The sequence below is a fragment of the Dendropsophus ebraccatus genome, chromosome 2 (genome assembly GCF_027789765.1).
Source record: "Dendropsophus ebraccatus isolate aDenEbr1 chromosome 2, aDenEbr1.pat, whole genome shotgun sequence".
NCBI classification, from domain to species: domain Eukaryota; kingdom Metazoa; phylum Chordata; class Amphibia; order Anura; family Hylidae; genus Dendropsophus; species Dendropsophus ebraccatus.
The window spans coordinates 26,922,453-26,994,541 of NC_091455.1; the positions used below are offsets into that span (position 1 = coordinate 26,922,453).

General features: G+C 43.6%; 2 protein-coding genes across 2 annotated transcripts in view; both read left to right on the top strand.

Moving 5' to 3' along the window:
- Positions 1-15,998: 15,998 nt before the first annotated feature.
- KCNV1 (potassium voltage-gated channel modifier subfamily V member 1) lies at positions 15,999-49,211 on the top strand. The gene is made up of 2 exons (XM_069959853.1): positions 15,999-17,010; positions 48,703-49,211. The coding sequence occupies exons 1-2, from the start codon at positions 15,999-16,001 to the stop codon at positions 49,209-49,211; spliced, it is 1,521 nt and encodes a 506-aa protein (XP_069815954.1).
- A 13,710-nt stretch (positions 49,212-62,921) lies between these two features.
- The window catches only part of SYBU (syntabulin), a 121,232-nt gene continuing 112,064 nt past the window's right edge, over positions 62,922-72,089 (top strand). Inside the window, exon 1 of the mRNA XM_069957180.1 lies at positions 62,922-63,009. The gene's annotated coding sequence lies outside the window, so the exon portion shown is untranslated. The remainder of the gene's footprint in view (positions 63,010-72,089) is intronic.

Consider the following 72,089-nt stretch of genomic DNA (forward strand, 5'->3'; position numbering starts at 1 on the left):
TTCAGACTATGTTATTTAATTCACTTTCCAGACTGATGATCTGACAGTTCCTGACATGGACAGAAGTGGCAGCAGAGAGCACTGTGTCAGACTTGAAAGAATACACCACTTCCTGCAGGACATACAGCAGCTGATACATACTGGAAGATTAGAGGTTTTATATAGAAGTAATTTACAATTTTGTATAACTTTCTGACACCAGTTGATTTGAAGACATTTTTTTAAAATCCCTTTAACCTCTTAAGCAACGGGCCAATGTCCATTTTTTATCGTTTTTTCCGACCTTGTGCTTAAAAGGCCATAGCACTTGCATTTTTTCACCTAGAGACCCACATGAACCCTTATTTTTTTCGCCACTAACTGTACTTTGCAATTACAGGCTTAATTTTTGCACAAAGTATCCTGTGAAACCAGAAAAAAAATTAAATGTTTAGTGAAATTGAAAAAAAAAAATTTTTATTTGGGAAGGTTTCGTGTTTATGTCGTCCGTCCCAGGGTAAAACTGACTTGTTATACATGTTCTTTAAGTCAGTATGATTAATCTTTAAGTCAGTATGATTAAAACGATATGTAACTTGTGTAACTTTTATTTTATTTGATGGCTTTTAAAAAGTTAAAACCTTTTTTAAAAAATAAATGTTCCTTAAAATCTCTCCATATACCAACAGTTTTATTTTTTGGTCTATGGGGCTGTGTGAGTTGTCATTTTTTGTGCCATGATCTGTACTTTCTATCAGTACCTTGTTTGCGTATATGCGACTTTTTGATCACTTTCATTACAATTTTTCTGAATTTGATGCAACAAAAAATGTGCAATTTTGCATTTTGGAATTTTTTTGCGGTTACGCCGTTTACCGTGCGAAATTAGGAATTAAATAAACGAATAGTTCGGGTGATTACGCAGGCGGCTATACCAAATATATTTATTTATTTATAAAATGGGGAAAGGGGGGTGATTCAGACTGGGGGACTTCTAGTACCATTATTCTCATCTCTTATTGAGATCTACGCAGTATAGATATACTGCATAGATCAATGAGATCAGTGTTCTATTGCCATTATGGCACAGCCCCCCGGCCAAGGCAGATGTGGGAATCGCTCCTCTGCGACCACGTCGCGGGGGCCGAAAGATCCCCCCCACTAGACCACCATAAATGCAGCTGTCAACTTAAGCGGGCACAATCTCCGTGCCCGCTAATTCCCGCGGTGCCGGGCTGCAGATAGTAGTCAGGATCTGGGTTTATAAGAGCGGGGTCGTCACGCGGCCCCCCTCTGAACGCACTTATTGACGCCAGGGTATACATTTACACCCTTAGTTTTTAAGGGGTTAAAGAGGAAACTTTTCATATGTCACTGCCCATGGTGTGACTAAGAATTCCTTCCCTACTTGTTATTATCTATTCTGTCTCCTTCCCCCAGTTCTCAGCTGCTGCTTTCTGTTGAAAACATAAAATCTGTGTGTGAGCTTTTCTCTCTGTCTCCCTCTCCTCCCCCCTCCCTTCTGAGACGGCTGATGTAAACAAGCCCCTGGCGGGCTTATTCTGCAACATTGTAGCTTCTTTGTAATGCTGGGAGGTCAAGTTGCTGAGGAACTTGCTGTGATTATCCCTCCAAGCTTTACAAAGAATCTACAAAGTTGTACATACAGCCTGCCAGGGACTTGTTTACACCATCCGTCTCACAAAGGAGGGGGGAGGAGGGGGAGACAGAGAGACAGTCTCACACACAGATTTTTGTGTCTTCAACAGAAAGCAACAGCTCACACCTTAGGGAGGGAGACTGAATAGATAATAACAAGTATGGAATGAATTGTTAGTCTCACCATGGGCAGTAAAATTGGGTTATAAAATTTCGGGTTTTTTTAGTAATTTTCCCCAACAAAACCTATTGCTCTACAAAGTTTACAAAAATAATCATTTTACTTGCTTGCTTGTAAGTAGTTATTGGGGCACAATGTTCAGATTAGAATTCCCAAACTCCCCTGGAGTCTAATCATTATTTTCTTAATTTTTATCCTTTTTCCTTAGAAAAATGGAAAAACAAATTGAAAAGAACGCTAAATGTCAAAATGAATGTTACAAGGTAATACAAGTAAACAGAAGGTGTGCTCCGGCTCTGAGCTAGGGTACATTTCCACTACAAGCTCCTGCTAGCCGGCAGAAATTGTAGTAAATATGGTGGGAGGGGATGACCCTGCCCCCTTGAATTTGAAGCCACTACCCTCTAAGTGAAGCCCCACCCAATTTGCAAGCGCAACTTTTTGCTTTTTAAAAATTCCCACCTATCATCTTCTGGGCTTCAAAGGACACTGGCCTTACAACTGACATCATACAACCTAAGGTAATCTTGTAAATACACCCCTACCATTTACTTTTGGGAAATGTCCCTTAGAGGGGTAGTTTGGCTATTATTTATAATAGCTCTCAAAGGATATATTTCATTCCTTAGAAAATTTCTGATGGGTGACTACCATGTTTCCCTGAAAATAAGACAGTGTCTTATATAAGCCCCTTCAGGACCAGACTTTTTTTTGTTTTTTTTTTAGCTTTTGTTTTTTCCTCCTCGTGTTTAAAAGGCCATAGCGCTTACATTTTTACACCTACAAACCCACATACTGTATGCCCTTATTTTTTGAGCCACTACTTTGTACTTTGCAATGGTAGGCTTAATTTTTGCATAAAGTTTGTTGCAAAACCAGAAAAAAAATATAAGTGTGTGATTGAAAAATGTAAAAAACACATTTTTTAAATTTGGGGAGTATTTGTATTTACGCCATTTGCCCGAGGGTAAAACTGACTTGTTATACATGTTTCTCAAGTTGTTATGATTACAACAATATGTAACTTGCATAACTTTTATTTTATTTGATGGCTTTTAAAAATTAAAACAGTTTTTTAAAAATTAATGTTCCTTTAAAATTACTCTATTACCATGCTTATAGCGCTGTTATCCTTTGGTCTATGGGGCTGTGTAAGGTGTAATTTTTTGCGCCATGATGTTTTCTTTATATCTGTACCTTGATTGCGCATATACGACTTTTTGATCGGTTTTTATATTACAATTTTTCTGGTTTTGATGCGACCAAAAAATGCGCAATTTTGCACTTTGGAATTTTTTTATGCTTATGCCATTTTGGGAATGTGATAATTTAATAGTTCAGGTGATTATGCATGCGGCGATACTAAATATGTTTGTTTATTTTATTTTATTATTTTTATTTATAAAATAGGGGGTATAGCCACACTGATCTCTTAAAGAGATCTATGCAGTATAGATATACTGCATAGATCCATGAGATAGGCACTCTATTGCTTTGGGCTTCTGCATTTAAAAGGCTAATTAGCGCGCCAATTGCCGCGGTCCCGGGCTGCAGATAGCACCCGGGATCGCAGCGGTTCAGAGCAGGTTGAACTCCCCCACCCGCATGAAGATGTACAGTTACCCCCTCATGCGGGAAGGGGTTAATTTTTGCTCCCAAAGATGCACTAGATCTTATTTTCAAGGGATGTCTTATTTTTTCATGAAGAAGAATTCACGTCACATGTCACAACAGGGACAGAGCGTACGGCATTGTGGCTTCCTGCCACCAGGGGGAGCTCACCACAGCACACTCATACAGCCCAGCAGGGACAGCGTACGGTATGGCAGCTTCCGGCCACCAGGGGGAGCTCACCACAACACACTCGTACAGCACAGCAGGGACAGCATATGGTATGGTGGCAGGTGACAGGCTAGCGGCAGACTGTGCAGCTCTACATCTGGCGGGAGGGGACAACGGGGATGCCGGCAGGCCCCGGACCTCTTGATGCTTTGCCCGTTGACCCGGTAGGAAACATAAGGGCTGACGGCAGGTGACGGTCTTCATGTCCTGCATGCATCTGCTGTGCAACAGACGATGAAGGTAGGAGACAACAGCGGCGGGCTGACACCTTTGTCCATGTCAGAAACTGTCCAGATCAGTAGCAAATCTGCATAGAAAACATCTCCTTCTCTAAACAGTTCCTGACATGAACAAAGGTGGTAGCAGAAAGCACTGTGTAAGACTGAATAGAATATACCACTTCCTGCAGGACATACAGCAGCTGAGAAGTACTGGAAGACTGGTGATTTTCTAATAGAAGTAAATTACTAATCTCTGGCACCTTCTGACACCAGCTGATTTAAAAGAAAGACATTTTCGCTGGAGTACCCCTTTATTGGCAAGTTTATAATTTATGTGGCTTTTTCCCTCCGCCTTATCATTGATTGTTCAATTTTCCTTTCCTCTTTCCTTATTCCTTTCCATGGAGCTGAGGCTTCTAATAACATGATGATGTCTCCTCAGTCTGGTCATTGCTTTCGGTAGAAGGGGAGAAATAACCCAGTAAATTGTAATTTTACCAATTTTAGAGGCATTACATGAGTAAGTATTGAAAATTAGTTTAGTTGCTTAAAATGGTTTAAAAAATTACTCCTGTAATGTACTTGGCAGAGTGACTGCTCCATGCGTATGGTGTAAGAGAAACAGATCGCTGATCTCCGGGAGACCAGCCAAAGATAACACTGTCGGCTGCTGGTTAAAGCGCTCAATGCAGTGAAATCCTAGGTGCATTGGTCCCTGGGAAACATGAATAACCTGCATTAATTGCTTTAACCAGCAGCCGGTGTTTTTGTTTGGCTGGTCACCCTGAGATCTGTGATCTGTTTCTCTTATGGCTCTACTAGGCATTGCTCCCACCTAGCCAGAATCCTGCTCCACACTGATGAGGGGCAACACCCCAAAAGACCTGTTTGTGGATGGTTACCTGGCCTTGGTTTTTCCCTTGTCATTACATTGACTTATAGGGCCACTTAATATGGTGGTTTTGGTCGTTTCCCTACAGGAGCCACCCGTTGGCTGGGTCCTTCCTGGAGGGATATCTGGCTAGTCATGTGTTCTGAGACTCTTAAATAAGGCTCCACAAGCTCTATTCTATTGCATATTCATGTTTCCCAGGAACCAATGCACCAAGCATTTCACTGCATCGAGCGCTTTGTCTGGCGTATGGAAGTGTTATCGTTAGGCTGGTCTACCTAAGATCAGCGATCTGTTTCTCTTATGGCTTTACTAGGCATTGCTTCCACCTGGCCGGGGTCCTGCTTTACACTGATGAGGGGCAACACCCCGAAACAGCTGTCTGTGGACGGATACCTGGCCTTTTCTTTTTCCCTTGTCATTACATAGGGCCACTTAATATGGTGGTTTTGGTGGTTTCCCTACAGGATCCACCCCTTGGCCGGGTCCTTCCTAAAGGGATATCTGGCTAGTCCTGTGTTTAGAGACTCTTAAATGAGGCTCCACGGGCTCTTCTTCTTTTGCATATCCATGTGTATGGTGACAGTATTATGTACTCACTGCACATGATGGAAGCAATGAGCACATTAACATGCCCCTTGGTGGCAGAGCATTATTTATGAGCCATTACTTATATATACGCAGCCTCTGCTTATAAATCTGTCAATGCTTCTAGGCCACGAAGCAGAATAAATAACCAAAAAAATCCCATTTATAATGCAATAACAGCTAGGACAGTAATATCATATAGTAGATGACTACATTCTCCCACTATGAACTGATATAATTTATTCTGCACTTACAGTGTCGGACTGGCTCACCAGAGGACCGTGAATCCTCCGGTGGGCCCCCAGCTTTAGACATGTGCTTTAGGATTTTTCTTTATTGTATCTGATATATAAACAAGCTCTAGGGAATTAGACTCCACCCCTGAAAAAAGTACCAGGACGGAAACGTAACGTGCAGGGTGCTCAGCTCGCCACACTCCATTTGGTGATACTCAGCCACTATTCTGATATTGCACTAGTCCCTATATACAATTCAGTTTTTCTGTTCTGAGATTTTGGTCACAGCTTTGACTGTTGTTTTTTCCCTTGTGTAGCTGTTTATCTCTCACATTCTTTTTATAGGGTATGTTTACATGGTATGAGGTACCCTTTTGTTATACACTTTATACTGTTTATGGAGATTTATGGCTATTTACCTACAGTATATGCTGAGTGTTGGTTGTAGGGACCTCATTTATTGCATTGGTCCCTCCCTGATGCATTGTTTTAGTGTTTTTGGGATAGGGCTTTTTGTTGTTGTCTTTATATTTGCCTAATAAAGTATTTATATGAACTTCTTTACTTTGACTAGTGTGCCTAGTGTTATGTGACATACACTTTTTTCTTCTTGCTTATATGTATTGTTTTTTTGGTATATCATGCTATGAGCACCTATCCAACAATCCCTTTTTTAGTTCTGTAACATTGACTGACATGTCATTTCTCACTGGTTCTTCATTCGGTGGCCCTCAGGATCATTTACTCTGGTGGGCCTCAAATACCCCAGTCCGACACTGTGCACTGTTATTTAAAGGGGTGCTCTAGCTGGGGGAAAAAAATATTTGAAAATTAACTGGTGTCAGAAAGTGCCATAGATTTTAATTTACTTCTATTAAAAAAAAATCGCCAGTATTCCAGTACTTATCAGCTGCTGTATATCCTGCAGGAAGTGGTGTATTTTCTCCAGTCTGATACAGTGCTCTATGCTGCCACCTCTGTCCATGTCAGGAACTGTCCAGAGCAGTAGAAAATCTCCATAGAAAACCTCTACTGCTCTCCAGACTGTAAAGAATAGCACTTTCTGCAGGGCATACAACAGCTGATAAGTTCTGATTTTTTTAATAAAAATAAATTACAAGTCTCTGGTACCAGCTGATTTAAAAGTTGTTGTTTTTTTTTTTTTGCTGGAGTACCCCTTTAATGTTCTACAGAAAGTAACGTATTCTTCCCAGTATGAGCGTATATGCACATGGAGTAATTCTAGTGAAAAAACTCCTTGTGGAATCCACCGCTCATTACCGCTTCCCTCTTTGCCGGCTTCAAGGGGGAGTGCGGGCGAGCGAACAGTGGATTCCACACAGAGTTTTACGCTAGAATTATTCTGTGTGCATATACCCTTACAGTGCTCTCTGCTGCCACCCCTGTCCTTGTCAGGAACTGTCCAGAGCAGGAAAGGTTTTCTATGGGGATTTGTTCCTGCTCTGGACAGTTCCTGACAGCAGCTGAGGTGTGTAATATGATATTCTTCAGTAGCTGTGGTGTGTAATATGATGTTCTGCAGCAGCTGTGGTGTGTAATATGATGTTCTGCAGCCGCTGTGGTGTGTAATATCATATTCTTCAGCAGCTGTGGTGTGTAATATGATGTTCTGCAGCAGCTGTGGTGTGTAATATAATGTTCTGCAGCAGCTGTGGTGTGTATTATGATGTTCTGCAGAAGCTGAGGTGTGTATTATGATTGTCAGGATGGGGCAGGTAGGGACAAGACATGACAGTGAACCCTTAAACTGAAACCACCTACTGTCCCTACCTACTTGCCTCACATGGCCCTAGGCAGGCGCGGATAACCATGATGACTTTCCCTACACTGGGTACGTACACACAGAACAAGACAAACAAACACAATATCTGTAAACTAGCAAAGGTCAGAACCAAACGGGCAGCGCAGTACAAAAACAAGTATCAGTCAGATAGTCTGAAGTCAAAGACAGAGGTCAGGTAACAGTCAAACAAACCAAGGGAGTTAGGACGGGAAAGACAGGAAAAGACACAGGGGAGCTGGGACCAAGGTATTAACCTTATAGCCAGCTCTGAGATACTGCCTCAGCTTAGTTATATGCTGACCAAAAGCCCAGTCTGGATCCTCATTGGACCGGCGCTCTGATCTCCCAGGCTCCAGACAGGCAGAGCAGCAAGTCAGTCAAAAAGGTCCGCTCAGCTGCACTAATCAGGTCCTTGCAGAGTTCTGATTAACTCCTGCATTGCCGGATGCTGGGAAGCAATTGGGTGTGTCATATAAAAGCAAAAACCAGGCCCAGTTCACACCAGGCTATTGCACATTCCTGGCAATGATTTTCTGCATCAGCTGATGTGTGTAATATGATATTCTGCAGCAGCTATGGTGTGTATTACAATGTTCTGCAGCAGCTGAGGTGTGTTACGTGATAATCTGCAGCAGCTGTGGTGTCTAATATGATATTCTGCAGCAGCTCAGGTATGTATTATGATGTTCTGCAGCAGTTCAGGTGTGTATTATGATAATCTGCAACAGCTGAGGTGTGTAATATGATAATCTGCAGCAGCTCGGGTATGTATTATGATGTTCTGCAGCAGCTCAGGTGTGTATTATGATGTTCTACAACAGCTGAGGTGTGTATTATGATGTTCTGCAGCAGCTAAAGTGTGTAATATAATCTGCAACAGCTGAGGTATGTCATAGGATATTCTGCAGCACCTGAGGTGTATTATGATGTTCTGCAGCAGCTGAGGTGAGTAATATGATAATCTGCAGCAGCTGAGGTGTGTATTATGAGGTTCTGCAGAAGCTGAGGTGTGTATTATGATGTTCAGCAGCAGCTGAGGTGTGTGGTATAATGTTCTGCAGCAGCTGAGGTGTGTATTGTGATGTTTGCAGCAGCTAAGGTGTATTATGAGGTTCTGCAGAAGCTGAGGTGTGTGTTATGATGTTCTGCAGCAGCTGAGGTGTATTATGATGTTCTGCAGCAGCTGAGGTGTATTATGAGGTTCTGCAGCAGCTGATGTGTGTTTTATGATGTTCTGCAGCAGCTGAGGTGTGTATTGTGATGGTTTTCAGCAGCTAAGGTATATTATGAGGTTCTGCAGCAGCTGAGGTGTGTAATATGATGTTTTCCACCATCTGTGTTATGTTTTAGGGCATTCTGCAGAAGATGGGTTGTATATTATGATGTCTTGCAGCAGCTGGGACTTAGAACGGTAAAATACACTCTGCAGCTGCTAAAGAACCTCTTCTTAAAGAGAAGGAACACTCAATCAATCAGTCAATCAATGATCACACAGGAAAGGACCTAGTGCAGAAGTAAGGTATGACAAATTGCTTCTATAGAAACAGACAAGCAGCGCCTATGCAGCCCGGCTCATCTCTGTATCATCATCAGGTTCTGACGCCAGAAAGTGACGCTTATAAAAATATTTATAGAATAACTGAATAATTTACAGACACCAGAGCGACCCCCCCTGTATAATAATCAGAGGCGATATACATCACCTACATTATAATGACATCCTATATGTATATACAGGTAACATCCATCCCTCGATCCCATACCTGGGCTATGGCGGCACCCCGATCCCATCCGCTCTATTGTATAAATGAAGCTAATTTCAATAAGCAGATTAGTAAACAAATCATTCTATTTTCCAGACAGGAGGCCGCACCTGCAGTGAGAGCCCACACCTTCTCTCCGGATATTGAATTTCATTAGTGATTCTCCGGCTTGCCATGGAGATTTCTTGATGAATAGATCTGAATGATAATCTCGGTTACATAAGAATAACTGCAGTTTACCAATTATATCCGACCCCCCAGTGTTCAGCAGATTGAATTGATTCCAATGCATTGAAATGAGAAACGGATATTATGTCACGGCATCTGGCGAACCTTTCCAACAATAAACCCGCCATACAGCTGCGGAGCCTAAGAGAGGTGGCGCGGGACGGGTGGTGACAGGCACGGCACAGAATGGGAATGAGAGCGTTAGGAGCTCATAGTATTATAGATGGAACAGAACTACTTGGTTAGTTAAAGCATTGTAAATTTCAGTTTTTATTACTTTTTCATGATTCCCATTCAATCCATTACTTGGCTTTAATAGGCTACAGTACACATTGCAACCACTAGGTGGCTGCAAATAAACATATATAGCACAGACAACTCCTAACAGAGTATGCCAAAATCATGGTATTTATTATTATTATTATTATTATTATTATTATTATTATTTTATTTTTATTTTTTTTTACTTTGTCATCTCAAGTCACTTATTTCAGGATATATCAAGAACCCCAGTGCACCGAAATGCCTTATTAGCATATGACATAAACTGTTAATATCCTGGAAATGGTGCTGAGAATGAAGCTAAGAAACGTCCCTTCATCCTCAGCTTATATATCAGCAGGTTAGATTCTTCCAACCTGCTGATAGTTTCCCTTTAAAGAAGGATCCTCTGTCTGGCAGACCTGGATGTGTGACACAATGAGCCGTTCATATAAATGGCTGGCTGGTAAATCACATTATCAGGCCAAAACCAGCATCTACCAGTAACAGCCATATCCACACATCAAATATTTTACAGACAGAGAACATAATAATAACTATATACTGTTACTATTTTGTTTTTTTTGCATACGGTTAGCTCTACGGCGCCCCCCAGTGGGACTTTTAGCTCTTTGTATTTAAAGCAACAATTTAATGTTAGATTAAAGAGGTTGGCCATTTAAAATAGTTCAGTATACAGTATTAGTAACTGTACTCACTGCACTTACTGACAGAAGCTCCCTGTGTACCTCATAAAGCAAAAATCAGATTCCCCTCCACCAGGCTGTGCTGTCCTGCCCTGTGGTGATTCTGTCCATAAGATGGCCAACATGGAGGAGCATGTGACCATGCCCCCACCAGTGTCCACCACTGAGCCTGTATATTCCTATGGAGGACACAGGGGGCGGGGCATGGTCCTTGTCAAACATCTTATGGACAGACTCACAATAGTGTAGGACAGTCTGAAGGAGGGGAGTCTGATTTTAGCTCTGAGGTACACAGAGAGCTGCTGTCAGTATATACATTGAGTACACTTATTAATACTGTATACTGAACTATTTTACTATGAAGTGGCCAACCCCTTTAAATTTAGATTAATTTGTGCAGAACTCTCATCTCCAAGTTTTTGCTTTTTTTTTCTTTCTTTTTTTTAATTCCTTGCTTTGTATTTCTATGCTGCAAAATTTTTACTCGCAGGTGTTTGTTAAATATTTTTCTTCATTTTATTTCCCTAGTCCCTACAATTTGGTGTGTCAGAGCTGCATTCTCTCTATATTTGTACAAAATTCATGTGATTCTTTCCTGCAGACTACCTTGCCCCTGATCTCCCCCAACTTATCAGCTGCTGTATGTCCTGCAGGAAGTGGTGGATTCTTTCCAGTCTGACACAGTGCTTTCTGCTGCCACCTCTGTCCATGCCAGGAACTGTCCAGAATAGGAGAGGTTTTCTATACGGATTTGCTCCTGCACTGGACAGTTCCTAACACGGACAGAGGTGGCAGCAAAGAGCACAGTGTTAGACTGGAGAGAAAACACCACTTCCTGCAGGACATACAGCAGCTGGTAAGTACGGAAAGTACCTCTATGACACTTTTCTTAAGGAGAAGTATTTTCCCTTAGGTCCGGTGAGTATACATAGCATTCAGGCTTGGGAACACAGTGAACTATTTTATTTAGGTGGAAATATCCTCCTGATTGAACTTTCCAAAGTTACATAAGAGAATCATGTAAGAGCAATTTTTAAATCCTTATAAATCAAAAGTCAGGAGGTCTTGTAATCTCTTCTTTATGTAATCTCCGGCTCATGTTTGGATATTTCCATGCAGGTTTATTTGTTTATGTGAAGACGGCTGCCTTGTTAACGTCCAAACATTGTGTGAAAAAGTATTGAGTCGAGTTTGACATTCAACTCATTGCCTTGTTATTTCACCAGGTGTTGTGTCTTCCAGTACTTACCAGCTGCTGTATGTCCTTCAGGAAATGGTGTATTCTGACATTCTGACACAGTGCTCACTGCTGCCACCTCTTTCCATGTCAGGAACTGTCCAGAGCAGAAGAGGTTTTCTATGGGGATTTGCTGTTGATCTGGACAGTTCCCGACAGGGACAGAGGTGGCAGCAGAGAGCACTGTGTCAGACCGGAAAGAATCCGCCACTTCATGCAGGACATACAGCAGCTGATAAGTACTAGAAGACTTGAGATTTTTTAATAGAAGAAAATAACAAATCTGTATAACTTTCAGACACCAGTTGATTTCCCTCCCTACTATACAGGGCACTGAGTGCAGCGGTTAAGCTGAAATATGTTGGCAGCATTTACAATGTATCCGGTTTTATTTACAGTATTATAAATTAAAATATTCTTCAAAGTCACGCTCCGTCTCTGAAATTCATGTATTTACGACACAATGAAAAACCGCCATCTATTAAGAAATTTTATACTGTCTGTAAACTGCATTACAGTAATAAAATGGGGACAAGGCGCATAAAACACAAGGAGTCAGTTTCCTTTAATCATTCCAACCAGAAGCAAACATATTTCATGCCGTGTTTGGGTAGGTTCACACTGCATTTTAGATTTGCATATATATATATATATATATATATATATATATATGGCTTTGTAGGGGGGCACATGGTGTGTTGTATAGGGGGGAACATGGCTGTCTGTGTAGGGGGGCTCATGGCTGACTGCATACTGAGGCACATGGTTGGTTGTGTAGGGGGGCTTATGACTGGCTGCAGAGAGGCCATATGACTGGCTGTGTAGGGGGGCACATGGCTGGATGCGTAAGGGGGCTCATAGTTGGTTACATGGGGGGCACATGGCTGGCTGCTTAGGGGGGTTCATGGATGGCTACATGGAGGGGCACATGGTTGGATGCTTAGGGGGCACATGGCTGCTGTGTAGAGGGGCACAGGGCAGGCTGAGTAGAGGGGCACAGGGCAGGCTGCTTAGGGGGGCACAAGGCTGGCTGCTTAGGGGTTAAGTACTGAAAACTGGAGAATTTTTAAATCTGTGTAACTTTCTAAAACCACTTTATTCGAAAGCTCCCTCCCTTCCCCCCCCCCCCCCCCCCCGCCCGCTGGAGTACCCCTTTAAGAAGCAGCAAACACGGTTTACCTTAAGCACAGGATGCAAAAAAAAAGTTGGAATAGACTCTTAAGCACATGATGCTATATTCTCAAATCTATCTCCTGTCTATCTATCTATCCATCTATCTTTTTCCTATCTATCTCCTATCTATCTATCTATCTATCTCCTATCTATCTATCTCCTATCTATCTATCTATCTATCTATCTCCTATCTATCTATCTATCTATCTATCTATCTCCTATCTATCTATCTATCTATCTATCTATCTATCTCCTATCTATCTATCTATCTATCTATCTATCTATCTCCTATCTATCTATCTATCTATCTATCTCCTATCTATCTATCTATCTATCTATCTATCTATCTATCTATCTCCTATCTATCTATCTATCTATCTATCTCCTATCTATCTCCTATCTATCTATCTATCTCCTATCTATCTATCTATCTATCTCCTATCTATCTATCTATCTATCTATCTATCTATCTATCTATCTATCTATCTATCTATCTCCTATCTATCTATCTCCTATCTATCTATCTATCTATCTATCTATCTATCTCCTATCTATCTATCTATCTCCTATCTATCTATCTATCTATCTATCTATCTATCTCCTATCTATCTATCTATGTATCCATCTATCTATCTCCTATCTATCTATCTATCTATCTATCTATCTATCTATCTCCTATCTATATATCTCTTATCTATCTATATATCTCCTATCTATCCTTCTATCTATCTATCTATCTATCTCCTATCTATCTATCTATCTCCTATCTATCTATCTATCTATCTATCTATCTCCTATCTATATATCTCCTATCTATCTATCTATCTATCTATCTATCTATCTCCTATCTATCTATCTATCTATCTATCTATCTATCTCCTATCTATCTATCTCCTATCTATCTATCTATCTATCTATCTCCTATCTATCTATCTATCTATCTATCTATCTATCTATCTATCTCCTATCTATCTATCTATCTATCTATCTCCTATCTATCTATCTATCTATGTATCCATCTATCTATCTCCTATCTATCTATCTATCTATCTATCTCCTATCTATCTATCTATCTATCTATCTATCTATCTATGTATCCATCTATCTATCTCCTATCTATCTATCTATCTATCTATCTCCTATCTATATATCTCTTATCTATCTATATATCTCCTATCTATCCTTCTATCTATCCTCTAGCTATGTAATGTCTAGTTAGTTCCCCCTTTGCATTATTGTTATATCTGTTAGAAAAAGTCCGATCTGTCATCTACCCATAAAACACAGAGATACGTTTTTTGCCTCCTGTAAGCCATAATCAGTAATCCTTGCTGCAGGCAGGTGTGTACAGGAGGCAATGCTGGGTATAATAATGATTGCTGCAGGCAGGTGTGTACAGGAGGCAATGCTGGGTATAATAATGATTGCTGCAGGCAGGTGTGTACAGGAGGCAATGCTGGGTATAATAATGATTGCTGCAGGCAGGTGTGTACAGGAGGCAATGCTGGGTATAATGATTGCTGCGCCAGGTGTGTACAGGAGGCAATGCCGGCATGCGTTATACAGAGACTGACAGCCGTGTAAGGTGCTTCTCATTGGTCCGAGCATCCACCCCCTGAGCCGCACGAGGACAGACTCCCCCCAGTCCTGTGCACACTGTGCTGTCAGCTGTGGAGGTGCCGGCAGCAGAGAGAGCTGTCCAGGCTGATGGTGCTGAAGGAGCCGAGGCTGCCACTACCATCCGGCGCTGTCCACTACCAGGGTGCTGAGGAGCTGCGGGCACACAGACTACTTCAGTACCGGCAATGGAAGCAGAGACCTCGTCCACTCCGAGGGTGCTGGAAATCCATCCCAGCTGCTGGTGCTGAATGTCAGGATACTTTCCCTGGAAATGGAAAAACCTCATCAACACCGGGTCAGCAATGAAGGAAGAAGCACCTTCTCCAGTGTGAGGGTGAAGAGAATGCAGCAACCTTGTGCACTCTGAGGGTGCTGAACACACAAGACTCTCTCCTCTGATCCAGCTGAAAAGGAGTCTCTGCTAATGGTGCTAAAAGTACTTTGCATGGAAATGGTTCTAATACATTGTCTTCTCTGAGGGTGCTGAAAGAGAAGGAACCTGGTTTATTCTAAGGGTGAATGGAGCAGAGACACTGTGTCCACTTTGAAGGTGCATAAAGTGCTAAAACTCTGAGGATGGGAGTACTGAAGAGGAATCCCTGACTGCACAAGAGAATAGAGCTTTTTCCATAGACAGAAGGCTGGAAATACAGAGACCCTGTATAAACTCAGAATACAGTGGTGTCCATTCTGAGAGTACCGAGTGCAGGTCTTGCTCAAAGTTTTTGCTCCACTTGGTTCTAGAGAACTTTCAATAGCAATGGGAGGGAGCGGTCCGGAAAACAATAGAGACGATTATCAGGGATGAGCGGCAGGCGGGCGGCAGGCACTCTGCACAGATAGTGGCAGCAGGCAGAGCACGGGGATCGTCTACTATAGGGGGCAGGCACCCTGCACAGGTAGTCGGGGAGGCAGCAGTAAGGCAGAGCACGGGGATCGTCTATTATAGGGGGCAGGCACCCTGCACAGGTAGTCGGGGAGGCAGCAGTAAGGCAGAGCACGGGGATCGTCTACTATAGGGGGCAGGCACCCTGCACAGGTAGTCGGGGAGGCAGCAGACAGGGAGAGCCCGGGAATCCTCGGCTATAGGCGCCAGACACTTGCACAGGTAGTTGGAGAGTGGCAGCAGTGGAGGCAGCAAGCAGGCAGAGCACGGGGAACGTCTACTATAGGGGACAGGCACCCTGCACAGGTAGTCGGGGAGGCAGCAGGCAGAGCATAGCATTTTATGCTATAGGGGGCAGGCGCTGGCGCAGGTAGTCGGAGAGGCAGCAGGCAGAGCACAGCTTTGTCTGCTATAGGGGGCAGGTACTGACACAGGTAATCGGGGAAGAAGCATCAGGCAGGCAGAGAACGGGGAACGTCTGCTATAGGGGACGGCACTCTGCACAGGTAGTCGGGGAGGCAGCAGGCCGAGCACAGCATCGTCTGCTATAGGGGGCAGGCACTGGCACAGGTAGTCGGGGAGGCAGCAGGTAGAGTACAGCATCGTCTGCTATAGGGGACAGGCACTGGCACTGGTAGTCGGGAAGGCAGCAGCAGTGGCAGCAGGCAGGCAGAGCCCGGCCATCCTCTGCTATAGGCGGCAGGCGCAGTGACCAGGACCGATGCTCCCCCACTTATTCTGCTCCGATGTCCCCTCTGACGATGAGGGGGGTCTCCGGATCCCCCCACAGTCCAGCAGCAGTAACTTAAAGCAGCAGATGTCCTTCCCTGCCGGCGGAGACTCGGATTCCGCTCTCTCCTTGGACTCCAGCGTCTTTTGCAGTGAGTATTCCGCAGCCCCCCGAGATCATGTCACCATCAATGTGGGGGGCAGCAGATTCATCCTGTCCCTGCAAACCCTCTCCAGCCACCCCCAGACCCGCCTGGGCAAGCTGGCCACCTCGGGAGGGGAGGAGGTCTATGACCTGTGTGATGATGCCAACCTGATGGACAATGAGTTCTTCTTTGATCGCAGCTCCCAGATGTTTGAGTACATCATGAATTACTATAAGACTGGGCGTCTGCACGTCATGGACCAGCTGTGTGCTGTCTCCTTCCTCCAGGAGATCGAGTACTGGGGGATAGATGAGCTGAGCATTGACCATTGCTGCAGGGACAGGTACTTCAGGAAGAAGCTGAAGACAGAGTCCCTGGACATCAAGAAGGATGAGGAGGAGATTGAGACTGTAGAAGATGACTTCTCAGGGGTGGCCTGTGAACAGGTCAGGCAGAGGCTCTGGGATGTGCTGGAGAAGCCTGGCTCTTCACTAGCAGCTAAGACTTTTGGCACAGTCTCTATGACTTTTGTGGTGGTCTCCATAGCTAACATGGTCCTCATCTCCTCTGAGGTCAACACTATAGAGCAGCCCCTGCTGAATGTGCTGGAGTACATCTGCGTCTCCTGGTTCACAGTGGAGCTAGTGCTCAGGTTTCTATGTGTAAGAGACAAATGTCGCTTCATGAGGAGTGTGGTGAACATCATTGACCTCATTGCCATCCTGCCCTTTTACATTACTTTGGTGGTGGAGACCTGGTTTGGAGAGAGTACAGACCTGGAGAACGTGGGGAGGATCGTGCAGATCCTGAGGCTGATGAGATCGCTGAGGATGCTGAAGCTGGGGCGACATTCTACAGGTGAGAGGAGGGGAGGAGTCAGGGCTGTGAATTATAGATGCGACTTTTCCAGGGCAGGTGCAATTACACACCTGGAAACTTGTGAGTGCACAATAGCACCAACATTACTGAAAGAACCAGGAGGGGAGAGCTGGGAGTGTGACACATGGGAGGGTCAGGGGATCTATAGGGGAAGGAGGACTGCTTACTACATGTATAAGATAGATAGATAGATAGATAGATAGATAGATAGATAGATAGATAGATAGATAGGAGATAGATAAATAGATAGATAGATAGATAGATAGATAGATAGATAGGAGATAGATAGATAGATAGATAGATAGATAGATAGATAGATAGGAGATAGATAGGAAGATAGATAGATAGATAGGAAGATAGATAGATAGATAGATAGATAGATAGATAGATAGATAGATAGGAAGATAGATAGATAGATAGATAGATAGATAGATAGATAGATAGATAGATAGGAAGATAGAAAAGATATAGATAGATGGATGGATGGATGGATGGATGGATGGATTGATATATGAGTAGATAGATAGATAGATAGATAGAAGATAGAAAATATATAGATAGATGGATGGATGGATAGATGGATTGATATATGTGTAGATAGATAGATAGATAGATAGATAGATAGATAGATAGCAAATAGATAATCCACGGCACTCACGGGGTTAAACGGTGAAAAAAGTAAGTGATTTACTGCAGCATTCCAAAACAAGACACAGATAGATAGTTAGATAGGAGATAGATAGATAGATAGATAGATAGATAGATAGATAGATAGATAGGATATAGATAGATAGATAGATAGGATATAGATAGATAGATAGATAGATAGATAGGATATAGATAGATAGATAGATAGGATATAGATAGATAGATAGATAGGATATAGATAGATAGATAGATAGGATATAGATAGATAGATAGATAGATAGATAGATAGATAGGAGATAGATAGATAGGAGATAGATAAGAGATAGATAGATAGATAGATAGATAGATAGATAGATAGATAGATAGATAGGAGATAGATAGATAGATAGATAGGATATAGATAGATAGATAGATAGATAGATAGATAGATAGATAGATAGGAGATAGATAGATAGGAGATAGATAAGAGATAGATAGATAGATAGATAGATAGATAGATAGATAGATAGATAGATAGATAGGAGATAGATAGATAGGAGATGACTTGCCTACCCCCCTGGATGCTGTGCTATTGACAGTGGCATGTAAGGAGTTAAACAGCTAGTATCAGAGTTATCCCTGATCCCAGCTGCTGGTGACAGGTGACAGCTGGAGGTAACAGGCAGTAGCTGCAGTACAGGCGTTGTGCCCGCTCCGCTCTCCCCCACTTCTTCATGTACATGGGCTTCAGATGTTACAGAGGGGGTTAAAGGCTTTGTCTGTTTTTAAATGATTCACTTTATTGTCGATTGCCCCATAATATAAGACGATGGTGAGGTGTCCGGCTGTAACCTGCCAATATGTAATTCTCCTCTGGTGTCACTACAGGAAACCTGAAGCATTTAGGTAATAGTATAGTAGTATAGATAGGTGAGTTCTCTGGAGGGAGAGATCATGGTCTGTAAGTCTGGCTTTCCTCTGTTAGGTTATATTCACACCAACCATAAGGGCCCTATTCCATCAGACGATTATCGTTCGCATAATCATTAACGATTAACAATCTCAAATGACCGCTATTGCGAAAGACCAGAAAACGTTCACTCATTTCCATGGAACGATAATTGTTACTTATGATCGTATTTGCAATTGTTTTTTCTTCGCTATTTCTTCGCTATTGCGTTCGTATCTACTGCGAACAACCGAACGACGTCTTATTCAATGCGAACGATTTGCGAACGAGCAATGATAAAAATAGGTCCAGGTCTTATAAAGCGATCAACGATTTCTAATTTGGTCGTTAATCGGTAACTGCATTTCAACCGAACGATTATAGTTTAGATTCAAACGATTTAACGATAATCTGAACGATAATCGTCCAGTGGAATAGGACCCTAAGACAGCTGACCCCACGCTGCGAGTTTTGCAGCAGAATCCGCTATGATACCCAGTACTGCTATGTCCTATAGCTCTGCATTCTGGCATTCCGCTGTGAGCTGCCGAGCCTTAAAGGGGTTGTTCAGCAAAAATCTTTTTCTTTCAAATCAACTGGTATCAGAAAGTTTTATAGATTTGTAATTTACTTCTATTTAAAGTGAATGTACCATCAGTTCATTTGCTTCAAGTTTTGCACATAAATAGAACGGCACCGGTGGGGGGGAGATTGATTCCTCCCACTGGGGGGTGGGCCAGCCTGGACTGGTGCGCAGTAATAGACCGGCACCATGTGCGAGAACCGAGCGGCGGTTAAAAAAAAAAAAGACTTTCACTGGCGCTGTTTTATTCATGTACTGATGGTACATTTGCTTTAAAAATCTCAAGTCTTCCCATACTTATCAGCTGCTGTATGTCCTGCAAGAAATGTTGTTATCTTTTCAGTCTGACACAGCGCTCTCTGCTGCCACCTCTATCCCATACAGGAACTGTCCAGAGCAGGAGAAGTTTTCTATGGGGATTTGCTACTGATCTGGACAGTTCCTGACATAGACAGAGGTGGCAGCAGAGAGTACTTTGCATGCGACTCTACCCTTAAAGGGGTTGTCCGTGATTAGAAAAATAATAATTTTTCATCTTCTCCCCCCCCCCTCCCCCCCCCCAAAAAAAAAAAAAAAAAAAAAACACCACCTCCCTTGTATATGTGCTGGTTCTAAAGTGTCCTCATTTTTCTGAATGCCAGGCGCGACAAATGGACACCAGTGCTGATGTTTCTAGAAAGTCCCTGTAAGTCAGAATTCCCTAAATCCACTTTACAGGATAACAGGGTAAATCGATCCAACCATTGACTGTTCTAAACTGGTAAATCTACTTATCTGTTATTCCTGGCTATTTATCGCTGCATTGAGTGGGGGGTCTGTACAAATGCAGCAGAGCCCAGTTTGTCATTTTACACAATACACAGAACTTTGGTAACTTTGGGGAAGATTTATTAAACATGGTGTAAAGTGAAACTGGCTCAGTTGCCCCTAGCAACCAATCAGATTCCACCTTTCATTCCTCACAGGCTCTTTGGAAAATAAAAGGTGGAATCTGATTGGTTGCTAGGGGCAACTGAGCCAGTTTCACTTTACACCATGTTTAATAAATCTCCCCCATTATATACAGGGATTCGCTGAATATAGAATACTGTCTGGAGCTGCTTTATATGCAGATTGCAGCAAGTGTGAACTGTGGAACATAAGACTGTACGAGGAAACTTCTATTTTCTACCTCAGCAATTTATAGTGTTAAACTTATTTATTGTAAATGTAAAATTGAAATAAAGTGCAGTGAAGCGTCAGGTCCGGCGCAGACAGTCAATGAAAGTGTAATGTTATTTTTATTTTTTGCAGAAATCAATAGTACAGGTGATTTTAGGAAACTTAATAAACAGGACAACAAAGAGTTAATTTACAGCTACATCACCGGGCTATCTCCTCTGAAGTCAGCACTGACCTCTATGACCTCTGAATACCGGCTTTCACACAGGTCTTGCTGTGTAATCCTTTTTTCTCTGCTCTCTGCTGGTGACTAATCTTCTTCCTCCCCCCCTCCCCTCTCCATAGAACAGATAGGGCCCGACAGATGTAAAAGAGTCGAGATTTCGCTCATCTCTAAATAATAATAATAATAAAAGCCTTGCAGTGTAGGTTATGTCTCCTATTTGGGCTAAAAGTATAAAAAAAAAAAAAAAAAAAAAGACACAAAGCAAATTCACAGAATATAAAAAAAAAAAAAGTCAAATAATTTGTGTTGCTGCTCCAGTAACAATGAAAACTATAGAACCAGCATGTGGTTTAACATAAGATACTTAAAGGAAACCTGTCGCCATGTAAATGCTGTGTAAGCTATCGCCATCGTGTTATAGAGAAGGAGCTGAGCAAATTGATATATATCTTTATAGGAAAAGATTTTGTATAACTTGTAATTTATTGATTAAAATCTCTGATGTTTTCAAGCTAAAGAGTCCAGTCCATTGCATGACCCCGCCCACTGGACTCCTTATCACAGAATGAGCAGGAATTTCAATCAACATGTTGCAAGTTATAGTGAATCTTTTCCCACAAAGATATAGTTCTTCCTGCTCTATAACATGATGGGGATAGATTATATAGCATTGTCCTGGTGACAGGTTCCCTTTAAGGCCTTATTACACTGAGCAATTTCCATTTAAAAATCCACTACAACTATCGAAAATGAGCGACTGTCTGTCCATGTAATAACACAAAATGATCAAACGACCAACGAAAAATATTGTTGGTAGTTTACCAATTGTTCACAAATCTGCTTGTGTAATAAGTCGTTCGCTGATAAAACATGTTGTTTAGGTCGTCCTGCGGAATGATTAGCGACCATATAACAACCTAAAAACGATTGTTTATAACAGTAATCTGTGAATGTAATAACCTCAGATTTGGCCGCTACAAAATCCGTACTTTTTACTAGCGATCGATTGTTATAGGGAATCTTTAAACGATAATCTCTACGTGTAATACGGCCTTTAACAGTAAAGAAACTAAAAAAAAACTATACCAGAACTGTTGTTTTTTGTTCATTCCGACTTGTCAAGATGATAACAATAAAAACTGCATCTCTTCCCATAAAAATACAAGAGCTCATAAAGAGAAAACAATGGAAAAATATTGTCGTAGCCCTCGAAAACATATCATTTTTCTAATTATTTTTGTTGAGTAAAAGTCGTAAAACATGAAACATAACCATAAAATTTACACTGTACTGAGCCGGAGAATAAAGTAAAACCTGGTCCCCTTCCTGCCAGGTGGCGGCTTCCATCCCATAATACCCCTCTGTGACCGACCAGGTAGCTGTCTGACATCTGACATCCTGGTCAGGACTAAAATCCCTGGTGATGAAACGATGGGGTGACACTTAGCTGCACATGCTGTGCTCTGTGCTACCTTCTAAAAGTAGTCTGCAGGTTTTACGTACCTGCCATGATGGGCGCTTCCAGATTGGCGGAAAGATCTGAACTTCCGGATTAACAGAGGATCTTGTTGCTAATTTAGAAGTGCCCACCGTGACTGGTACACTTTAGCAATTCAAGTTACCTTTCACTTACTGTGCCGTTAATTACATTTCCGAAAACCCAGGGCATCAGTAACCCTTCTACCCCATGCCATCTATACGAGTGTACGCTGGTGCGCTGGATCTGGAAGAAAGCGGCCATGTTTTCCTAAGCCTGGATAACTTTGGTTGTCCAGAGAGCAGAAAAGGTTCTAACTCTACTCCTCTTCAGAGCTGCACTCCCTCCCTCTGACCGTCTCAAATGATATTTTTCAATAAAGAGGTAGGTGCATGTTGTGGGCGATGTTCAATGGTTGTCCAATGTTATCACAGCAACATCATACAGCTATTGGACATATGGTTTTGCCCCTCAGTTGTTGAAAAACTAGAATTCCCATCATCCTTTAGCTCCCGCCAGCCTTTCATCTCAGAAGTTATCATCCGACACAGAGAGAGAGGAAGAGCAGCTCCGGAGAGCAGAACTATATAAGCCTGCTATAACTGACACTGTACCCACGCTATCACTATATTCTATGAGGTTAAAGGAAAGGTAGTAATAGAAAGTACAACTTGTCTAGGAAAAATGAAGTCCTCATACGACTTCTATGTTGTTGGGAAAATGAGAATCTTATGAATCGGAAAACAAGATTGGAAAAAAATTGAAAAGAAAACTTTAAAAAATTGCTGTAGTAAAACGAGATTAAAAAATCTCTGACACCTCAAGGACCAAAATAGCTGCATCCTTATGGGAATATTGTGGAGGCATAAAATGTAAATGTAGGAGTCAGCCAGGACAGACTGTGCAAGGAGAGGGACACAACAGGGAGAGGGACACAACAGGGAGAGGGACACAACAGGGAGAGGGACACAACAGGGAGAGGGACACAACAGGGAGAGGGACACAACAGGGAGAGGGACACAACAGGGAGAGGGACACAACAGGGAGAGGGACACAACAGGGAGAGGGAAACAACAGTTTCCTGCCATAAAAACCCACAACTCATAAAAAATAGAGAAACAGGAGCAGTGATAGGGACAGCAGCACATGGGAGCAGTGATAGGAACAGGAGCACATGGGAGCAGTGATAGGAACAGGAGCACATGGGAGCAGTGATAGGGACAGGAGCACATGGGAGCAGTGATAGGAACAGCAGCACATGGGAGCAGTGATAGGAACAGGAGCACATGGGAGCAGTGATAGGAACAGGAGCACAGTTGAGCAGTGATAGGAACAGGAGCACATGGGAGCAGTGATAGGAACAGGAGCACATGGGAGCAGTGATAGGAACAGGAGCACAGTTGAGCAGTGATAGGAACAGGAGCACATGGGAGCAGTGATAGGGACAGGAGCATATGGCAACATTGACAGGAACAGGAGCACATAAGAGCAGTGATAAGGACAGGAGCACATGGGTGCAGTGATAGGAACAGGAGCACATGGACTCAGTGATAGGGACAGGAGCAGTTGTGAAGTCGCACCCCCACCAACCAGCAAGTGATGCCATATCATCAGGGCCGCTTTAACCAGAGGGCACATGGTGCACGTGCACCGGGCCCACTGGTTAAAGGGGCCCCCCCGAGCAGGCCGGCCGTTGCTATGTGCGACCAATGCGGTCGCACAGGGCTCCGGCCACCAGCCTGTCAGGGGGGAGCGCCATGGATGGGTAATCTACTTACCCCTCAATTGCGCCCCCTGCAGGGCCCCGCCGTTCACCGCTGCCCCCGCCCGCTGCTGCTGCGGCGCGTCAGCGCTGCAGCAGCAGCGACACTGACAGAGAGAGAGCCATTGGCTCCCTCCCTGTCAGTCACTCTTGTGGCCGCACTTCCTGCGGTCACAAGAGGCCGCACTCTCCCTCTAGCGCCCGACGTCACTGGAGCGTCGGTGCGAGGGTGAGGGGAGTGCAGCCTCTTGTGACTGCAGGAAGTGCGGCCACAAGAGGGAAGAGAAGAGGAACGCGTGGACCTTGGTGAGTAAAAGTGTTTGTTTTTTTCAATGTTAAATGGGAGGGGGAGCTATATACTATTGGGGAGCACAGGGGGCTATATGCTATGGGGGGGCACAGGGGGCTATATACTACTGGGGAGCACAGGGGAGCTATATACTATGGGGGAGCACAGGGTTCTATATACTATGGGTGAGCACAGGGGGCTATATACTATGGGGGAGCACAGGGGGCTATATACTATGGGGGAGCACAGGGGGCTATATACTATGGGGGAGCACAGGGGAGCTATATACTTTGGGGGGGACGGCTATATACTATTGGGGAGCACAGGGAAGCTATATACTATGGGGGAGGACAGGGGGCTATATACTATGGGGGAGCACAGGGGGCTATATACTATGGGGGAGCACAGGGGGCTATATACTACTGGGGAGCACAGGGGAGCTCTAAACTATGGAGGAGCACAGGGGGCTATATACTACTGGGGAGCACAGGGGAGCTATATACTATGGGGGAGCATAAAGGAGCTATATACTATGGGGGAGCACAGGGGGGCTATATACTATGGGGGAGCACAGGGGGCTATATACTATTGGGGAGCACAGGGGGCTATATACTATGGGGGAGCACAGAGGAGCTATATACTATGGGGGAGCACAGGGAGCTATATACTATGGGGGAGCACAGGGGAGTTATATACTATGGGGGAGCACAGGGGGCTATATACTATGGGGGAGCACAGGGGGCTATATACTATGGGGGAGCACAGGGGACTATATACTACTGGGGAGCACAGGGGTCTATATACTATGGGGAGCACAGGGGTCTATATACTATGGGGAGCACAGGGGTCTATATACTATGGGGAGCACAGGGGAGCTATATACTATGGGGGAGCACAGGGGAGCTATATACTATGGGGGAGCACAGGGGACTATATACTACTGGGGAGCACAGGGGTCTATATACTATGGGGATCACAGGGAAGCTATATACTATGGGGGAGCACAGGGGAGCTATATACTACTGGGGAGCACAGGGGAGCTATATACTACTGGGGAGCACAGGGGGCTATATACTACTGGGGAGCACAGGGGGCTATATACTATGGGGGAGCACAGGGGGCTATATACTATGGGGGAGCACAGGGGAGCTATATACTATGGGGGAGCACAGGGGACTATATACTACTGGGGAGCACAGAGGTCTATATACTATGGGGAGCACAGGGAAGCTATATACTATGGGGGAGCACAGGGGAGCTATATACTACTGGGGAGCACAGGGGAGCTATATACTACTGGGGAGCACAGGGGGCTATATACTACTGGGGAGCACAGGGGAGCTATATACTACCGGGGAGCACAGGGGAGCTATATACTATGGGGGAGCACAGGGGGCTATATACTATGGGGGAGCACAGGGGAGCTATATACTACTGGGGAGCACAGGGGTCTATATACTATGGGGATCACAGGGAAGCTATATACTATGGGGGAGCACAGGGGAGCTATATACTACTGGGGAGCACAGGGGAGCTATATACTACTGGGGAGCACAGGGGGCTATATACTACTGGGGAGCACAGGGGGCTATATACTATGGGGGAGCACAGGGGGCTATATACTATGGGGGAGCACAGGGGAGCTATATACTATGGGGGAGCACAGGGGACTATATACTACTGGGGAGCACAGGGGTCTATATACTATGGGGAGCACAGGGAAGCTATATACTATGGGGGAGCACAGGGGAGCTATATACTACTGGGGAGCACAGGGGAGCTATATACTACTGGGGAGCACAGGGGGCTATATACTACTGGGGAGCACAGGGGAGCTATATACTACCGGGGAGCACAGGGGAGCTATATACTATGGGGGAGCACAGGGGGCTATATACTATGGGGGAGCACAGGGGGCTATATACTATGGGGGAGCACAGGGGAGCTATATACTATTGGGGAGCACAGGGGGCTATATACTATTGGGGAGCACAGGGGAGCTATATACTATTGGGGAGCACAGGGAGCTAAATACTATTGGGGAGCACAGGGGTCTATATACTATTGGGGAGCACAGGGGAGCTATATACTATGGGGGAGAGCACAGGGGGGCTATATATTATGGAGAGCACAGGGGGGCTATATACTATTGGGGGAGAGCACAGGGGGGCTATATACTATTGTGGGAGAGCATAGGGGTCTATATACTATTGGAGAGCACAGGGGGGCTATATACTATGGGGGAGAGCACAGGGGGGCTATATACTATTGTGGGAGAGCACAGGGGGGCTATATACTATTGTGGGAGAGCACAGGGGGGGCTATATACTACTGGCAGAGTGCACAGGGGGGCTATATACTAATGGGGGAGCGCACAGGAGGGCTGTATATAACTGGAGGAGCACATGAGGGGCTATATACTACAGGGACACCTTAAAACTATGGAGGCACAGAGGGGTGTAACTATGTAGGAGTACAGAGGGGTGTAACTACTGTATAGGGGTACAAGGGACCTAACTACTGTATGTGTTGGAGCCTAAAATATTTGTCTGGCATATTCTGGAGAGAAGATTCACAGCCAGGAGAAGACTTCAAGGTGGCCCAGGCTGGATGGAGAGAAAAAGAAAAGGTGACAGACTCTGATCGGAGAAGACGCCCCCGGTGAGTCACTGGATGTAACTGCACTCTGTTATAGGGTTGTAGTGTTAGCGGTCATGATGTGGCGGTATTATGTAATGGTATCATTGGTGATATCTTTCTGTTTTGTTTAGTGCAGTTTTTATGTAATATGTAATCACTGTATGGTGGAAATAGTGTTATAAGGTAACTACTGTATGTATTGGGGCTCTTGATACAGTGTGGGGGCAAATTCAGTACATTATACAATGTGCCGAAAGGGAAGGGGGGGGCCCACTCTTGAGGGCTGTGCACTGGGCCCACCAATGTATTAAAACGGCCCTGCATATCATAGTAATAGCTAATCACTTAAGCCTAATGAGAGTATCCTTTCAATTAATAAGATACAGCGGATTAGACTTCTGCCGCCCTCTGGAGCTGAGGTCAATAAAATATTGGACGTCTACACTGGAGCTTACAGCGACCTGTTCCCCTTTTATACCTCAGTGCTGTGTATACATACTTCTATTAATTACTTTTATTAGATGGAAAATTATAAGCGTCTCATGGAGGAACAGATACATGTCAGTAATGCAGTGTTACCAATTATCAGCCCGGGTCATTTAGAGGAAGTATAATGAGATTATTACCGATGTCTATATTCCCTACACAGCCCTATAATAACAGTCTATACAGCTCAGCTATAGGAAATCACACAGTTCTGTACACTCAGCAATGCATGAAGCGTCTGCCATTATAGAGAAGTGTTTGCCGCTCATAATAACTGTGTTTAAGGGCTTGTCTGGGATTACAAACATGATTGTGGATTTAGATTGTGTGCGGTATTAAGATTCAATTTACTGCAAGGGATATATAGATGACAGCACCCTTACCTTTCCCGAAACTTAGTTAAAGTGTACCCGTTGTTTAAAGGGGAAAATGTTTCCTTTCAACTCAACTGGTGCCAGAAAGTGCCAGAGATTTCTCATTTACTTCTATTTAAAATATCCAGTGTTCCAGTACTTATCAGCTGCAGCATGTCCTGCAGGAACTGGTGTATTTTTTCCAGTCTGACACAGTGCTCTCTGCTGCCACCTCTGTCCATGTCAGGAACTGTCCATAGTAGGAGAGATTTTCTATAAGGGATTTGCTACTGCACTGGACAGTTCCTGACATGAACAGAGGTTGCAGCAGAGAGCACTGTGTCAGACTGGAAATCAAACCACCATTTCCTGCAGGGCATACAGTAGATCATAAGTACCAGAAGACTTGACATTTTTAAATAGAAGTAAATTACAAATCTCTGGAACTTTCTGCCCAAGTTGATTTAAAAGAAAAAAAAATGCTGGAGTATCCCTTTGAAACATTGTTTTTAAAAACGTATTTGGCTTTGCTAGATTAACCCTTCGGAGTGGTGATACAGTGATTTTACTGCTCTCACTGCTGTTTGGTTACTGTTGCAATGAAAGTAAAGAAACAGAAGTAGCACATCCTGGATGTGGTTAGACTAGGCAGTGAGTTGCTGCTGCTGAGAGGAGAGGGAAGCCTTGATTTACCTTTTAGAAACAGTAAAAATTATCTGAAGAACAGACACAGTTTGCAGGTAGACAATCTCTCTTTTTCCCATTCTTTCTAGGACAGACTACATGCTAAGCCCTGTCCTCTCTGTGGTTTGTCTAGCTGTGATTGTTACAAGAGAGAATAGAATTATCCTCCATATATCTTTCCCTTCACCAAAAGGAAACACTTTATTTTGCAGTTTTTTTTAACCCCTTACACTGTAATCTACTGATTTACTATAATATATAGAATTTCATATGCTTAATGCAATCAAATAGGAAGGATGGATACGGCAGCTTTGATCTGTATCGTCTTCACAGGGTTATATCCCTATTCTTAGACCTCATCTGCTCCTTCATCTCTTCGAACTGAATGGGGTTGAAAGGCCAATTGTCTCCATAATGTGTTTACATGAGAGCGTCTGCGGCTTAGACATAGATTGAATTTCATCAGTGTCACAAGTGAAGTCATCTCAGCCTGCAGTTCTGCCTGTATATACTTTATGTTATACTATATTCTCAGATAAGAGTAAAATATAATTCAGAATTCCAACCATTTTTGTTACTTTTTTTTTTTTTTTTTTGGTGTGGTGGATTTTAACTGTGATTTATAGGTGACTAGTGTTAGGGTACTATTACATGGCCCAATGGGGGCCCGATAATAACAGTAAACGAGCGCCGCTCTGCTAGATTGGCGCTCGTTTACTGGGCCTATTACACAGCCCAATAATCGTTTAACAAGGGCTGCATGGACATCAATACCGATGTTCTTGCAGCCCTTGCTTAAACTGCATACATTACCTATCCATGGCCCAGGGCTCCTCTTGCGCTTTGCTTCTTCCCGGGTCCTGCGCGCTACAGCTTCAGAGCGGCCTGTTTTAGCTAACAGGCCGCTCAGCCAATCACTGGTAATCCCTGCCAGTGATTGGCTGAGCGGCCTGTCAGCTAAGACGGGCTACTCTGAAGCTGCAGCGCGCAGGACCAGGGGAGAAGTAGAGCGCAGGAGGAGCCCTGGGCCATGGATAGGTAATGTATGCACTTTGCAAATCATCAGCTGACGGCCACGCATCGCTATTACACGTAGCGATGCACGGTCGGTGCCCAACAATTTTAGGTCCAAACCTATATAAACGATCAGCTGATGTTTGTTGTCATCGGCTGATCATTGTGTTTATTATATGGAGCGATAATCATCCAGATAGGGCGGATTCGGCCGATCATCATTCCCCGTAAAGTACCCTTATTGTGGAGCCCTGGCCTTAAAGGGGTACTCCAGTGAAAATTGTTTTATTTCAAAATAAATGGTTTTAGAAAGCTATATAAATTTGTAATTTAACTCTATTTAAAAATCTACAGTCTTCCTGTACTTATCACACTACTGTTCAAAAGTTTGGGGTCACCCAAACAATTTTGTGTTTTTCATGAAAAGTCACACTTCTTCACCACCATACGTGAAATGAATAGAAAATAGAGTCAAGACATTAACAAGGTTAGAAATAATGATTTGTATTTGAAATAACATTGTTTTTACATCAAACTTTGCTTTCGTCAAAGAATCCACCTTTTGCAGCAATTCCAGCATTGCACACCTTTGGCATTCTAGCTATTAATCTGTTGAGGTAAGCTGGAGAAATTGCACCCCACGCTTCTAGAAGCAGCTCCCACAAGTTGGATTGGTTGGATGGGCACTTCTGGCGTACCATACGGTCAAGCTGCTCCCACAACAGCTCAATGGGGTTCAGATCTGGTGACTGCGCTGGCCACTCCATTACCGATAGAATACCAGCTGCTGCTTCTGCTGTAAATAGTTCTTGCACAATTTGGAAGTGTGTTTAGGGTCATTGTCCTGTTGTAGGATGAAATTGGCTTAAAACAAGTGCTGTCCACTGGGTATGGCATGGCGTTGCAAAATTGAGTGATAGCCTTCCCTATTCAGAATCCCTTTTAGGCTGGGTTAACACTACGTATATTTCAGTCAGTATATGTATATTTCAGTCAGTATTGCAACCAAAACCAGGAGTGGATTGAAAACACAGAAAGGCTCTGTTCACACAATGTTGAAATTGAGTGGATGGCCGTCATTTAATGGCAAATATTTGCTGTTATTTTAAAACAACGGCTGTTGTATTGAAATAATGGCCGTTATTTACTGTTATATGGCGGCCATCCACTCAATTTCAACATTGTGTGAACAGATCCTTTCTGTGTTTTCAATCCACTCCTGGTTTTGGTTGCAATATGAGGCCCACAATACTAACTGAAATATACGTAGTGTGAACCCAGACCTACCCTGTACAAACCTCCCACCTTACCAGCACCAAAGCAACCCCAGACCATCACATTACCTCCACCATGCTTATCAGATGGCGTCAGGCATTCTTCCAGCATCTTTTCATTTGTTCTGCGTCTCACAAACGTTCTTCTTTGTGATCCAAACACCTCAAACTTGGATTCATCCGTCCACAACACTTTTTTCGAGTCTTCCTCTGTCCAATGTCTGTGTTCTTTTGCCCATCTTAATCTTTTTCTTTTATTGTCCAGTCTCAGATATGGCTTTTTCTTTGCCACTCTGCCCTGAAGACCAAAATCCCGCAGCCGCCTCTTCACTGTAGATGTTGACACTGGTGTTTTGCGGGTACTATTTAATGAAGATGCCAGTTGGGGACCTGTGAGGCGTCTGTTTCTCAAACTAGAGACTCTAATGTGCTTATCTTCTTGCTTAGTTGTGCAACGCGGCCTCCCACTTCTTTTTCTACTCCGGTTAGAGCCTGTGTGTGGCAGCAGTACTGGAAGATTGAAGATTTTTAAAGAGAAGTAATTTACAAATCTATATAACTTCTTGACACCAGTTGATTTAAAAGTAAAAAAAAAATCGCTGGAGAACCCCTTTAACAGCACATATAAATATACAGTAAGTGCCAACCTACTGCCCGATATTCAGGATGAAATGTCATAGAATCAATGCGTTGATTGTGTGTATTGTGTTGGAGATTTCAATGAGGGATTGACCACGTCTACTTAAAGGGAACCTGTCACCATGAAAGTGCTATCTAATCAATCAACATCGTGTTATAGAGCAGGAAGAGCTGAGACGATTGATATACCTTTGAGGGAAAAGATTCTTGACTGTATCTTAAGATTCTTGGCTATTGATTAAATTGCTTTCTCTTTCTATTGTATGGAGTCTTGTGGTCACTCAATGATATGATCACTCACTGTATTCCTTAAAGGGGTTATCCAGAGAAAATCTTTTTCTTTCAAATCAACTGGTTTCAGAAAGTTTTATAGATTTGTAATTTACTTCTATTTAAAATTTTCAAGTCTTCCTAAACTTATCAGTTGCTGTATGTCCTGCAGGAATTAGTGCTCTCTGCTGACATCTCTGTCAAGTTCCCATAGAAAACTCCTGCTCTGGACAGTTACTGACATGGACAGAGGTGGCAGCAGAGGGCACTGTGTCAGACTGAAAAGAAAACACCATTTCCTGCAGGACATACAGCAGCTGAAAGTATTGGAAGACTTGAGAGTTTTAAATAGAAGTAAACTACAAATCTATATAACTTTCTGAAACCAGTTGAGTTGAATAAAAAAATATTTTCACTGGAATCCCCCTTTAAAGAGTATTTGATCTGTGAGAGATCAGTGTAGTTATATAAGAAGTCCCCAGGGGACTTCTTATTAATGTGTATGTAAAAAAATATATATATTAATAAAAAATCCCCTCCCCTAATAATAGTTTGAATTACCCCCCTTTACCCATTTAATAAATAAAAATAAATAAATAAAAAATAAACATATTTTGTATCGCCGCATGAGTAAACGCCCAAATTTTTTAATTATGACATGGGAACAGGGGCGGGCTGGGTCGGGGGGCAAGGGGGCACGTGCCCCCCGGGGCCGGTGTTCCCCACCAATCAGTGGGCCGCAACCCGTGGCCGACCCTCTGCTATAATTGAGACTGAAAGAATAGCGCGGTGGCTCGGTCTCTTCCGGGCCTCAGTGATCCCCCCAGGAGCCGCAGACGTGCAGCGCGCAGGCACGTCTGCAGGCACCTACATCAGGTCCCCAGCTGTGACGTCACTTCCCTGATGCGCCGCTGAGGACCTGAGAGTGGAGAGAGGAGCCGCCGCGCTGCAGCAGCAGGGAGAAGCTGCTGCAGGCTGAAGATCTGGCCCAAGGAGAAGTGAGATGTTTTTCTTCTTTTTTTTTTTTTTAAACCCCTTCACATCTGGCCACACGGGGGGGGGGGGGGGGGGGCTATTCTATAAAGGAGAATGCACAGGGGGGGCTATTCTATGAGGGGGGATGCACAGGGGGGCTATTCTATGAGGGGGGGATGCACAGGGGGGGCTATTCTATAAGGGGGGATGCACAGGAGGGGCTATTCTATAAGGGGGATGCACAGGGGGGGCTATTCTATAAGGGGGGATGCACAGGGGGGGCTATTCTATATGGGGGGATGCACAGGGGTGCTATTCTATGAGGGGGGATGCACAGGGGGGGCTATTCTATAAGGTAGATGCACAGGGGGGCTATTCTATATGGGGGGATGCACAGGGGGGCTATTCTATGAGGGGGGATGCACAGGGGGTCTATTCTATGAGGGGTGGATGCACAGGGGGGCTATTCTATGAGGGGGGATGCACAGGGGGGCTATTCTATGAGGGGGGATGCACAGGGGGGCTCTTCTATTAGGGGGGATGCACAGGGGCTATTCTATTAGGGGGGATGTACAGGGGGGCTGTTCTATGAGGGGGGATGCACAGGGGGGCTATTCTATTAGGGGGGATGTACAGGGGGGCTATTCTATAAGGGGGATGCACAGGGGGGGGCTATTCTATAAGGAAGGATGCACAGGGGGGGCTATTCTATATGGGGGGATGCACAGGGGTGCTATTCTATGAGGGGAGATGCACAGTGGGGCTATTCTATAAGGGGGGATGCACAGGGGGGGCTATTCTATATGGAGGGATGCACAGGGGGGCTATTCTATGAGGGGGGATGCACAGGGGGGCTATTCTATGAGGGGGGATGCACAGGGGGGCTCTTCTATTAGGGGGGATGCACAGGGGCTATTCTATTAGGGGGGATGTACAGGGGGGCTGTTCTATGAGGGGGGATGCACAGGGGGGCTATTCTATTAGGGGGGATGTACAGGGGGGCTATTCTATAAGGGGGATGCACAGGGGGGGGCTATTCTATAAGGAAGGATGCACAGGGGGGGCTATTCTATATGGGGGGATGCACAGGGGTGCTATTCTATGAGGGGAGATGCACAGTGGGGCTATTCTATAAGGGGGGATGCACAGGGGGGGCTATTCTATATGGAGGGATGCACAGGGGGGCTATTCTATGAGGGGGATGCACAGGGGGGCTATTCTATGAGGGGTGGATGCACAGGGGGGCTATTCTATGAGGGGGGATGCACAGGAAGGCTATTCTATTAGGGGGGATGTACAGGGGGGCTATTCTATGAGGGGAGATGCACAGGGGGGCTATTCTATAAGGGGGGATGCACAGAGGGGCTATTCTATAAGGGGGATGCACAGGGGGGGCTAGCCTATAAGGGTGGATGCACAGGGGGGCTATTCTATAAGGGGGGATGCACAGGGGGGGCTATTCTATAAGGGGGATGCACAGGGGTGCTATTCTATGAGGGGAGATGCACAGTGGGGCTGTTCTATAAGGGGGGATGCACAGGGGGGACTATTCTATATGGAGGGATGCACAGGGGGGATATTCTATGAGGGGGATGCACAGGGGGGCTATTCTTTGAGGGGTGGATGCACAGGGGGGCTATTCTATGAGGGGGGATGCACAGGGGGGCTATTCTATTAGGGGGGATGTACAGGGGGGCTATTCTATGAGGGGGGATGCACAGGGGGGCTATTCTATAAGGGGGGATGCACAGAGGGGCTATTCTATAAGGGGGATGCACAGGGGGGGCTAGCCTATAAGGGGGGATGGACAGGGGGGCTATTCTATAAGGGGGGATGCACAGGGGGGGGCTATTCTATAAGGGGGATGCACATGGGGGCTATTCTATGAGGGGGGTGCACAGGGGGGCTATTCTATGAGGGGGTTGTACAGGGGGGCTATTCTGTAAGGGGGGATGCACAGGGGGGGCTATTCTATAAGGGGGATGCACAGGGGGGCTATTCTATAAGGGGAGGATGCACAGGGGGTCTATTCTATTAGGGGGGATGCACAGGGGGCTATTCTATGAGGGAGGATGTACAGGGGGGCTATTCTGTAAGGGGGGATGCACAGGGGGGCTATTCTATAACGGGGATGCACAGGGGGGGCTATTCTATAAGGGGGATGCACAGGGGGGCTATTCTATGAGGGGGGTGCACAGGGGGGCTATTCTATGAGGGGGTTGTACAGGGGGGCTATTCTGTAAGGGGGGGATGCACAGGGGGGGCTATTCTATAAGGGGGATGCACAGGGGGGCTATTCTATAAGGGGAGGATGCACAGGGGGTCTATTCTATTAGGGGGGATGCACAGGGGGCTATTCTATGAGGAAGGATGTACAGGGGGGGCTATTCTGTAAGGGGGGATGCACAAGGGGGCTATTCTATGAGGGGGATGCACAGGGGGGCTATTCTCTGAGGGGGGATGTACAGGGGGCTATTCTATTAGGGGGGATGCACAGGGGGGCTATTCTATGAGGGGGGTACAGGGGGCTATTCTATTAGGGGGATGCACAGGGGGGCTATTCTATGAGGGGGGTACAGGGGGCTATTCTATTAGGGGGGATGTACAGGGGGGCTATTCTATTAGGGGGGATGCACAGGGGGGCTATTCTATAAGGGGGATGCACAGGATGGCTATTCTATAAGAGAGAATGCACAGGGGGGGCTATTCTATAAGGGGGATGCACAGGGGGGCTATTCTATAAGGGGGATGCACAGGGGGGCTATTCTATAAGGGAGAATGAACAGGGGGGCTATTCTATAAGGGGGGATGCACAGGGGGCTATTCTATAAGGGGGGATGCACAGGGGGGGCTATTCTATAAGGGAGAATGAACAGGGGGCTCTTCTATGAGGGGGGATGCACAGGGGGGGCTATTCTATAAGGGGGATGCACAGGGGGGCTATTCTATAAGGGAGAATGCACAGGGGGGCTATTCTATAAGGGGGGATGCACAGGGGGGGCTATTTTATAAGGGGGATGCACAGGGGGGCTATTCTATAAGGGAGAATGCACAGGGGGGGCTATTCTATAAGGGGGGATGCACAGGGGGGGCTATTCTATAAGAAGGATGCACAGGGGGGCTATTCTATAAGGGAGAATGAACAGGGGGGCTATTCTATAAGGGAGAATGAACAGGGGGCTATTCTATGAGGGGGGATGCACAGGGCGGCTATTCTATAAGGGAGAATGCACAGGGGGGCTATTCTATATGGGGGATGCACAGAGAGGCTTTTTTATGTGGAGAGATGTGCACGGGCGGCTATTCTAAATGGAGGGATGTACAGCAGGGGGGCTATTCTATATGGGGGATGTACAGCAGGGGGGCTTTTCTATATGGAGAGATGTGCAGCGGGGGGCTATTCTATATGGGGGGATGTATATATGAGGATGTTGCTGGAGCAAGAAGCCTAAAATGTCTGTCTGGCAGATCCCGTGGAGAGGAGTCATGGCCAGAGAAGCCTTCATGATGGCCGGAGCCAGGTGGAGAAGAAAAGGAAAAGTGGACGTCTCTTCATGCAGAGAAGACGCCTACTGTGAGTCACTGAATGTAACTGCACTATAATCACTTATAAGGTCTTATAACTTATCAGGGGTGTCAAACTCCGTCCCTCCAGGTGTTGCAAAACTACAATTCCCGTCATGCTTTATCTGTCCAGTCATGATGGGATTTGTAGTTTTGTAACAACTGGAGGGACGGAGTTTGACAAGTGTGCTCTATTGTCTGTGTTCGTATACCTGAGATAGATAGGAGATAGATAGATAGATAGATAGATAGGAGATAGATAGGAGATAGATAGATAGATAGATAGATAGATATAGATAGATAGATAGATAGATAGATAGATAGATAGATAGATAGATAGATAGATAGATAGTAGGAAGTGGCTATCTAGCAGCTCATTATGTATCTTCGATTACACATGAGATCACGACCAGCCAACACATTATAATAATAAAACCTTCTATGTGGATGATCCTGGTATTTGTACAGGGGATGTTAGTTAGTAATGGCGGCGGTGGTGAAGAGGTTGTGATATTTGTTTCTTTTATACTGGTTGTTATGAACATACCTGCTGATGCCTCCACTGCTCTCTCAGCACACCAGCTGGAAAGGGGGGAGGCGTCTGGACTGTCTGACAGGCATGCTGTTCAGCCTGTCAGAGTACAGAGACGCCGGTCCAATCAGAGCTGATGCTCCCTCCTTACTCCCTCCCTGCTCTGATTTAAACAGGTGGAGGCTTCCATGCCTCGCCCGTGATCAAGTCTTTTGGCTGGCTCGTGCGTTTATTGTGTGCTCCTTTCTGTGTTTGACCTCTTCATCTATATTGTGGACTTGCCTTTTGGATTCTGATTTGGATTTGACGTGACCTCCTGGTTCTGACTCGGCTTGTTTGGTTTGTTCTTTGTTTCCCTGGACTGCTTTCTCTGTTTGACTTCTGGCTTGGACTTATGGTACTTCTGGATTGTGATTCTGTGTATGACGTGACTTCCTGGTTTGACCTGGCTTGTTGGTTTGGTTTATCTTTCTCCTTTGTCTAGCCTTAACGGTTAGGTCTGCTGGGACTTGTAGTTCTCCTGTTTTTGTTGTTGCCCTTGCTTCCTCCAGACTTGTACTGTTTCATCTCCCCTCCTGCACTTAGCCAGTGTAGGGACCGCCGCCCAGTTGGGGACTGCTGTTTAGGGCAGGTCGTCCAAGCAGGTAGGGATAGGGGTCTGGGTTCAGAATAGGGCTCACTCTTCCCTGCCCCGGACGTGACACTGGTATTATTGGTCTGGGTATACTGGATCTCAGTTATGGTTTGGTGGTATTAGTTAGTATAGGGTGGTAATGGTTGTGGTCACAGTGATAATATGTTCCTTATATACTGGTGTATTTGATTTGGTAAGTAACGATATACAGTATAACGGTATCAGTTCTGTTCTGGGGTCTCATCCACATACTGAGCCCCCACAGAACTCTGTATTCTGATCTCTCACAAAGCCTCCAGTACACAATACACCAAGAATCCTCCAAGTACAACAGCTGCAAACACTACAACTCCCAGCATTTACTGACAGTCTGCAGCCCTCAGGATATGCTGGGAGTTGTAGTACCTCCTCTGATAACAGCTGATGCTGTAGAGATTCAGGGCTGATGGTTGTAACATGATAAGAGAACCAGAAGGGCAATGTAAATGATTACAGCACTGATAACAGGGTCACCAGGTACACAGCATGGTACCTTAACCCGGGTGCATTCACACAGACAGATTTAGCTGACAGATTTTTGAAGCCAAAGCCAGGAATGGAGTTGAAAAGAGGAGAAATCTCAGTTTTTCCTTTATTACCTGTTCTCTGCTTATAGTCTGTTCCTGGCTTTGGCTTCAAACATCTGTCAGATAAATCTCTCTGTGTAAAGGCACCCTAAGGTACTATGCTGTGCACCTGAGCTAGGTTCCCTTGAATCCAATAGATATATATCCTGGGATAGCTCTCATTACATACTATATAGCATGTGAGAGACCACTAGGTTTAAAGAAGTATTCAGGGGCTTGAGACATTTCATCCGGAGGTAAGACAATGACAAGGGCTTTTCGTGGCTGGGAACACTGGCCACAATACTATAATTCTGTGGAGCATGTGGTATCTTCCTTTCCCGCACTTATTTGGGGTAGGTAATACCAGGTAAGGGCCAGATTGGTCCTTGAAGGATGGGCCGCTAGCCTGTCAGTCAAAGGCTAGTGCCGTGTGCTTGCCCCCCAGGCTTAAATCTGCCAGCCAGCCCCTGCATGGGAATAGAGCAATTTTAAGAAATACACACACACACACACACACAAATTGTGATTTATTTTCAGTTGCACCACAAATATAATTTTTTTTCTGGTTTCGTAGCATATTTTATTCAAAAATGATGTCTGTCATTGCAAAGTTCAATTAGTGAAACAAAAAATAAGGGCCCATGTGGGTATCTAGGTGGAAAAAATAGTGTTTTGGCCTTATATACACAAGGAGGAAAAAATGAAAGCACAAATTGAAAATTAGCTCAGACCTTAAGGGGTTAAAGCGGAAATATCATCAGGTTGCCTACTGCGCAGTAGGCACCAAGGAGGAAGGTAAGACTCTTACCTTTATCTTTGGCACAGTTCCTTTGCACTTAGTTGTTCACGCCACGATCCGGTAAGACCGTTTGGAGCACTGCCCTTCCCCCATAGCGCCAACCCACCCCTTCTATAGTTATCAATTTCCCTAGAGGGGCGGGGCAGGGCTCCTAGCGGTCTTACCGGACCAAGTAGTGAACAACTAAGTGCACAGGAACGATGACAAGGGTGAAGGTAAGAGACAGGCCTTCATCCTCAGCATCTCCTGCACAATAGGGATATACTGTACCAATGAAACACAGCAACCACTGAGCTCAAAGAGATCAGTGAAAAAATTCCAATGAAAAGTCTCCACTGATGCCCCCCAAAATTTAAATATGCAAAACAGGAGTCCGTGGAGCCTCGGTTGCGAGTCTCAAAGCATGGGAATAGCCAGATATCCGTAGCCTGTTGCCATGGGGTGCCTCCAAATGGGGAGAGCACTACACCACCCTGATAGGTAGCCCCTTAAGTCCCACTCGGTTGCGAGTATTTGAACATAAATAGGGAAAAAACAAGGTGGCCCCTTTTGTGTCAAAGTCTAACTCAGGGTGCGAGTATTGAGACATGACAAGGGTTTACCAAGGCAGGCATCCATCCACAGACAGCTGTTTCAGGGTATTTGCCCCTCGTCAGTGTGGAGCAGGATTCCGGCTGGTTGGGGCAATGACAAGTTAGACTTAGTTAGACTTTGACACAAAAGGGGCTACCCTGTTGTTTCCCTATTTATGTTCCAATACTCGCAACCGATTGGGACTTGGGCTACCTATCAGGGGGGTTTGGTGCTCTCCTCATCTGGAGGCACCCCGTGGCAACAGGCTAGGGATATCTGGCTATTCCCGTGTTTTGGGACTCGCAACCGAGGCTCCACGGACTCCTGTTTTGCATAGTTACAATAGAGCTATAGATTCCTCTAACCTGCTGATAATTCCCCATTAAATGGGTTTTCTGGGGGAAAAAACATATTGATAAGCTATCCAGAATTCAGAGTACATAGGACGTGGATTAGTTGGTGACCACTTTAGACTTGAAGTGAGCATTAGTTGCTCCTGAACCTCTGAAACACATATACCTAATCCAATAAGTAAGCTATTTATTAGAAGGTGAACTCTCAGTTATATAGTGCACATGATCTGGTATCAGCACCCTCTAAGTATTTATAACCATGGTGTGATCTCACCCTTGGAGGGAATGTGAAGTGTTTTTGTAGGTGCCATCATTTCCTGTCTGTAAGATGTAAATCTGTCTCGTTATACACCACATGGGATGGTTGATTTGAAAATTCAAAAATATCAGAAGCCAGAACGTAAAAAGTTGGATCGTGTTATCTTATACCATACCATTGATCTTACAGCCATGGGCTTCCTTAGGGGTATGCAGTCTGTAGAATCACAGCGCCTACTGTCCTGGTCACTGAAGCTTATGTATTTTTTATACTTAAAGGGGAACTCGAGAAAAAAAGAAACTGCTATCAGAAAGTTATATAGACTTCTATATGAATTCTATTTAAAAAATTCAAGTCTTCCAATACTTATCCGCTGCTGTATGTCCTGCAAGAAGTAGTGTATTCTTTCCAGTCTGGCACAGTGCTCTCTGCTGCCACCTCTGTCCATGTCAGAAAGTGTCCAAAGCAGGGGAGGTTTTTATGGGCATTTGCTTCTACTCGAACAAAGGTGGCAGCAGAGAGCATTGGCTGCGGTCAGGCAGGGGTTAACATTTCTAGCGTATAATGCAACCCCCTGACAATCTTCTTGAAAATCAGGGGGTCGCCTTATACGCCAGAAAATACGGTACATTGATTATTCAGTACTTTTCTTATACAGCTGCTACTTAGTATCAGTGTTAGCTCAGCAACTGATGCAGTAAAGCAAGACTCATTTTATTTCTGCCCTAGCAATGCTGTAGCCATGTTTTATAGGGGGGATTTGCTCAGTCTTCTTTGTGTATACACAGAGGAACCGATTTATCTGTTTATATTAAAGAAAATTGTTATTACTTTACTTGGTGGAGGGTAAAGTCATTTCATAGTGTTAAGTAGGTGTGAATGAGAGAGCCAGGGAAAGCGGGCAGGCCAGAGTGTTTACAGGAAGCGACACAGTGCGACGCCTGAAATGTGTTTATTAACTTATCGAGAAAATGGGATTTACTGTACAAATAAGAATATGCCTGCAATCCATTTACAGTGTGAATGGGAATCCTGGCCATCATGTTGTCATATACGGCTTTTAACTGTGGCTTAAAGGTATAGTTCACTTTGTTTCCCATTGTATCTAAGCGGAGTAGCTATGCAATTATAATCATGTATCCAAATATTTTGTCAGATGTTGAAGACCTTGGGCTTATGAGAATGTCTCCTGAACGTCTGTTATAGTTATAATAAGCAGATCTGGGGTCTTAGGTTGATGATGTGTTTTAATACCTAGCTATTTCCAATGTATGGTATATGACAATCCTCAAATAACTCTTTCTACTCCTTAGTCTCCTTTTCTGTCTTCCCAAACATATACACTTTAAAAAGCTCAAATTCAACCTTAGGTGCATGCTGCCCATACAAGTCTATGTAAGAGGAGGAAGGAGTGGGAGGAGTGGCTAGGAGAGGGGAAAGAGGAGGAAGGAGTGGCTAGGAACAGAGAATAAAGAGAGAGGCTGCACAGAATCATAACTTTACAGCGGGAATTAGAGCTTACCCCACAGCTTACACTGCTCAGTGCTGCTCTATAATATTCTTTATGCTGCTGCTGCTTCTTAGAATCTGCTATAAAAATATAGAGGAGAAGGACACCTTTTTCTGTTTGTGCAGTGTATGGAAAACATCATAGAGGTTGGTCTACACCCACCATCTCAGGAACAACTAAAAATTAGAGATAGATAGAGCCTACAGACAGCAAAGCTTGCCTACAAAGTAATATAACTTTATTTAAACAATGTATTGGCAAAAAGAAAGAAAAAGAATCTTGAGTCTCCAGAATACCTCTACAATGTGGTGGATTTATTAGGACCAGAATCTCAAATGTTGTTCTTAAAGGGGTTATCCAGCGCTACAAAAACATGGCCACTTTCTTTCAGAGACAGCACCGCTCTTGTCTCCAGGTCAGGTGTGGTTTGCAATTAAGCTCCATTCATTTCAATGGAACTGAGTAACAAAACCTGCACCCAAACTAGAGACAAGAGAGGTGCTGTCTCTGGAAGAAAGTGGCCATATTTTTGTAGCGCTGTTAACCCCTATCCCATAAATCCCCATGCACCTTCATTGACATCTACGCCAGCTTGGATCTATTTGCGTTTGTACTCTTGGACCACGCTGTTGATCATGGCACCTAAATCATTCACCTTTTCGACTGGAAAAAAAAAGCACAATTTTTGATAATATATTCAGCAAAATGAGCCTGATTTACTCGTCTTTTACTTGGTCTTTTTTTTTTTTTTTACTACATCCTCGTTCCCTGTATTCGGCCTATAAATATAGTTTTAAGCAGATTCCGTACTCCGAAAGGCGTCTCATTATCTGAATGCCAGTTATCCCTTGTGGGAGTTTGCCGCGTGCTCGAGAAATATGTAACGTTTTCCCACGAGAACCTGGAGACCAGCATCGTGCACACAGTCCTCTCTAGTGTATACAGTCTTAAAGCATGTTCTTCGTAAAACCCGCCAGCAGCAACATTGATAATATGCAAATATTGTAGGAAAATAGATTCATCCTCGAAATAAGAACTTGCTTGTTCATCTGGAATTAGGTCATACCTAGTCCTTCACGTCTGTCCCGACCAAAGCCCCAATATAAAGGAAGTTTTCAGGCAGTGCCAGAAAACTTAAACAGTTTGTGTATATTGCCTTAAAGGAGTACTCCGGCAAAAAATATGTCTTTTAAATTAGCTGGCATCAGAAAGTTATAAAGATTTGTAATATACTTCTATTGAAAAATCTCTAGTCTTTAACTACTTATCAGCTGCTGTGTGTCTTGCAGGAAGTGATGTATTCTTTCCAGTCTGACACAGTGCTCTCTGCTGCCACCTCTGTCCATGTCAGGAACTGTGCAGAGCAGTAGCAAATCCCCATAGAAAACCTCTCCTGCTCTGGACAGTTCCTGACATGGACAGAGGTGGCAGCAGAGAGCACTGTGTCAGATTGGCATATGGAATAGCAGGGATCAGTGTTAGACATCTAATGTAACTATGTGAAAGTCCCCTAGGGGGACTAAAAAGTTTAAAAATAAATAAATGTGTTTGTTTTTTTTTAAATGGCCCAAAGCCAAAGATGCTCGAGTCGATCCGAACCAGAACTTTCGGCATTTGATTAGCGGTGGCTGCTGAACTTGGATAAAGCCCTAAGGCTATGTGGAAATCATGGATATAGTCATTGGCTGTATCCATGTTTTCCAGACAACCTTAGAGCTTTATCCAAGTTCAGCAGCCCCAGGTAATCAAATACCGAACGTTCGGGTTCAGATCAACTCGAACCCGAACCCGGTTCGCTCATCTCTAGTAAAAATCTATCAATAGAAATTAGCACAAACTTCATATTAAAAGAAAGGAAAAATAATGGGGCCCTTTGTGATGAAAAAATACTGACAATAAGGGATAAAAATCGTGAATGAATTGTATTGTAAAACTTGGAATAAATTGTATTGTAAAACTTGTTATTCCTAATGAACTTGTATTCCACGTTTTACAATACAATTCATTCACGATTTTTATCCCTTATTGTCGGCATTTTTTCATCACAAAGGGCCCTTGTATTGTTTTGTCATCGGAAGGTCACAATAATTTTTTTCTTTTATGATCATTTTTCCTTTCTTTTAATCCTCTTAGTAAATCCAGATAGAGAAAATGGCAGGACATTATTTAAGACTCACATATGAGAACGCCAGTCTTGATAAATGTCCCCCATAGTGTTTTGCACCTACACTATACACGATACATGTGTCTGTAAAATAGATACTGTACCATATTATCCTATAGAATCATTGATACCAATTTATTGAATACCTCTCAGATGTCCAGTGATGCATTTAGGACATGATCCGCTAGCTTACTGAGGCAGAGAGGCAGGGAACCCCTTCCTCTCTTCCTTCTCAGCTTTCTCCTAGGCGGTAGTAGTGCAGACACATATTATGCATTAAAATGTGTGTTGGCTAGCTGTCAGCAATACCACCACTATGGAGGATGTTAAGACGGACTGACCTCCCTGGGGATGGAATTGTCTGTAGACAGACAGATAACATACTTTTCCTATCTTTATACAAGAACTCTTCATATATGGTCAATTACATCATCGGAGACTTCCTCCGCCTTCAGTGCCTTAAACTGCATATACCCCATTAGGGCGATTCCACAAGCATCAGAATTTTTTCATGCAGATCTGTGAAAAATTCAAAGAAAGTGCTGAATGCAACTTTCAATTATTATTGTTATTTTTTTTCCCAGTAAAATGAACGTCTGCCATCCATAGCAGCAGCTACAGTAAAAGCTTACTCACTTAAAGGGGTTGGCCACTTTATAGTAAAATTGTTCAGTGTACTCTAATAGTAGGGGCCCTATTACACAAAATGATAATCTGCTGTTTGGCAGATTATCGCACCCGTGTAATAGAGACAACAATGACCCGAAGAAACGATCATCGACTGGTCGTTGTTTAAACTAGCTTAAAAATATGTATCCATGTTTCCCAGGCCTCTTTAGGATGGCATCCGACTTCTTCGCTTTCCCTGCTCCCCCTCCCCCTACCAACAGAGCATAGTCTGGCCCCCAGGGGGTTAAGCTGTCACTTTCCAATTAACTAGGTACCCTCCACTCTGCTGAGCAGAGGGCACCTGGCTAAAGAAGTCCGGTGATTTCTGAAATCTGGCAGCCAGCAGGGGCAGGAGGGAATATGATCAGGAGTAGGAACTTACCTCTTCCTGTGCCTGCGGTGACCAGCAGGGAGCGGTCTCAGGACCCATGCTGAAAGGCTTTTCCCCCCGAGTTGTGATGACGTTGGGGTAAAAATGCCTGTCCCGGCTGATGGATTGGCCAATCAGTGACTGGAGTGGTGTCCCGCCCAAGTAACTTACTGGCTGAGCGGCCAGTCCATAAGCCAGGTATTGACGTGTCAGTGCTTGAGATCTCTAAGGCCCGGCAGGGGTCCCTAGGTTGGACCCGCCACCCACCGCGGGCACGGGCAGAGGTAAGTTCCTACTCCTGCCGGCTGCCAGATTTTGAAAATCGCTGGACTTCTCCTTTAAATACTCAAGTTTCCCATTGTTTGTAATGGGGCTTGTTACTGCAGTTGAGCAATCAAACATTGGAAAATACTTAAGTAACATGCACTTGAGTATTTTGGTGCTCGCTCATCTCTACTCTTCGCCTTATAACACCTATTGTTGGAATCTTCCGTGCCAGTAAATTATTTATACCTCAATAAAACACAATCTCAAGATTTAAAAATGATTCCAATAGGATTGTCGTCTTGAAGCTTCTCAGCCCTGGGGTGTTTTCTCTTACTAATGGGTACAAAAGTGCTAAGAATAGAGTATCTGGCTCCTGTTCAGTGAAGCAAGCAGTGATCTAGTCAGCCATTTCTTGGCACCAATGAGTTGAGTTATAAGGAATAATACGCTTAGGATTGTTGATGCTTAGTTTAGTTGGTGCTGCCATGTTAGATTCAGTGGAGAGGGTCAGCATTTGCTAAGGCCTCCAGGCTACATCCCATACCATTAATAGACATATTACAATAGTATCTGGCTTCCAGGCACATTTATTTTAGTCTTCTATAGCATTTTGAATGCCATAGCTATAAATACAATAAATATCTTTGTAAAACAATGTTTGTTGTAAAAAAAAAGAAAATGTTGTTTGTTGTTTCTTTCAATTGACTGAGGCATCTAGGGGGTTAAACTGCAGGTATTGGAGTTACATTAGTTCCCATTCCAGCCATTGAAGGATATTGGCAGCTGTAGACAGCAGCTCCATATGATCATATTTTGTCATCTAAACAGTCCAGAAAAAGGGCTCAACACTTCATTGTGTACAAGTGAGAACAAAAGATTTTTTTTTTACCCTAAAAACCCGTTTTTGGTCATTTTGCAGACGCGACCAGACTAAAGAGTATACTGTTTGTATCTAGGATCGACTAGATATCCACAGTATTCTATGCCTCCCTGTGGGTAGGTTACCGATCTGTTTAGTGAGAAAACCCTTAAAGGGGTTGTCCCATTAGCATTGTCTTCGTTTCACATGCATTTAAAGAGGATTGTCGGAAAGTATGTGCACTGCCACATGATTACAATGGGGGCACAGTTAAAAGAAGAAACTAGGAAGTGATCAGGTCCAGGGGAAATAAAAACTGTACAAGGATGTATGTTATTTTACTAATAAACATATATTGTGCTTTTATTAAAATTACCTGACTACAAGGAGAGCAGTTTGTAGTCAGGTTCCATTAGTTATGCACAAGATTCTGTATTTTCCTGTGTATAGGTTTATATGTTATTTTTTGTGGGAAACCCTTTTATTTACTGCTGAAAATAGTTTCTTGTGATAGAACCTGACTACAAAAAAGACCAGTAAATTATATGTTTTAGCAAATACTCCCAGAGGGTAAAACAAGACCAAGGTGACGGTATATTACAAAGCGATAAATTGTAATATTTGTCCATATGTAAAGATGATCTGGCCCTTTAATCTTAATATACAGTAAGTTACATATTATTCACACACATTTTTTTTTAAAGCCTAACCAATATCCACTAGATATTACTTAAAATAAATGCGTTCTGAAATTCAAGCAAATTCATATTACATTTCTCATGGCCCAGAACATGAATAATTAAAGCATATTCATTTCTGTGTCACAAGAAGATGCCTAAATATATGAAAAAATAATTATTATTAAATACGTTTGTTCGTCCTTTAACCTTGGCTGTTATTGCTGCGCCAATGCCACAGGCGTTCAGTTATTAAGATTCTCAGCCGCTTCCCAGAGGAGCAGGTCTGTGGCGGAACACAGTCAAAAGGAAATACATATGTATCAATAGTCACCAGAGCATGAAAGAAAATGCAAAGTTCTTGACGTAAGGAGTTCTGTGGATTATGCCTGATTCTAGTCCGTCAAAGCAGAAATACAGAATTTCCGCTGTCTGATATTATCCTTAATGCTAGAGATTTTACATATGATTCTGAATTGTGGATGAGCGTTAAGAAAGAAATCACATTACTGTTATCCTTGTGACTTGATGGAACTGACAAACACTAAAGCCATGGTTAGGGCCAAACAACTTTAAGAAAAAGTACTAAACAGCTGCTCACCGTGTAGCTATCAGGGAATACAGTATAGGTTGCCCTGAAGGGAGTTCTTTAATGAAAGTAGGTCAAATGGAGACTAGTTCTCCTTAAGGAGTGTCCGTCATAAAGACACATGGAGACTTAAAGGCCATTCTTGCTCCACTGGGAATTCTGGGAAGAAAGGATATGCAAAATAGCTCTTTCACCACTTAGGAGAAGTGGTGTTCCTTTAAGTCAGCATTTTACTTTATCTTGAAATCTTAGAACATTGACTAGGGATATATGCCAAGCCAACAGTCTTTAAAAAAAAAAAAAGAACTTCCCATCTGCAGACAGCTGTTTTAAGGTTGTTGCCCCTCTTCATTTCAGAGCAGGGTGTTGCATGGCTAGTGAGAGGTCTATCGAGATGGGTCAAAGGCATACTAGTTCTCCCTAAGGAGTGCCCGTCATAAGGATGTGTGATAACTTAAAGAGGTATTCCAGGAAAAAAATAACTTTTTCCCTGGAATACCACCCCCCCTTCTCCCTGCCTTGCCGTGCCTACCCATTAGGCAAGCAGGGACAGTGCCAGACTGTTTCACAGGTCCTATGTGGTATTGTATTTCAGCCCCAATCACTTTAAGGTTTGGGCAACATGGAAACTTAGGTTCTATAACATGAAGATCTCAATGGTGTATTGCAATATTGCATCTAATCATTGTAAGCGCCAAACGTGAAAGGTACGTTGGGGAGACGCTGACATGGGTGAGTGGTGATTTGATTACGGGCTTACAGGGTTTATGGTTCTTTTGGGTGGAAGCTAGGTGTATAGTCCCCATTGTGGGAATCTTGTACTTGGTTTTATCCCATCCCCCTGTGTGTAACCCTTGTTTATACTGCACTGAGCACTTTCGGAGCAGTTGCCTGTTTGAGCCTATGCTACCCATCTCACTGTGTCAGTTTATCTGGATTGCCATAAAACATCATGTAATGTAGTTTTTTAATATTTTTGATTGTGAGTTGTGTTATTGATAAATAAAGATTTCTTGTTATTATATTTGGTCCTTTTTTGTATATAAGGTGTTATTATGGACTAAAGTTTGATTAAATGGACATTTAGCTAGTATTATACTGAGAAAAGGTGGTGCATGTCCAGTGGAATTCAAGTGTATAATTGTAACTATACTTCAACCTGCTTGCTATTTCTCTGCCATTTGGCTATTAGACTAATTATTATATTCAAATTATATCAAAGTCACTTGACAGCAAGTCATTGACAAAGTGCACAAATGTTTTGATACTAGCCATGACCTAGCCATGATTTACCCATGTCATTTGTAGCCTGGGCCATATTTAATGTGAATGTACTACTAGGTTCATTGCTTTCAGTTCTTTACATGAAGAGACCGTTGTAGGGATGCACCCACCTGGTTCCTGGGCACAGCGCCTGTCTATACCCAAGCCTCGACCCGGCATGAAGCACTGGGGGTAGGCACGCCACCCCCCCCCACCCCCCAGTGTGACAAAACCCCCTCCCCTCTTTGACACGCTTCCATTAGAATCAATGAAGCCGGGTCACAGAGGGGAGGGGAGATCGTCACACTGGGGGCCGACAGAACTGCCCCCAATGCTCCAGGGCCATCCGTTGCTCAGGAATAAACTGGTGCTGTGTACAGGAACCAGGCAGCGGTTTAAAAAAAGGACCACGGCACCAGCATCCCCGCACCGGCAATGGATTGTTCATGTAAAGAACCCAAAGCCATGTACCAAGTGGTACATTCACTTTAAGCTTAAATGCAGTACCAGGCACAGCCTATTTTTTATTTTTACACAATAAACTGAATGATTTTTCTGTCTTCACATACCAGGTTTAAAGTCGTTAGGATTGACCATCGCTCAATGCTATGAAGAAGTCGGCCTTCTGCTTCTCTTCCTGTCTGTAGGCATTTCCATATTCTCTGCCCTGGAATACGCTGTGGAGTATAACGTCCCTGACACGACTTTCACAAGTGTCCCCAGCGCCTGGTGGTGGGCCACAACCTCCATGACAACCGTAGGTTACGGAGACATCAGACCGGACACCACCTTTGGCAAAATTGTCGCCTTTTTGTGCATTTTATCCGGGATCTTAGTTTTGGCCTTGCCGATCGCTATTATCAATGACCGATTTGCCGCTTGTTACTTTACACTAAAAATGAAGGAGGCGGCTCTGAGGCAAAGAGAGGCCTTAAAGAAACTGATGAAAAACATCAGCACCGAATCGGACATCAATGTAAATCTGAGGGACATTTATGCTAAAAGCGTCATGGAAATGTTACGGCTGAAAACCAGAGAACGAGCGAGCACCAGAAGCAGCGGAGGAGACGACTTCTGGTGAATCTGGATTGTACCCGGTTTAGATTTGACTTTTTTTTTTATTGAACTATTCATTTAGTTTGACTTGGATCTAGCTCTTTGCATTCGGGTGTAGCAGGCAATTGTCGTTTTACTTTGTGGGGTTTTATCATGTTGCACTTTGTACATATAGGTAATGCTAATTTAAAGGGGCCCTACCCGATAAATGACTTTACTGCACAATAAATCCAGCTAAGGCATCGACTCCACCCCAATATTTTAACTTCAGTGGTCCTTGGGTGTCTTCTTGCTCAGATACTTGGAAGAGGTTGCCATGACTCATCCAGGAAACTGTATGGAGAAAACTATATATAGCATGGAATTCATAGCTGTGCTTGATATAAAGCACAAGTATGAAAATCCTAGATAAGATGTTTTGGTGTCATCTATTGAACGACACATCTTTCTTAAAGGGGTTCTCCAGGATGACAAAGTTAGTTTTTAACAATAAGGAACGGGTATACTTGCCAGGCCCACTACCCCTTGTTTCCAGAGTGCCGGGTCTCCATTACCATTCTCTTCTTCACTACTTCCGCAGAAGTTCTGACTTGAAACGTCGGCTGAGAATAGACACTACCGTGGTCAGCCGCTAAGCAGTTACTTTGTGTCCAAATGGCACGTCAATGAACGTAGTGAAGAAGAGGATGAAAGCAGAGACTAGGAGAACAGATGTCGCAACAGTCCGATTGTTCGGCATTTGATTACTGGTAGCTAAAGAGGTTGGATGTAGCACTAGGGAGTCCTGGATACAGCCTATGGCCTTTGGAGGTGCAGCCCTGACTATTTTAGGCAGCCTCCTCTCCTTTTGATGGATGAGAGCCCTAATCCAAGAGATAGTAGAGAGAATGACTTAAGTTGTATTTCCCCCTTAAAACTAGACCAACAGAGTTAAAAAGCATATGTCAAGAAAAGTCTTGTTTGTCCTGTATATATTTCAGCTGGAAAATCCAAAAAATGTAAGTTTGAATTCAAGTTTAGAAACCCAACAGATATATAATTTTTTCTTCTTTATTTTATTTTTATACAGCAACTGTTTATTTTCCCTGCAGCACCCCCAGTGGGTAAATGAAGCATTACATAATACCCACTGCAATAAATGGGCTCTTTATGTAATGCATTGATAAGTGGGTCCTCCAGAGAACAGAGGGCCACTGTGATCAGTAGGCGCTTATCTCTAGTAACCCCAAATTCTCCAAGAGGTTATTTGAATATGTTTTATTGTTGTTCTTTAACCAGGTAAGCACTTAACGTAATGTTTTATATTCCAGAACCAACTGAGAATTTTTAAATTTAAGTAAAAATTGTGAATTTGCCATAAGAACCAAATCAGGTGTTTATTTCCTAAGTAGTTTTGAAAAACTAGAGCTGAAAACTGATTGGCTGCTATAATGTTACCGCAGCACTTTATACATGCACAAAAATGATAAATGTTCTTCAATGTGAAAGACTAGAGATAAAAGCACAATCCCAATGCCATCCCAATACAGAAAACTCAGTATTTTCAATCAAAAGGAGAAAAAGCCATAAAAAATAAATGATTTTGAGTTCATAGATAATCTTCAACCCCAAGACCAGCAAGTAAAGTTTACTAAAAGTTTTTATTTTTATTTTTTTTAATATAAAGAGGTAGGATAGGTTCTCACTACTTAAAAATGATGGCTATCTTTCATACCAACGGCCGTCATTGCTCAAATAAAGTCCATTTGAAAAAATAAATAAATAACAGACATTATTTGCGCAATGATGGTCGTTGTTATACAAGACGGATGTCATTTTTACATCATGTGAACCTAGCCTGAAAGTGACAACAGGAAATCACTTTGGTTTTGATTGATAAGCTGACAAAATAATGGAAGATTACCAGTCATAATCAATTTGTATGAATTTCCATTTGCCACTTTTTCAAAACCATCAAACAAAAAAGTGGCAACACTTAAAGGGGTACTCCAGAGATTCTTTCCGTAAAAAAAATTCTGGGCTCGCTCACCGCTCCCCCACTATCATTTTGACATGTCTCCCATGTTTCTATGCTGCTCTAATCCTCCGTTACAAACTTTTGTAAAGGCTGCTCCCTTTTCAAGATGGCGCAGCCCAGGAAACTACCTCTCCCGGTGTGCTCTGTGTAGCTGCTTATCTCTCTAACCCCTTCTCTCTGAAACAGAGGACATGTCCAGTGCGCTTGCTAACCCACAGACATTAAGGTCACGTAATGTCTATAATGCCATATGTGGATATGTGGGCTGGGTTAGTGAGCACTTTGTATAGCTAAGCTGGCCCACAGAGATATAGCTCATGTGTTCTCCATCTCATGGGGGAGGGGGGAAGAGATCAATAGCTGTAATGACTGGAGTCGTGGATCCACTGGACCGTCACCAGCGATGGGGTAAGCCGCACCAGGGAGTGGAGTATAAGGGGCCGCTGGTCTTCACCAGAGACCACCACAAGGCGAGATGGACTTGCTGTGGCAGGCGACCCCCAGGTCGCTACCCCTGGATTGGCTTGCTAGTGACGGGGGGGGGGGGGCGAGGTGTAGCAGGAACAGTAGGTTAGTAGGCAGGCAGGCAGTTGGACACACGGACACGGTCACGAGCAGGGACCGCAAGTGGCAGGAACAACGGGCAGGAACAACGGGCAGCTGGGACTAAATACACTAGGAAGCATGCAGAGGCTCCAACAGGGACTGTAGGGCAGGTGTACTTTTATAGGGATGTGATTGGTGCACACCGTAATTAGGGATGCACTGTCCCTTTAAATCTGTGACAGCCAACAAGCGCACACCCTAGGAGACATGGACGCGCGCGCCGGCCAGGACAGGAAGAAGCAGGGACGCGGTGAGGTCGGAGCTGAAGAGACAGCGGTGCCGGGAAGAGGGGCAGCGGTGGCAATCTGAAACACAGGATGCCGCCGCGGCCCTGGCAGTAGCAAAATGGAGAGAACTCTGTTTAGATGATTTTCTACATCTAGAGGGGGTGAGTCAAAACAAAGGAAACAGAGCAATATAGAAAATCCATGTACATGGCAAACGGTGGATTAGCAAGGTGAATCAGACGAGATTACGAATTTCATGGACGGAATACCCCTTTAATGATCAAACTTTGACTGTTACTTTAGAGCCTTATTTACTAATATGTGCCCAATTTTACAGAAGCCATAAAAGTGATAACTATTAGGCTGGAATCACACATGGCAGGGTTTTTTAAAAAAAAAAACTTCCACTGCAGTTTTTATGCCTAAGCAAGAAGTGGATTCAAATGGGATGGAAAATATAAAGGGACTTTTACTTTTACTTCTCTTTCCTGTTGGATCTGTTTTGGCACAAAAACTGCCGTGTGTGAAACCAGCCTTACTCATTACTTAACAAGCAGCCTCAGAAGTAGTAATCAGGGAACATCTGATCATCTTAGCTTAAATTTACATCTGACATGGTAGTGTTCCTCCTTATGGAGGCTGTCGGGGAGCATAGTAGGTCTCATAGACCAGGCAAGGCCCCCCTGTGAAAAGGGTATGCAAATTAACTCTCCTCCAGAAGGGAAAAAAAGCAGTCTCTATAGCGCCATTTATTAGAACTAGATTCACTGTAAATCAGTGTCCAACCCGTACAAGAGACATGAAACACAACCAGGGATTATCAACCAAATCGGTACCCATCTGAAGACATCTATTTTTGGGTTCATTTATACCCATCGGCAGTACAGAACTTCAGGGAACAGATTCATTGTGAATGTCCACCCTTGAACACCATTTTGTTTTCTTTTAAAGAGGCTCTATTTAAAAAAAAAAAAACAAAAAAAAAAAACGGAATAAATCAACAGAAGTTGTGATTGCAAGCAGATTTGCAATATACCCTCTTTATTGCCACTAGGTGTCTCCTTTCACTGCACATGTGTACAGTTGCTGTGCATCCACATTTAGTAGCAACAAATTCTGGGAGTGCTTGCATTGTACGGTCAGCTCTCCCATCACACAGCACCAAAACCTCTGTAATCACACAGTGACATTATACGAATTGTTACATAACAAAAAGCATTGTCTACTGGCAAGCTGCAAAGCTGGTAATATAATTAGCAAAAGTTAATAATATAATTAGCCTTTAAGTTAATTTGCTTTAGTTGATATACAACCTGCATGATGACCAGATTTATTTCCATGTGTAAGTGTACAAAGGTCTGGGACTTCCTGTGTTTGGTCTCTTTTTTTGAACAGAGAAAAAACCAAATATCGGCATAAAGGTAGCATGGACCAGTCTGGCCATATGTATAACATTGATTTAAAAAAATTAAAAACGTAAAATATATATTGCAAAACTGCTTGTGATCAAAACGCCTGTTGATTTCTTTAGAAACAAATTTCGCAACAGCCACACTTTAATTTTACATCTGTCCAAGAAATTTTTTTGAAAATGTTCCCCCTATTAAACCACTACATGCCCCAAATCACTAAAAGTGGCCAGTTAGGTCCAAAACCTCAAAGGGTAAAATTGGGTGAAAATATATATAAAAAAAGTCTATTTTGACTAAATATATACTCTCTATTATACATTACAGCTAATTGTATCTCTGCACTTTTGTAAAGGAAAATATAGAACTACAAAATGATGCGAATTATTATTTTATTTTTTTAATATTTGATTTATTTATAAGGTGGACCATACAACAGGCCTAAATGAAGCCCCATACCCTGGTGTTGTTCCTTGAAGCCAGGGACGGCTATATTTAGTCTAGACTGAATTCTACACTATTACTATTTATATATTTTATGTACATTAAAAATCCAAATGTAATATTGTGTGATTTTATTTAGTAATATTTGATGCAGGTAAACTTTCATTGTGTTGCAGATAGGCCTTAAATAATAAAGAAACATTTCATTATAGAGTTTTTAGTTTGTTTTTTTATGCGTAATGTAGACAAGAGGAAGAAAACAATTTAAGCCTATATCTGTTACTGTCAACCCCAGCACAGTTCCTGTGATGTTTGTTCTGAAATCCTCTGTTGGCAAACTGTTAGAAGCACTGGGGGCAGGGCTATGCCCCCCCCCCCCCCCCCGAAGCACCGATGCAGCCCTCTGCCACCCCTTCCATTGATAATCATTAGAAGGGACGGCCCCTGCATGGTGATCAACCCCACCCCCACCCCCAGTGCTCCTAACAGTAGAGGATTTCACAGCTAACAGCACAAGAATGGTGACGAGAATGAAGGTAAGAGACATACCTTCATCCTCAGCACCTCATGCCCACTAGGGAGCTATCAGCAGGTTAGATTATCCTAAGCCAACGGAATCACGTATTAAAATATAACTTTTAATAATTCATTTAAAAGTGTTGTATAAACAACCTAGCTACAACAGCAAAACAAGAACAAGAAATTATGTCCAAATATTAAAAGGGCACCTTACGACAATGCTGGAGTATTAAATCTCCAGGTACCCTGTTTTACTCGTACTCAATGGTACTGATAGATACGTAAAACAAGGTGATCACTAATAGTGTACTATTTCTGTCTTACTATTTCTGTCTTTACGCGTTTCACCCAGAGGTCACTCTGGGATCATCAGAAGACTATAGAATGACACAATGATTCATTATAGAGATTAGTAAAGTAACTATAAATGATACAAAAATGCAGATGTAATGGGTTACCATGTATTAGAAGCCCAGCCGGGCAATATACATGTATACACCTGTTATGGGGGTGTGAGATAAAGGGCGGCAATGTGGTTCCTGATGTCTGTAATCAGATGTCCATGCAGTTCATATTACACTATCAGGAGGTAGGCCCCCGATATACACTTGGAGCGCCTAGTCAAGACAGTGTGGCGATATATAGAAATGCAATAAGAATTCTAAATCAGTGTAATAGTGTACCAAAGACCATATTGTGCAGGATGAAACACACACTTTTCTGGCAGAAGGGGTCTATAGGATGCCGGGGTAGCAGCCTACAGATACAGAGGTATCACTCAACTGAATGTGTTGGGGTTTAAGACAATGCTTATATCAATTCCCCTGATACCCCATAGGGCTTACTACACCTTTCTTGCATATATGACTCCCAGACTATTTCACATAGTATTTCATAGTTTCCACCAAACAGATGATATAGATGAACAGTCATTGGTATCTGATGTCACAAAGCATTTCACACAGGTTATATTATAGTCGCATAACCACAGACAAGACGGTCAGAACCACATGTCCCCTAAGGGATCACTCACTGTCCCCCACGTGCCCGAGATGGTGATTCCGGCAGCAGCGTGGTCACAATGGGTGGTTTATATACCTGATGGAAGGGAGGGGGGGAGGAATTATCCAGCTGATATCAAGGGACGGGGCGGGATCCAGAGGGGGGGGGGGGAGTAGGAGAAAGGCCGTGACTAACGGCTCTGCATATTGTTACACCAAATCCCCTCCTCCATCCTGATGTAATAGTGTGTGGGCAGAGACTCTTCACAAGCGCGCCAGCTAGTTTGCTGACCCGCACTCAGCGTTCCATCATCACATGGAGTAACCTGGCTGGTTAGAATGACGTCATATTCGGGCGCCTGTCATATGATGCCTCTATCTCATTCATGTTCATGAATTGGAACGCATTCTGCGCTCCACTCTCAACCGAGGTGGTATTCGGGCAGGATAGAGCGCATCTTGCATTCCAATGATAGACCGCTAAGATATAATTCAGGATTTATGAATACAGGGTGTTAGATAGAGGGCATCTATCCGTATCCATGCACATGTATGTGAAGGACAACTGATTCGCAGACATCTCTACAGTATACCCTTTAAGTATCCCGGATCTACAGGAAAAAGGTCCCAGAAGCCCAGCGTAAAGGCAAGAAGAATATACATATATATATACACATACACACGGACAAAAACGCACATGTGTACACATACACGTACACACACACACATACACATATACATCTGTTAGCGAAGGTTAATTAAGTTAGTGTGTAAGATAAGATTTTTAGTAAGATTAGATAATACAATATGGTTAGTGAGGGTAAGTATGAGAGGGTTAATAGAAGTGTTCCCTGCCTACCTATCCATAACTAAAAATCCCTATACTATATGTAGTCCCTACATCATCCCTATAATGCCTAACTAACACGGAGCACTCGCCCTAGAAAGGGCGACCCCGTCCGGAACCTGTCCCTATCATCCTATTCATTCCCTACTCAGCTAATGTGTCCAACTGTAATTAACCCATCGTCCCAAAATACTGTCCGGGCAGCTTTTCCATCCATACCTATTCACTAATCGGGATTCTATATTGGTTACTTGTGCACAGAGCATAGGTTTTCTATCTAGAACTGAGGGATTATGTAGAAAGAAAATAATAATGAAAAAAACAAAAAGAAAAAGAAAAAATCATGCAAAAATACATAAGTAGATAGATCAGGCGAATGGATTAGGTGAAGTGAGTATGGAGTATAACGTAGATAATTAAATAAAACACATAAAGTCAAGTCTATCATTAAAGCCTAGTGGTCTCTGGGACTTCAAAATGTAGATCCATTCGGATTCTTTGAACAGTAATTTTTTGTCCCAATCCAGGTTCCGGACGGGGTCGCCCTTTCTAGGGCGAGTGCTCCGTGTTAGTTAGGCATTATAGGGATGATGTAGGGACTACATATAGTATAGGGATTTTTAGTTATGGATAGGTAGGCAGGGAACACTTCTATTAACCCTCTCATACTTACCCTCACTAACCATATTGTATTATCTAATCTTACTGAAAATCTTATCTTACACACTAACTTAATTAACCTTCGCTAACAGATGTATATGTGTATGTGTGTGTGTGTGTACGTGTATGTGTACACATGTGCGTTTTTGTCCGTGTGTATGTGTATATATATATGTATATTCTTCTTGCCTTTACGCTGGGCTTCTGGGACCTTTTTCCTGTAGATCCGGGATACTTAAAGGGTATACTGTAGAGATGTCTGCGAATCAGTTGTCCTTCACATACATGTGCATGGATACGGATAGATGCCCTCTATCTAACACCCTGTATTCATAAATCCTGAATTATATCTTAGCGGTCTATCATTGGAATGCAAGATGCGCTCTATCCTGCCCGAATACCACCTCGGTTGAGAGTGGAGCGCAGAATGCGTTCCAATTCATGAACATGAATGAGATAGAGGCATCATATGACAGGCGCCCGAATATGACGTCATTCTAACCAGCCAGGTTACTCCATGTGATGATGGAACGCTGAGTGCGGGTCAGCAAACTAGCTGGCGCGCTTGTGAAGAGTCTCCGCCCACACACTATTACATCAGGATGGAGGAGGGGATTTGGTGTAACAATATGCAGAGCCGTTAGTCACGGCCTTTCTCCTACTCCCCCCCCCCCTCTGGATCCCGCCCCGTCCCTTGATATCAGCTGGATAATTCCTCCCCCCCTCCCTTCCATCAGGTATATAAACCACCCATTGTGACCACGCTGCTGCCGGAATCACCATCTCGGGCACGTGGGGGACAGTGAGTGATCCCTTAGGGGACATGTGGTTCTGACCGTCTTGTCTGTGGTTATGCGACTATAATATAACCTGTGTGAAATGCTTTGTGACATCAGATACCAATGACTGTTCATCTATATCATCTGTTTGGTGGAAACTATGAAATACTATGTGAAATAGTCTGGGAGTCATATATGCAAGAAAGGTGTAGTAAGCCCTATGGGGTATCAGGGGAATTGATATAAGCATTGTCTTAAACCCCAACACATTCAGTTGAGTGATACCTCTGTATCTGTAGGCTGCTACCCCGGCATCCTATAGACCCCTTCTGCCAGAAAAGTGTGTGTTTCATCCTGCACAATATGGTCTTTGGTACACTATTACACTGATTTAGAATTCTTATTGCATTTCTATATATCGCCACACTGTCTTGACTAGGCGCTCCAAGTGTATATCGGGGGCCTACCTCCTGATAGTGTAATATGAACTGCATGGACATCTGATTACAGACATCAGGAACCACATTGCCGCCCTTTATCTCACACCCCCATAACAGGTGTATACATGTATATTGCCCGGCTGGGCTTCTAATACATGGTAACCCATTACATCTGCATTTTTGTATCATTTATAGTTACTTTACTAATCTCTATAATGAATCATTGTGTCATTCTATAGTCTTCTGATGATCTCAGAGTGACCTCTGGGTGAAACGCGTAAAGACAGAAATAGTAAGACAGAAATAGTACACTATTAGTGATCACCTTGTTTTACGTATCTATCAGTACCATTGAGTACGAGTAAAACAGGGTACCTGGAGATTTAATACTCCAGCATTGTCGTAAGGTGCCCTTTTAATATTTGGACATAATTTCTTGTTCTTGTTTTGCTGTTGTAGCTAGGTTGTTTATACAACACTTTTAAATGAATTATTAAAAGTTATATTTTAATACGTGATTCCGTTGGCTTATATAATTATTTCACGTATTTTTGACCAGTTTCTCTGCGTAATACATTGTACAACGCAGCTGTGAGTTTTTTTAGATTAATCTAACCTGCTGATAGTTCCCCTTCAAAGATGTTTATTGCTTTACTGCATGGGGGCTAGCTCATAAAACCCCTTTAAATTCTCTGCCCTCTTCTGACTCTGATCCAGTCTACACAACAAAGCTGACAAGTAAGAGGCAGAAAACAGGAAATGTCAGCTTATTAGTATTATTCCTCCTTACTTGCCCCTTATTATATTGACCAAATGAAAATTATTTTATGGATAATGATTAGGGTTGAGCAAACTTCGTCTGAAGCAGAGTGTGCAGCATTTGATTAGCATTCACCAAAGTTGGATGCAGCCCTAAGAAGTCCTGGCAAACCTGCATACAGCCCTAGCCACAGCCATAGAACCACAGCATGCTTGGCATTATCTCAACTCTAATGATTACATAACAATATAAATGACAGGTTAGGAAACTGATCGACAAAGGACTGGTGTAGCCCTGGTGTTGCTTAAACAGCCCAAGACGGCAGCGGACAACTGGTCGACAGCCCTTAATCCTACAGTATATAAGTGTGAACACTAAACTAAGTCAGCAATAACTGGTCAGCGCAGTACAAAAACAAAATCCATAGAATAGTCCACAGGTCAGAAGCCACAAGTTAGGATGAAAAAAACACTAGCTTACAATATACTAGTAAACTAGGTTCTATCACAGGCAAGGGCAAAAGGTGAGGGTTTTATGAAGGCTGGAGTCCCAGCACCAGCACATGATTGGGGACGGAGACGCCAGCCCTCCAACACAGAATGGAGCTGACTGGCGGTGCTGGCCATCAGTCAGCTTCATAACTAATTCAAGACACCTTTAGCCAGTTGGCTGGGGGCAGTGAAGCCCAAGCGGCGGCAATACAAAAAAATCTAGCCGGCGCATCCCCAGCGACCTGGCCGCAAGGTAACTAGGGACGCCATTGGCACATTCCCTGCACTCAGCTGGGCCAGTAGCTAGAGATGTCATCGGCGTTAACGGGGGGTGGAGGGACGTGCACCAGCAGTGCCGGGAGCAGAGCGCATGGCCCGGCTCCTAAGAATAAGTGACCAACATTAAATTAGTTTTTATTAAAAACATAAGATATATATTTTAATTAATTTTTTTTAGGACACATTTATTTTGTTGACTCTATAACCTGGTGTGCACGTGTAGCAGATCATCATGTGAAGAATACCGGCCATCTTATACTGCTAACAAAATGTGATATTATCTTCTCCCTCCAACTGATGTACTTTACATATGATTGAAATTGCCAACGGTTGCTCTGGATCGGGTACATCATGCAACTGTCCTTTGATGGGAGATCACTGCAGTCAGCCGTCAGTTCTGTTAAAGCATAGACATCACAGAAATTCGAGAAATTGCTTTGCATTGCACTTCAATCGTCACTGCCTTAGGATGACCTGCAGAGTGTTGGAGAAAATGCTGTACTAGGTGTACAATTATTTGCCCCCTACTTGAGGCTGTACTTGTATGTACCAGAGAAAAAACAGTCAGATGCATAGGACAATGCAAGAATACCCAGGGCAACAAGGAACTACTTGCTCAATTCAGAGAAGCCCTCTTGGACCTCTTTGTCGAGGTCAGGGGTCTTCAGCTCTGATCCTGTTGGTATCGGAGCAGTAAGGCAACAAAGTTGAGCTGACCCATTTATAAATAATAGAAAGGTTTTCCCAATTGAACAAGGATCTGTAGTTTTCCATATTGGCTGCTACGGCGCCCGCCACATCAGGGGGACCCTGGCCCCCCTGAGCAGACAACAATTGCAGCACCTGGTGGTGGAGAGAGCCTTCAGGGTGCTGCAAATGTCCCTTTAACTGCAAGTGCTCCTGACGAGCACTTGCAGTTAAATGTTAAAAGTGATGACTACACTTGACGGGTTAGTGGTCAGTCAGGAGGGGCCCAATTAAAAGTTTGCAATGGGGCCTAGCCATTTCTGATTCCTTCTCAACTATAATAAAAGGTAATAATAATAATGTTGTGCCGCGCTAAAAAGTTACCATATTATAATGAAATAGTTAACTAATTCACATACTATCATTCATGTACTTGTAAAAACTAAAGTCACTCACCACATAGGTGTACTGGTTGTGCTCTGACTTGTGATCCTCCGTATCAGCCGATACTGCATCTGATAGGTTTTTAGTTTTCTTTCAAATTCCTTTAAGGTCCACGGAATAGGTTAGAGTTCTCTACGTCCTTTGTAGTTGTTTGTAACTTCTTTGCAAAGCGTGCGCCCCGGCCGGTGGCGCGTAAACCGCTTGCTAGGATGATCCTGAACCGAGTCCTCTGTGACGTCACAGTACGGATCCCTGTAGCACGCTTTGCAAAGAAGTTACAAACAACTACAAAGGACATAGAGAACTCTAACCTATTCCGTGGACCTTAAAGGAATTTGAAAGAAAACTAAAACCTATCAGATGCAGTATCGGCTAATACGGAGGATCACAAGTCAGAGCACAACCAGCACACCTATGTGGTGAGTGACTTTAGTTTTTACAAGTACATGAATGATAGTATGTGAATTAGTTAACCATTTCATTATAATATGGTAACTTTTTAGCGCGGCACAACATTATTATTATTACCTTTTATTATAGTTTTATTGAGTGGGAGCAGTAACCACTTGTTGGTAGCCTGCAGCTATATGGACACTGGTAACCTACTAATAGCTGTGTCTGTCAGGAGAACGGTTGTTTTTTATACATTTTTTATATCCTTCTCAACTATGTTATTCAAAAAGTTCCATAGACTGATCTGTACATTATCTGATTATAATATGACAGTGATGATATCAGAGTATAGGCAATGATTTCTGGAATCATCAGGCTCACTAGTTATAATAACCGGACCTGCTGCCATCTTATATCTTCCTATTACACATGTTCCCTGATCTGATCCTGACTTTCTTGTTGTGGGTATTTTCTTGTCTTTGGAGATGACAGCAGCAGTTTTGAGTAGGTCGCTGTACATATATCTCCCATCTATCACAGCTGTCATTGGGAGGGATTGTCCTAGTTTACCACAATCACAGTTTACTTTTTTGCTTCCTCAGCTACACTGATCGCAATGAAGCTGATGTGGTTGTCACTATCGTCTGCATAGAAAAGAAGACAAACGATAAAAAAAAAAAAAAATCGAGATGCAAACTTGATTCTAGTGATAATTGAATGTACAGAATGTTGTAGAATATATAGGATAAAGAATAAAGCTATCCTCTCCTTTGGAGGAACCAGATTTCCAATAATTGACTTTCTAAGGAAGATGGGAATATTTCGGTCCTGTTCCTGCCTTTTAATTTCTTTATCCGCCAAGAGACTCATTAGGGAACGTAGCTGCGGAGAGACATAAATGATTTACATTTTTTATGGGAAAAAGGAGAATTTTTGTTGTTTTTTAAATCTTCATTTACTTCAAAACTAATAAATATGAAAAATATTAAAGGGATACTCTGAGAGAAAAGAAAATAATAAACATCCTGTTCTTAATTCCCATGGTCATCCTGTAACATCTTCTAGTCTTCCGCTTCGGAGATGGACCTGTCTCGGCAGTGACAGCCCGCCCAGTCTATGACTGGCCGCAATGCTCTTCTGCTTCAAGCTCTGATATCTGTGTCACAGAGGAGGATCCCGCACCTGAAGCCACACGATGTGATGCCAGACTGAGAGCTAGGAAAAAGATCGGACACCTCCTCACTCTCATCTTGCAGCCTTTCCTTGATCAATATAAAGAGCTCTGTACACCAGTCATGGAGGGACTGCTAGGTGAGGGCAAGCCAGGAGGCATGAAAGTCTGTGGCACTTAAAGGGGTACTCCAGCGAAAAGCTTTTTCCCAGTAATTGAAACACATTACAAAGTTATATAACTCTGTAATATGCCTCAATCACCTATCTGCCCCCCTTCCCTATATCCCCCCCCCCCTTAATCCCCCACCAGGAAGTGAAGTAAACTTATTCTTACCTAATGACTGGTGACCCCCAGGCTGCTCTGTGGAAGCTATTTTATGACAATGACATCATCAAGAGGGAGGCGGGTCTAAGCCCTGTTAAGCCAGCCTCCCTTTGTCAGATGACTAAGGTTGCTCAGCTCTGATTGGCTGAACAAGCTGTAAGCCATCTAACAGTTTTACAGAGTCAGTTAGACATCACAGGAGACAAAGTGCATCATGGGAAACCCCAAACCAGGAAGTAAAGAAAAAATGAAGCCACCAACTGGAGCTTCAGGGACCTGCAAACAGCAGGAAATTCAAACAGAGACAGACTCGGGAGGGATGGTAAGTGTAAAAACTATGCTTATGATTGTGGAGCAATTGTACCCCCTATTGGTGAGGTTACTGGCAGTCTGACCCCTGGCGATCAGCTTGTTATGGCCTATCCTACAAATAGGAGATAAACTGAGGTGGGAATACCACAGATATTATTTCTGATCGCTGTTACATAGAAACTTAGAAGATTGTCAGCAGAAAAAGCCTCCTGGTCCATCTAGTCTTCTCTTTTAGTATTTCCCTTTTTATTATCTTAGGATAGATATATGTTTATCCCAGGCAGGTTTACATTCAGTTATTGTAGATTTACCAACCACATATGCTGGAAGTTTTTCCAAGCATCTACTACTCTTTCAGTTACGTAAAGTTTTCTTTTTTTCCTTTTGAGCCCCCAACTAACCTCTCACTGTGTCCCTTTGTTCTTGAGTTCAGTTTTTTATCAAAACATTTCCCTCCTGAACCTTAATGAGTCCTTTAACATATTTCAAGGTTTTTATCAACGAGCTATAAGATATATTCTAAACCATCTCTTTTGCTGGAGTTTGTACTATTTTTTTTTATAAATGTTTTCTTTCTCTTGTTGAGGAATTTCTATTTTTCATGTCTATTTAATTATCCTCCTTAATACCCTTGTACGCCTGGACTTTATCTTCTGTGTCACTTGTCACACGGTCTGTTACTATGGCTACCTTCACTGTACCTTAACAGCAGAATCAGACAGTCCTTTGGTGCTTTTTGATCCTCGGAGATGACTGCAGAGTGTTTCCATAGTGTTTGCTTGGGTTACTGGAAACGCCTTTGTCTCCTTTAGGGTACAAACCCACTTGCCGGATTTGCAGCCAGTCCCCTTGCTGCGTATTTGCAGCGAGACTCGCTGCGGATCCGGTCGCTACTCTTTTAATGGAAGACAAAATCTCAGCAGGGATGTACATCCCTGCTGCGATTTTGTCTGCAGCCCGCCCCATTAACCCCCCCGGCCGACAGACATTATACATTACCGGGTCCCCGTTCCTGCTTGCTTCGGGGCTCCCAGTGTCTTCACGGCCCGCCTGGCCAATTAGTGCGCTGCGGCGGGGCAGCGCACTGATTGGCCGGGCGGGACGTGCCGGGAGCCGCCGAAGCAAGCAGGAGACGGGTTCAGGTAATGTATGTCCTGCCCGCCCCCCTGCAGCCCCAATCGCCCCCGGCCGCACCATTGCCCCCAGCCCCCGGCCGCACCATTGCCCCCAGCCCCAGGCTGCACGATCGCCCGGCTGGGTGCTGCGGGGTTGGGGGCGATCGTGTGGCCGGGGGTTGGGGGCGATCATGCGGCCCAGGGGCTGGGGGCAATCGTGCGGCCCAGGGGCTGGGGGCAATCGTGCGGCCGGGGGCTGGGGGCGATCATGCAGCCGGGGGCGATCGTGCGGCCGGGGGCTGGGGGCGATCGTGATGCCGGGGGCTGGGGGCGATCGTGCGGCCGGGGGCTGGGGGCGATCGTGCGGTCGGGGGCGATCGGGGCTGCAGGGGGGCGGGCAGGATACAATATACATTACCTGATCCCGACTCCTGCTTGCTTCGGCGGCTCCCGGCACGTCCCGCCCGGCCAATCAGTGCGCTGCCCCGCCGCAGCGCACTGATTGGCCGGGCGGGCCGTGAAGACACTGGGAGCCCCGAAGCAAGCAGGAACGGGGACCCGGTAATGTATAATATCTGGCGGCCAGGGGGTTAATGGGGTGGGCTGCAGACAAAATCGCAGCAGGGATGTACATCCCTGCTGAGATTTTGTCTTCCATTGAAAGAGTAGGGGCCGGATCCGCAGCGAGTCTCACTGCAAATACGCAGCAAGGGGACTTGCTGTGGATCCGGCAAGTGGGTTTGTACCCTTAATCAAAATTTAAATGCCCTGTGCCCTGGTGGCTGCCTCGGAGCCGAAGCTGGGACAGCTCTAGTTCTTAAAGACAACCGTCCGGCCATCAGTTATATCTCCTCCGCCCGTCTTCCTACACACAGGAATATTCGGTATGGTCCTGTGTTCTCTATGAAGAGGGGAGTAGAGAGCGCTCTGGCTGCAATGTATAAAGGGGTCAGGCATGATTTTCCATCATGGCCGAACCCTATGACCACCAACATCATTTGTCAGTGGTTGTTCTAGACGGCCCCATATACTTTATACAGGTGGCCGAATCCGCTGCAAACGGTGGTTTGGGTCAACTGAGGTTTAACATGTAAAGCCATATAGTTCTATATGTCAAATGCCAAACGTCCATTCTACAAATGACATTTTCTTATTCAAGTCAATATTTGTTCTGCACAGGCAACTGCATGAGGATTCGACCTGACATTTGCACTTATATTTTTTGCAATATGGAGATGGCGGTCTGCCTTACTGTGTAATATAGAGAGTGGTACTGCTGTGCTGTCATAAGACTTAAGATACAGTAAATGACTATGAACCTGAACAGCATTGTCAGACTATGTTCTTATCAAATCCACTGATATCAGAAAGTTATATAGATTTGTAATTTACTTCTATTAAAAAATCTCAAGTTTTCCCATACTTATTAGCTGATGTTTGTCATGCAGGAAATATTTTATTTCCAGTCTGACACAGTGCTCTCTGCTGACATCTCTGTCCAAGACAGGAACTGTGTCTCGGTTATCTATAAATCCCCATAGAAAACCTTTCCTGCTCTGGACAGTTCCGGTCTCGGCCAGAGATGTCAGCAGAGAGCACTGTGTCAGACTGAAAATAAAATATTTCCTGTATGACATACAGCAGCTAAGAAGTATGGGAAGACTTGAGATTTTTTGATAGAAGTAAATTACAAATCTATATAACTTTCTGACACCAGTTGATTTGAAAGAAAAAAAATTTCACTGGACAACCCCTTTAAGAGTGGATTTGGATTACAAGTACTGTTACGGAACAAATTATGCTCGTAATCCAAGGCACCACTGTATATTACAAGATTTTCAGTAAGTCCAGGATCTGTTTAAAAAAAAAAAGAAAAAAAATTATGACAACAGGTTCTCTTTAAAGTGTCATTTAGTAGCTCAGATCTGCACTTTTTGCCGCAGTGCTACATATACATCTGATGGATTCTAAATGCCACGTTCTCTTCCCAATTATTTCTCTGTATTTCATTACGTACATGACCTCGATTGACTATTCCCACTCGGGCCATATCGTGTAAAAATGTCTACATGACCCATTTTCAGCCACGTTTCTGTTTCCCAAGAGCTTCATATAATAATAAATCAAGATATTCCTCGGGTCCGTCCATAACGGCAACTTTAAGCAGAAAATGATGACGTTCAGAAATGTGCCAAAACCAAAAGCAACCAATAAGAACTTTAAAGCTAAATATGGATTGGTTGATATTTATGTACAGTATATGATTTAAGGTGTTAAAAAAAAAAAAACACCCTTCAGAGGAAAAATCTAAGACGAGTCAAATTTTTGATCGGTTGCGGTCTGGGTTTCCAGATCACGACCAATCAGTAGAATGAGTGGGAAGAGCTGCTTGCTGCTTTGGTGCTTTCCTGCTTTGTGTCTATGGGAGATGGCCCTAAAGACTTACGGTAGTATTACACAGTTATCGGCCATACTTGGCCAACTAATCATTGTGTGTAATAGCTCATGTTGAACTGATTGGTCAGGCTAGGTATGAGCGCAACTCGAGCATGCTAATCGTTCGGCATTTGAATACCGGTGAATGAAGTTCGATGCAGTTCTAGGAAGTTCGAGGAAAACATGGATACAGCCTCTATAAGTTCCTGAGAACCCATCTGTATGACAGCAATAATGCATCTGTTCTTGTATCTGGATCAGCGTAGGAGAGAAATGAATGACCACTGGAAGCAACATGCCTACAGGGTATCAGGCAATGCTTAGGTAAATACAGACATCACATGGATGGTGCCTCTATATTGTGCCCCTTCTCCTTTAAATCTCCTAGCCGCTCCTACATATGAACATGTTCAGTATGTTCACAGGGGGGGGGGGGGGGGGGGGGGGGGTAACCACAGAGAGACAGCTTTCCTAAAAATATAGTCAGCTTGTAAAAACTAGGGATGAGCAAACCGAACCGTAAGAAAACAGATTCGTTACAAACTTTGCAAATAGTTATGTTCGTCACCGAATGGAACTTTAAGAAAGTTTGTAACGAATCTAGTTAAAATAACAATAACAAATAAAATCTAAGAATAGACTATAATCCCTCGTATCCTGGTTTTCTGTAAATATCAAGATGTGTGACGTGAGACCTTAAGTTAGTCTCCTCAGATATACCTGGGTGCTGCCTAATCAAAAATTTTATGTGACAGCTGTCTGTGAGTATCAACCAAGACAGAAGAGAGCAACTTCAGTGTTCAAGCTGATCTACTTTATTAAGTCAAAATCTCAGTTTATATCTTTACAATAAAGCTTCAAAAAAATAATAGGAGAACCCCATTTAGCCGCAACAATAAAAAGTTAAAAAAAAAAAAAAAAAAAAAAAAAAAAATCAGTAAAAAAAAAAAAGTCCAATCCCTGTCCCAGAAACAAAAAGTCCCATCGGCTGTCCCATCACTGCACAGTTGTGTAGAAAAATGTTGGCGACTCATTGGGATTCTTGGTGTCCAAGACCGTGCACCCCAGAGCTGATGTCTGGTCCTTTAATTATGGGCAAGGGCAGTAGATGTCTGTTACTGCCCATTGGGTCAACATCCTCCCAGAAGACCCAGTTAGCCCATTCTTGCCACTGTCACCTCCCCGATGCTTTAGGGGGCCAGTCCTGCACAAGTTCTGCCTTCACCACCTTGCAACCGACCTGCCCCGGTGTCTTACCAACGATGTCAGGCCCAGCACTCTCAGGCTGTCATCCATTTGGTGAGCCTGGGTGAACGAAGCCACAGTGGGCAGGAGCTCCTTCAGACCATCAGGGAGGAGATATATGAATGGCTGAGCCAAGGTCAACTAATGGTGGGAAGTGTTGTAGCCCACAACGGGAGGAACCTTTTCTCTGCAGTGCAGCAGGGAGTCAAACACCTTGTATGGCACATGTGATAAACCTCATAGTACACAGGTTTCTTCGAACATTTCCTGCCAATTGTTGATCCCTTTTGAGGACACGACTCTGTTTGTGAGCAGGCATGACTATGGGATCAACAACATCATCCCAATCGTCTGTATTCTGGAAAGTGCGCTGAACAACATCATCAGCGAGGATTCCCAAGCCAACACTCCAAGGCTGAACATCCTCCTCCTCTGTCAATTGTCTGTTCTCAACCATACTGGCATGGGCGCAATCAGGTACTGCCTCCTCCTCCTCCTCCTCCAATAGTCTCTTCTCAACCATACTGGGTCCAATACAGTACTATTACTGCTGCTGGTTCCACTGTCAAATGTCTGTTTTTCACCCTACTGGGTCCAAGGAACTTTGTGTCCCATGTCCCGTGTAATCTCTTACACCTTGGCTAATTTTTTTTCACTATTTTTGCACTTTGATTATTTCCACTTTTTTCATTGTAATAGCAACTGCAACTAAACAAAACTATTTGCAATTATTCAGCCGTTATACTGTAGCAAGGTTCATTTTAGGTTTGGTTCGTACGAATCCAAACTTCACTGGATCGAACCGAACCAAACTTTTCAAAAGTTCACTCATCCCTAGTATAAACCCAACACTCCCAATCCTTTTCTCTATTGACATCATTTGTCATTAACCCCTTAAGGTCAAAGCCAATTTTCGTTTTTGTACTTTTGCTTTTTCCACTTTATGTTTAAAACACCATAGCACTTGCATTTTTTCACCTAGAGACGTATATGAGCGCTTATTTTTTGCAAAACCAATTGTACTTTGCAATGAAAGGCATTATTTTTCCATAACATATGCTGCGAAACCGGGAAAAAATAATTTGCGCTGTAAAATTGAAAAAAAAAAGAATTTGTTTTGATTTCGGGGAGTTTTGCATTTACGCCGTTCACCCTATGGTAAAACTGACTGGTTATGCATGTTCATCAAGTCGTTACGATTAAAACCATATGTAACATGTATAACTTTTATATTATCTGATGGCTTGTAAAAAATTCAAACCATTGTTAACAGATATATGTTCCTTAAAATCGCTCTATTCCCAGGCTTACAGCGCTTTTATCCTTTGGTCTATGGGGCTGTGTGAGGTGTCATTGTTTGCGCCATAATGTGTTCTTTCTATCGGTACCTTGATTGCGCATATTACACCATTTACCGTGCGAGATCAGGAATGTAATTAATTAATAGTTCGGGAGTTTACGCGCGGTGATACCAAACATGTTTGTTTATTTGTTTATTTATTTATATTTATAAAATTGGAAAAGGGGGTTGATTTGGACTTTTAATGGGGGAGGGGATTTTTTATTAATAAAAAAAAACATTTTTACTTTTATTTTTACTTTAACTAGAAGTCCCCCTGGGGAACTTGTAAATAAAGAGCACTGATCTCTCATAGAGATCAATGCTGTGTATATACACAGCAAATATCGATTAGATCGGTCATAGATTGCTATGGCCTGCTGCAGGCCATAGCAATCTATTGCCAAGCCGGGATCAGCGTCATTCGGACGCTGAGGCCCGGCACGGGCAGAAGAACGGATCTCCCCTCCGCGATCGCATCGCGGGGGGGGGGGGGGGGAGATCTGTCCCACTAGACACCAGGGACAGGGAGAGCACAGCATCTAAGTGCAGCTGTCAGGACAGCGTATCAGATACGTCATGGGTCGTTAAGGGGTTAAAGAGTCAAGGGGTCACAGTTCACCTTAGACAGTGGGCAGAATCTTCTGGATTGTGGGTTATGTTTTAGAATATTAATTGCATACCAGAACAAAACTTTTTTCATTTTCTCATGCTCTTTGTTTTATTCCAATTTGTATATACACAATAGATTGGCTCCACAGTTAGGCACATGCATTCTTTGTAAGACATTTAATCCTTGAATAGTATACCTGTCAGGGCCCCTGGGAACACAGAGACACAGGACAAGTGGACCCTATAGCTAAGACCCCCCACGCTGTCCCTACCTACTTGCAGAACAGGCCCTAAACGACCGTCCGCAACTGGGCGGCGTTCCCTGTGCAAATACAGACAAGACACAGTACAGACGAACAAAGCCAGAGATACAACAAGGTAACGGTGAAGCCAAAGCCAGAGATACAACAAGGTAACAGTGAAGCCAAAGCCAGAGAATGTAACAAGGGAACTGTTACAACTGGGAACAGCACAAGGAACACTGAGGACAAGAGGAGAACAATGAACCAAAAGACAAAGAAGGTAATAAACAAGCAGGGGATCAGGAAACCAGGAATACAGACAATCTGAGGAAAGGCAGGATCTACCAGACAGACAAGGTGAACAACACTATCAAGAGCCCAGATTGAAGGAAGGGAGAAGCTATAAGGGAGCAGAAGTCCTGGACTCTAAGCAGATAGGCTGAACAGGAGAAACACACAAGAGAAACACCGAAAGCCAGAGGAGAAGAGACCTGTCAATCACAACACAGCAGACACAATCAGTAAACAGACCACAGCAAGGAAGGTGCAGGGAAAATTAAAAAAACATGGACCGGAACACATGGCATAAGCAGAGAACACAGTAAAACCAGGAACAAATCATGACCTTTCTCAACAGGTATACATTGGTGGGTGGTAGAAAAGTGGGTGGTACCATCCAGCACATGGCACTCTTTCTTTTCTACCACTCACCAATGTATACCTGTTGAGAAAGGTCGTCTTAGACCGAAAAGTCCATTATGGTATACTATTCAAGGATTAAATCTGATACAAAGAATGCATGTGCCTAACTGTGGAGCCAATCTATTGTGTATATACATATTGGAATAAAACAAAGAGCATGCAAAAATGAAAAAAAAAAAAAAAAAGTATTCTGGTGTGCAAATAACTTTCTAAAAAAATTGTACTGACATTCTAATTGCACCCAATATTGTGTGCAGATATACTAGCAACCTTGAAGCTGGTGGGTTAGGCAGAATTTTTTGTATATGAACATTTAGAAGTCTCGGCTGTTGGCACACATCAGTGACCTATCCTGTGTATAAGCCATCAATTTTAAACACCCGATCACCAATCCGCCTCGGACAGACACTGTATTAGGCTCACGTGATACCAGCCCTATTCAGTCAGTAGCTTTTATTTCACCTGACGTGCCCAGATTGATGTGACCAACGGGATGATCTAAAATTCCATATTTGAAGATGTAATGACATTTCTGTGTAGCCGTCTCTTGTGAACCTGCCACAAAAGCTTCTGAATAATATATCGCTTTGATGCCAGTGTTGTAAAGGCGAGCGAGCACATCAGACTAACCAGTCAGAAATCTGACACCGCGAATAAGCATTTGATGTAACCAAGTACTGATCAGCCCAACATCTAATACCAGGCTCACAAGGGGAATGTCATTTATAATACATGCTGCTCCATAATAAAAGACTGCACTGTAACTTTAAAGGGGGGGGGGGGGAGTTGCATTGTATGAATGTATAACGTTGTGGAATATTTATTGTCAGTATAAGGGAATAGTTCAACTAAAACTTATACAGTTCAGTGAATAGCGGCCACAGAAAACCCTGTCAGTTCACACAATGGAGCGAGCGGCTCCATTGCGTGCAGTGGGGAGTTGTGTTCAATGGTGAATTGAAATGCGGGCACACACAGATGTGTCTGCATCCCAATTCAATAGAATTGAAGTTCATCCGATATTCACAGACACCTGCCATTCTGTGACACGGCCGGGTTACAGAACAGCCGGTGTTTCACGTAGTCAGTGATTGGCCGAGTGGACTGTCACTACTGAGAAGAGTCCTAGAAAAGGAGCCTGAAGATGCTGTAGGAGGGACCCGAACATGCTGTAGGAAGACACCGGGGGAACATTGAGAGGTAGGAATAGAATGTTTGTTATGTTCTCCACCAGAGCAGCAACATATTAAAAGTTTAAAATGAGCAAAATATCCCTTTAAATTCAGTTTGTGAAATGGGGCAACTTAGCAGACTTCAGTGAGGTGACCTACTGTATGTGCAGTGACCTGGTACCTATATTCCAGCTACTTTAAGCCCAAAGTAGTCGTGTGGCCTGGGA

Coding starts and splice junctions, on each gene's coding strand:
- KCNV1 (XM_069959853.1), top strand. CDS start 15,999: ATGCTCCCCCACTTATTCTGCTCCGATGTCCCCTCTGACGATGAGGGG. Junction 17,011..48,702: donor GCTGGGGCGACATTCTACAG/GTGAGAGGAGGG, acceptor TTCACATACCAG/GTTTAAAGTCGTTAGGATTG.